Source organism: Gadus macrocephalus, chromosome 18 (assembly GCF_031168955.1).
Source record: "Gadus macrocephalus chromosome 18, ASM3116895v1".
In the NCBI taxonomy this organism is placed as follows: Eukaryota; Metazoa; Chordata; class Actinopteri; order Gadiformes; family Gadidae; genus Gadus; species Gadus macrocephalus.
This window is the reverse complement of record NC_082399.1, coordinates 7,412,600-7,483,295: the sequence shown is the minus strand read 5'-3', so window position 1 is coordinate 7,483,295 and position 70,696 is coordinate 7,412,600. Positions and strand designations below refer to the sequence as shown.

The window sequence follows — 70,696 nt, the reverse complement described above, 5'->3', positions numbered from 1 at the left end:
TGTTTTTCCGGAAGTCGCCTCATAACGGCGGCGGCGTAAAAGTGGCGCTCTCGCGGCGCTTTCTTCCGATTACTCGGCTGAACAAATTGCGTCCATCCTGGCCACTGACCGACTCCTTTCACTTCTGATTGTCTCTCTCTCGCCTCCCCCTTCGCCTGCGTCAGTGACTGCTTCCTGCCTACGCGGTATTCAGGGAGCGAATAAAATTAAGGTCAGGCCGACATTTTGGCACGGCCAAGAGCAAGGCCGGCTGTGGCTGGTAAAATATTTTTTCCCGTTTAAACACTTTGCCAAATGTCCCCTGAACCAATTCAAAACTCCTCTTTGGGAGGAAGCGAGGGATTTCGAAGCCATATCAGCAATCGTATTACAAAATAACAAACCACGTTTTGTTAACATTATGTAAAAAAAGAACATATAATAAGGATATCCCTTTGCAGCAATGTTGAGCAAGTGGCCGGGAATATCTGGTTCCATTCGTTCCAACTTCGACAATCGCTAAAACAAATCCATTTTTATGATGACTTGTGCGTGTAAAACGGGCTCCACAAAGGGCCCGTAATGGTAGGCTCCACTCTGAAGTTGTTGACAGCTCTGGGGTTTGGCCGCGGAAGGCCAACATCAACGGTAATTTCACGGGCGTCTGAGAATTGACTGCTCTGAATGTACAACGTCGCTCGGTCCAAATTGCTTTCACTTGTTATGCGGTGCTCTCAAACATCACTCCGGCGCAAGTACAGCATATATAACTTAAAGGAAAAGCAGCGAGCTCAGCATTATGACCTCAAAGCAGCATTGAATAAGGCACAGTGATTTATATGCTGGCCTATATCTTTTTTATTTTTTTCGGTAGAGCCCCCCTGACTTATTGATATACAATCCCTTTTCAGCCTTTTTTTTTTCTCTCTTCCGAAAATCTGAAAACAATCAGAGTGCAGGGGGGGGGGGGGGGGGGGGAAGAATGCTGAGGCATTAATCACAAAAGGCAGTATTTTGTTCCACACTGCCACGGGTTTTGTTGCCACAGCTGCTAAGCATTCTGGTAAAAGGGGGGTTGATTTATGGCGGTGTGGCTGTAACGATGAGACCGAGTCATTACCATATCGACAGCCCCCCAGATGGATTATCCTCATTGATTACTTCATGGCCTGTTAATAAGTATTTGTTTGAAAGGAGGAGGGGTGAGAGGCAGGGTAGGGGGGGGGGGGGGGGAGCTGAGACAACATGTTATGTGGTTCTGTTCCAAGGGCTCGCCTGCCTGTAACAAGCCTCCGAAGACGACTCTGCGATGCGCGAAAAAGCTGTGTGGAGGTGGATGGAGGAGGTGGGTGGGGGAACACTGTCTCTGTGTCACGGACGTTATTGAGCTATTCTTGAGGGAAATCATTATTGTTTTCCAGAGTTATTTAGAGCCCCTCCGTGACACCGGGTTGCCAGAACGGGTGGCAAACGGGATGAATAAGCGCGAGCGAGAGCCCGGGTTTCACATGCAGAGGATTTCACCGCTAATCGCCGGCCTCTCTGATTCATGGCGCACCTCCTTCCTCCTGACCATATATCAAAGCCCACTTCTCCCACCCCCCCCCCCCCCCCCCCCCCCCCCCCCCCCCGCCCTTCTACCACCAGCCGGCAACTCTTTTCTATAACCTCACCAAGGTCACTCGAAAGGAAATGATACCGCAGGACCAGGAGATTTATGAGCGGTTCCCTCCCCATTGGCCCGGGTGTTTACGAAGTGCGCTCACGCCCGCCCTGGAGTCTCCTTCACCCTGCGGTCCGGCCAGTGCGGTCCGGGCGCCGCAAGGCCGCCGATAAACAAGACACGCCTCGCGTCGGAGTTTTGGAAAAACCTTTGAAAGTTTCCCCATACACCTGCCCCTCTTCCTCCTGGAGGGCCTTCTGAGAGAAGTGGGTGACCCCGGGGTGCAGATTCAAAGTGCCACCTTATCACCGGCTGACAAGCAGGACTGAAACCTCAAAGTCGAGATATAAAGGGCTATTGGAGGAAGCAGGTCTTTATTTTGGGGCCTGATTCGAATAGAGAAGGGGTTTGTACTTGGGTGGGATTGATCGCAGTGGCCAGCCTTCATGTGTCCTTGGGGGGCCCGTAATGAAGGGATGGTGAATGGGTGTGAGTGCCGCCGGCCCCCCCCCAGCCCACCACCCAGCCACCCGCAGCCCACCCGTCCGGCCCAGCGACAGAGGTCTGCCCTGCCCAGTGCTCTGGGACAAGCAGGGCTTTAAATTGCTTCCATCTCCTTCAGGCTCTGATTAATGAGAATAGTTCTAATCAGAGCTCCTGGGGCCAACAGCATTAGTCTTAATCTAGCGGGCCCCCTTTCAACACCACTCACTGACATTTAATGTAGTGCTAGTGAGGTGGTGATGTGAATTCCCCCCCCCCCCCCCCCACACACACACACACACACACACACACACACACACACACACACACACACACACACACTGGGTTTGGGAGGGGTGCTTGGCCAGAGTTTGAGGGGTAAGTGCCAGTGTGCAGGTCACGACGAACGTGAAGGATCTTGTATTTTATGCTCTCGTCCCGGAGGCAACTGCAATTTAAACGCGTGGAGAATAAAAAAAAACCTCTCTTTTTACACACTGTGCTTGTCTCCCTGGACCTGTGAGTGAGTGTGTGCAGGCGTGTGTGCTTGCGCCTGCATGTGCAACTGTGACAGACTGACTGAAAATCTATCGCGGGGTGGAGAAATGTACATACAACGGTTAGGGCACGCTCTGGCCGGCTAATACGTACAGATGACGGGACTATATATGAAACAGCAGCAATAATAAAAACAGTGGTATGCAATCAGCCCGTCCCAGTTGACGGCCCTGCCACAGCCCTTGGGCTCCACGACACCCCCACCGCCACCACCGACGCACGCAACGCAACCCTCTCCGCTGCGCAGTTAGCAGTAAGTAAATTGCTCTGGGATTTGTGTTGCCTGAATGCCTTAGCAGGTAATTCCTCTCTGTCTTTCATTTTGTTTGTCTGTGTGTTAAGTTCCCCCCACTCGGCCTCCCCCATCCATTCTCACATCCAGCTCCCGGCTTTGTCCATCCATCAGTGGGCGCACTTTGTCAACGCTGCTGACTTCATCCTGGCCGCCGCAATCACATCCGAGCAGGGGCCCGGACGTGCCACCAGGGAGCTCTCTCACCTCCCCATCTGCATCTCCCCCATCTGCTGACGGGGCCCCCCCCGACGTTCAGCGCTTTCTATTGCACAGGCAAGCAGAAAGAAAAAACACACCACCACTAATGCTGCTGCACCTCATTTCTCTCAGACTATACCAGCCAGCCAGCCAGAGAAAGAGAGGGAGGGAGGGAGGGAGGGAGGGAGGGAGGGAGGGAGGGAGGGAGGGGAGGGAGAGAGGGGGGGGGAGAAAGAGACAGAGAAAGATAGGGAGAGAAAGAGAGGGGACGCGAGAGAAAGGGGGAGAGAAAAAGGGGGAGAAGGGGGAGAGAGAGCGGGGGGAGAGAGGAGAGGGGTAATGGGGGGTTGTATGAGGTGATATCGAAAGAGGCAGGGAGGCAAAGCGAAGGGGGTAAATATTTTTCCTCTGTTCTCGTTTCTTAAGGGGAATCGGCTCGCCAGCCAGGCCACAGCTCAATTTGCCTTTTCTCCACACATTCATCAATAGGCATCACAGGCCCAAAATATATCACTAATTAGAGCTTCAGAGGCTCTGAGTCAAGTGTCTTTAGAGAGCTAGGGAGAGCCATAGAAAAGAGAGAGAGAGAGAGAGAGAGAGAGAGAGAGAGAGAGAGAGAGAGAGAGAGAGAGAGAGGGGGGGGGAAGGAGCCAGAGCAATAGAGAAAGAGTGAGCAATAAGTCGATTGCGTATCTGTTCACACCCTTGGCATTACATGCTAAATGGCAATGCTTTATTTCATTGCAATATTCCTGCGGCGTTCACGGCAAATACGTTTCCATCGAATCCATCCCATGAAATGTATCGACTCTTCTGCCTGGTTTCCAACAAATCAAACAGCGGATCAAAAGAAACAACTTTAGCACTTAGCACCACAAACTGAAGAAAAGATAAAAACGTAGTAGAAGGGCTCATTGCAGTCTTTTACACCAGGGAGCACTAATTAGACTGAAAATGGAGGGTTATTAATAGTCTGGACATCCCAGAATGATCTTGTTATAAATGAGCCTTGTCAAGGCTTTTCTCAACCTCCAAATGAGTATTCTCACTTCACTGCCCCCATCCCTGAGTATCAGCACTGGTGCCACATAACAAACGATCGCTATTAGCTGTATTGTTAGTAATGATACCCCCGGTAGCCCCCCCGAGCCCCCCCCCTCCCCCCCCCCCCCCCCCTCTCCCTCAACCCAACCCATTCCCAAGCAAACAGAAGTCCATAAATAACAATCTGCGGATGAAAAATGAACCTTTAAAAAAGACGGATGCCTCACGCAAAAAACAACAACAACCAGCGTAACACATTTGCCAGAGTGCACTCTGGGAGGGGATACTGCAGCTGTTGTTGAGGAATAAACACAAGAGCCCAGTTAAAGCGCTTCGATTCATAATGAACAAAGCTCATCCGAAAAGAGGGGGAAAAAACGTTTGTTTAAGCCGTGCTTGTTGAGTTGTCTTAGGCGTTCGGTCACCGAGAGAGAATGTAATGCTATTCACAGATTTCGAGTTAACACCTACTAAGAAACAAAACACAGACACACTGAGCGCCTGCTTCAGTCTCTGGGCTTAGCGGGGCCCACGGCCACAAGGAGAGGGCTCTGCTCGTGTCGTTTACCCCGGACACAAAAGGCCATTCCTCATATTAATTAGGCTGCTGTCAGATACGTGGCCCCGCTCTCTCTCGCCAAGCACATGTCCGCACTCCGACAGGGGTGAGGGGGTGGGGAAGGGGTCTGTGGCTCTGAGTGTTTTCCCTGATGCCTCACTCTGTCGGGGGGGCCTCCAGCAAGCGGGGAGCCACCCCTCCCCCCCCCCCCCGCCCTGTTTACAGAGTCACTTCCACACCCCGCTAAAACCCCCCTCCGCCGCGTAAACATTATCCCCGGCGGTGACGAGTGGTGCTCAGTGTTTACGCCGTGGAAAATGTTTATCCAATTAAGTGACACTCAATAACATAATCCTGAAAGCATGAAGGCTCTTAACGCGATTACATGACCTATTGAGGGCTAGCTGAGCGTTGTCACCGAGAAGAAGAGGCTGAGGGAAAATTAAATAACGTTCAATGACAAATAAATGTGGGTCACGACGACCGAAAAGCGTTTATTACGGTATCCACTCCCGAAAAACGGCAACAAAGCAACCTTTGGTTTCGTCGCAAATTGTAGTTCTGTGCGTGTTTAGCTACTAGCTTCCCTAGCTAGCAGCTGAATATATCAAGATTAGAACTACAAGTAAGTCACTGAAGCCCCCTTTACAGGAAGAGGGACGGCGTTGTACGCCCTGTGATTAATCTATGAGTGGTGAGAGCACAGCACACACGAGAGGGGAACTCTTAATTCCATAATTCAACATAATGCCTTTAATAACCGCGTGCTCTGAATAGACAGGACCGGAAAAAGCGACGCGGAAACACATTCGATTCCATTAACGTCAGGTCAGTAAAAAGCGCTGCGCACATGCGTGTGCACGTACGCACACACCATTTATCAATAACTCTGGGGGAGTACAACCTCCAGCTCGTGTATCAAAATAATGAGACACATAAAACTGAGGGCCCAGAAACAAATACAGAGGAGAAGGTATCAAAATAATGAAATATTGTTTATGTATTCTGCCGTGGAACTGGGGGGGGGTGCAGTGGAAAGGGGGCGGGGGGGGGGGGGGGAGACTAGGGGATGGGAGGGATGGGAGGTGGAGGGGGGGGGGGGGGGGGGGCGGTGATGGTGACGGATGGACAGGGCTGACAGTGTGGTATTCATCCTGCACGCTAGAGCGGGCGTCCTGCAAGTGGCGGTCGACAGAGCAATAAATCACGGGCACCTCGGTCCTGTATCTACAGCTTATTACATCCACCATGACAAATAAATAATAATCCCTGTCAGCACAGCCCTTTGCTCAAGGATTGAGTCTGAAACCTTTTGCTCATCACTCCCGTCGTCCCTCCCGTGAGGAGTACACTCGGGGAGGGGGGGGGGTGACAGCACCGTGGTTTACTGGCGCCGATGAGAGACAGCAGAGGGGGGAGGGAGGGAGGGGGGAGGAGGGGGTCAGGTGCAGCAAATCAAAGGTAACGTAGATGACGGGTGGGAGTATGGTAATGCCGCACTTTTCAATCAAATGAAAAATTCAAATTGCATTCACGATACGCGGTATATTGTACTACGGTATAGGGTTGAGAAAAAAAATGTTGAGTTTAGGAAACTCCTGTCTGACTAGGTCTTAGCGAGCAAAATAAAAAAGAACACATCCTATATATATTGATTGCTATATACACACAGAGACGCACTACATATACGTACAACCCCAGAGATATCTAAATGCTAAATCAATAAAAGGTGCCGGGTAGCACGCTATATCTTGGGAGTCGATACTAATGAAGTAACATGTGTCTGCAAAGAAAGATTCTCATCCTTGTTTCATGCATTGAGGATGTGTGAAATAAGACCCTTTTCACCCTCCCTCCCGGTATGGAAGGGTTTGAATGCCATGTAGAATGTGGCATGTCATGGTGTACTTTTCTAAGTTTGGGTCCAAAAAGAGACACCAAATCTTTTGGGTCTTGAGCTTAAAAACATTTTGGAACCCAACTCCCCTAGATTGTGAGAGACCATTCAAGCCGTTTAAACCAAGATTCAAAATCAGCCATCAAATCTGCAACAACAAGACATACGACAGGAGAAGAGGCAGTGTCACTAAATCAATCCTGCCTAATTCACCGGCCTGCTTTAAGCCCTGACGTTTGTGGATGACTGAATGGCTGATGAGGATTCTGTGGCGTCGTAAAGGTTGCTGAACTGTATAAATGCTCCCTCTCTCCCTCCCCGTCATAATCGGCCTGTAGTTTAGTAAACACGATGGTTGGTGGTGGGGGGGGGTAATAGGCACAGACTTTAGTGATTGCATAAACATTAATCATGGAATCAGTGAGCCATGCTTGAATGAAATTCACTAGATCGCCTGCGATCTGCGATATGAGAGTCTTTATTGTCGGGTCATAATCTTGGGAGTCTCACTTTTAAAAATGGCGCCCGTACGCACACTTAATGTAATTTATACTATATTTATCACGGAGAAGCACGGTTGATGGACTCCTCTGTAAGGCACGTCATTTATTGTCCTGATTCAGTCAAGGTTAATAAAAGGCCGTCGGCCTGTCTATCTGTCTACTCCATTTAACCATATTGTCACCGTCTGGTGTCGTTTTCAGTTCAAACTAATTCCCCTTTCTAACATCCTTCAAGTCAAAGTCAGTTCTCCCCCGAAGGTCTCGTGAACCCTTAGTGCATTATTACAGGAATACATCACTTGGACGAAACGACAGCAACCAATTAACATCTTTTCGGTAAACTGTAAATCCATCCTCTGCAAACATTGTAGCCTGAACTCGCGAGAAAGGCCAAAATTCCATCACACCGGAGAGGCAATTCCTGCCAAGCTCCTGAGCGTGTCTGGGCTTCAAACCCAGGTTGACAGGTAAGTGTTACCTGCTTTGTACTCAACTTCGCTGGAAGATTTGAAAATACTCATGTGAATAGTAACAATGCTCTTGGCATTTTTAAAACCTATGAGCTGATGTTTACCGCAGAAGATATTCTTTTGAATACGACAACCCTGTCTGATTTATCGTGTTATATCATGATGCCTTATTTGCTGCAATGATTTCTTCCTCCGCTTCAGTCGCACTAAGACAGGGGTGTTGGAATAAGGGTCGACTAGCTCCCTACTTGGGTGGGAGAGAGGGCGGGGGGGGGGGGGTAGGGGGGGGGGGGGTAGGCGGGGGTGGCTGATAACAGCTGAATTTCCACTGCTTGGCCTATACATTAGGGGGGAGGTCGGGAGTTCACACCCCACCCTTCAAGTCTTCAGGCTGGGCTTTGAACTCCTGACCCGCTGATGGAGGGGCGCCGCCATGCACAGTAGCGGCATTTACAAATGCATGCTGACTCCACGCCGGCCCAGCAGAATCTAGAAGGCCCTGATAACATCACACTTTAGCAGGAGCCGCTCGGCGGGCCCCCTTTGTGTTTATGGGAAAGTCTCGAGCTTAACCCCAGCCATAAATCATGTTAATTGGCTTACTGATAAAATGTCTGTCAGGCTCCATTCGCATTGTCCCGTGGCCGCCCTCCCTCCAGAACCAGTTACTGTTTAATCTTGGTTTCAGCAATAGTTCATCTGTTTAACTGACTGGAGGTGAGGAGGAGTGTATGAGAGGCTCTCCTTTCACATTAGCTGCATTGTGTGATGCAAATGAAGGGCGGTCAGCCGGGCGGACTTGAATGACAAACGGTGGGATATTCAGCAAAACTCCAAGAAGAAACCGGAGAGTACAACTAATATTCTTTTCTGTTTTTTCAGTAGTATTCTGTAGGTTTTTGTCTATCGTTTTTGCAGTTACTTTCATTATCATTAGAAATGACAAAAAGAGAAAACTGTTTGATTATATAAAAAAATAAATACAACATCAACTATTGTCTGTGTTGAAACCAAAAAGCTCAGAAGGTCCACTTTCTCCAGCAAGCCTGCAACGTTTACTTCAAACAAACACATGACAGATTTGTTTGGGGGGAGACGGGAATGAAAAGTTGGCTGAAAACGATTACGGCGTTCTTCCATGATAAGCCTTAGCCTAGGTTAGGACTTCTCGGTAAATGGTATCGACTTCCTGGCAAGGACGCCTAGGCCCACAGGTCTAAACTGTCCGTCGTCAAGCGATAGACCACACACAGCCTCTCATTTACCTGTCAGATTAGCGCTACGAGTGACTCTCCTGCAGGCCATATGGCGCACAACCAGGAATGGTACTTTGGGGGAAAGAAATATTTGTCTCCAGAAGTGTCAAAGCCGATTAATTCACATTGAGACACATTAGCAAGCGGGGCGGTATTTTACTTAATCAACCTTGCATTGCAAATATAGACGAGGTTTCCTCTTGTCACATTTTGACAGTGTTGTGTTGTGGCTCATTGAAAACTTTGTGTTACCCTAGTTTGTTGAATTGATTAAATGTAAAATGTGACCGGTAATGCGGTTCTTCATAACAAAGCCCCTTTAAGATAGTTATATGTTTTTTTTAATACAACTTTGCGCCGCCAATAAGATTATCTGCCCCTTTTTTTTCTGGCATTGATCGTTGCATGATTAATGGTTTAAGAGAACCCAGAAAAAAGGTCAGATTCCGAGTCCTACATGAAACAGCCACGCGGGGTAATTAAGACAAGAATGATTAATAACCCCAAGCTGCCACTGTGTTCTGTAAACAAGACACAACTGAAAGATTAAATGCATATTTTGCACATGAATACTGGTACGTTTGTTTTTCCCACGGAACACACGAGTAAACAATCTTTCGACTCAATTTCAAATGTCGTCCCCCCCCCCCACTCTAGACGGTACAACACGATTAATGTGATTACTGAGGCTGATCTAACGACATGTATGTCAGCCGACCAAATTACCTCTGTGACATTGTAGCAGCAATTAAATGCAACCCATAGAGGCCACAACACATCACACACAGCTCCGATCCCTCCTACCACAGGGCTCCAAGACCATGTGCATGCTAACAGCTACATTATCGGCGGTCTCACAGAAAGCAGAACAACTCCTCCTCCTCCTCCTCCTAATCTCTCTATCCGACCATGTGACTGGCAGTGCAGAGAGGGGCGGGGGGGGGGATTTGGCAACGGCTTTCAGACAAAACGGGGAGACAGGTGTCAGAACGGTCCGGCGAGTGAATCTAACCCTCACTAATCATTCCTGTTGTTTCTCCACCGTTCATGTTTAGTCGGCCGCTCGCGCTCCGTCGCGAGAAACAATTACAGGGGTTTGAAGCTAAGCGCACACTAACTCACCTGTCCCTTCTGATGAGCGTTAAGACCCAGCAGAGAGGGCGGGCCAGTGTGTGAGGAGAGAGACGGAAATAGAAAGGGATGGAGAGCGAGTCAAGACAGGAGATGGGGAGAGAGACAGAGAGAGAGAGAGATGACGGCCAGGCTTTTGGTATGAGAGTATGACTTCGAACGGGGTCGCAGATAAGGTTTCCTGATTGCCGAGCAGAAAACATAACCCACTTTCTAAGACGGGGGGGAGAGATTAGATGACTCTGCGGTCTCGTGGCCAAACCTTCGACGAGGAATAAATAATGCACAGCATTCCTTCAAACCACACACACACACACACACACACACACACACACACACACACACACACACACACACACACACACACACACACACACACACACACACACACACACAGAGTAAATCTATTAACCACTTCCTGCGTTTAATCATGAACATTTCACAACAACAACAACACCCGCGCCCATGTTGCCGCGGATACGGTGTACGCGTCAGTCAGTCTCGATGGACTGTGCTCTGCTGTATCCGTACGCGGCGGGTTTAAAGGGCGGAGGTGGCACACTGTGCTCTGCTGTATCTGTACACGGCGGGTTTAAAGGGCGGAGGTGGCGGAGGTGGCGGTGGCGGCTGAGGGGGGGGAGGCAAGAGACAGGAGGACAGGCCTCACAGAGGAGAGCAGGATGGACAAGGGGACGCGCGTCCGCCCTGTATTGGAATAATGGCTGGCAGAGCTCCTCGGCCGTCGACTCAGCCGTAATGCTCAGTGGCACCGAAAGCCAGCAGCGCCGGGACCGGGCCCTCCTCTCGCTTTTAATTCGCTGTGATGGGCCTGGGACTCTCGGCAGTGCCACCGAGACCCAGTGATGCGGCTGGCGGTCGGCCCTAATGCAACCCCCCCCCACCACCACCACGGCGTGATGGAAGATGGGAGGGTGGGGGTGATGGTGGTGGGAGAGATGATGTTGCCAATGGACGCTTGCTGAACTAAGAGAGTGGTGACAGATAGCAGCTGTGTGGACTCTTTTGTTTCCAACGCGCAGCGGGAGTTAGCTTTCAAGGGAGGAGGAGAGGAAGAGAAAATGTGAGAGGTTTGAGACTGGGACTGTAATCAGATGGTAGCCATGGGAAAAGCTACGTCGCTGTGGCTGCCTGGGAGGTCATTTCTGATTGGTCGGTCATGATAGCCATTGTATTAAAAAAGGAGGTGTATGTAGGATTCAGATAGTTTTACATAACTTTAAACGTTGTTGAAATTGTTAATTCTGGCTATCCTCAACTGCAAGCGTCCGCATTAGAAGGTGAACCGCAAATCAGATTAGCATGAATTCACAAGAAATAACAACAGAGGCTAGGACCAGATTCCCATCCGTCCGTAATTCCTGTCCTGGTGCTCAGATCCAACAAAGTGAATCCAAGTGGTCCAATCAGGCTAACAAATGGTTAGCCATATGCTTACTTGGCAAACACAGACCCTACGAAAAACGTAGATTGTGCTCGGGTCAACAGCTCTTGGCCACACTCTCCATATCTGTCACGAGAGCCAGATAACATTCACAACATTCCTGAAGTTCCAACTCCTCCAACGACATCAACTGCCTCCAGAGAGGAAAATACGTTTTGTATGGAGGGCATCCAATACCAAAGTGTATCATTAGAAAGATGTCGACTCTCCCCTTCTCCCACATGCTAAGCACAGGGCTTTATTGGTTTCGCCCCGGTTTAATCACATTACAAAATGGTAACATGGCATTAAATGACCACATTTGGTCCCTGTGATCCATCCAATAAAGAAAAAAGATGGAGCGCAATAATAATAATAAAAAAAAAAGCCACAGCTCCCTGCATGGGATGACTTCACTTTCAGGGTCAGCAGACTTTCCAAAGTAACAAGCTGAGCATATGCCACAGCGGGTCCCCGTATGTCCCAAGAAAGCCCCAATTAATTCATCAATCCCCACTCCTCTGTCACTGCCGAGTGCATTTTAGCCCCTTGCCAGTCGAACTCCATCCATTACCGGGCCAGGTTGTTCGGCTCCATCACCCTCACCCCCCCCCCCCCCCCCCCCTCCCCTCAACACCTATCCGCCCACCCGCCCTCCAGCATGCCAGACAGGGTGGCTGCTGGGTAATTACACATCGCCTTGACAACGCATATGATTGTTTCACGAGCAGTACGCTACTTCATTACTTCCCAACATCGCCATGTCTTTTTTTTTCGCCTTCTTCCTTCTTCCTTAATGTCACTTTCCGCCCAAACTCAGTCCAATCCACACCCATCTGTAAATCATAACAGCCATTAATAACTGCCAGTCGACTGGGCGTTCGTTCGGCAACCGGGCCTGCCTCATTAGCATGGCCCAGCGTTGGGTTTCTGCGAAGAGGCTGATTATTTTCTACAACAGGCCAGGCCAATTACTTTACCGAAATGGTATCACATAAATCAAAACTTAACAAGGTGGCAAATTTGAAGTTATCAGATTCCGAGAGACACCATAACCAATATGTCACTGTCAGGAGAGTGTTCTCTCCGCAGGTACGCCACTGCCATCGCGAATACATCATCCCCCCCCGGATCACAAGAGGACCATTCTCTGTGGGGGAATTACCATATTCAGAGACACGGCGGCGGTATGAAAATGTAAACTGCGTTGGCTGTAACAAAAAAACAAAAAACACAAAAAAGGAAGAAGGCTGGGGTTTTTTGGCCGGTGAAAGGGGGAGAGCCGATGAAAGGAGACGCGTCCCACTGTAATGTCTTTTCAGGCCATCTCTGGCGATACAGCATGTCAGCCTTCCCGGGGAACTGAGAGCTTTACTTTTACTCTGCATGATGACTCTCATCCATCACGCGCCGACAGCGACATCAAACACTACAACAAACATGCAAAGCCAGCAGTCCAAAATACGCTGACGCCACTCGCAAACACATAAATACAGACCGTTTCAGCCCAGCCGTGTGGTTTTTCTCCATCTAAAAAAAGGGAATTCCCAACAGACAGAATGTGTGATAAACTACACTCATGTCACTTAGCCGCGGACATGCTAGGAATGTGCTGCGGATTCCTGTTTATTTGGCCTTGTTGCCTCGGCCTCCTGACGGAAGAACAATGAGCAGTCAGCCCCCCCCCCCCATCCCTCCCCCACTCTGTTACTTAAGCACAGATTAGCTCCCAACCCAAAAACATTCCCCTGGTGTCACCGTTGTCCACTTTATTTATCACCTGACGTCTCCCAATAACCTATACCCCTCCTCCTCCTCCATCTTAAAAAAAAAGAAAAGAAAAAAGGCCTGGATTGAGCACAGATGGACGCAAACTCATAGTTTCTGATCTCTGGCAGAAGTTATGGAGGGTTATCTTTGGCCGTATATCTCCGGCTCTGGCTGGCTAGCGGCGCTCCTCCTCCTCCTCTTCCTCTTCCTCTCCCCCCCCTCCCCCCATCCCCCCCCTGGTGATGAAGGATTAACCACCGCAGCTGTCTCCTCCCCCGGATGATGCAGTGCGCTGCTCGCCGCCGCGACAGCATCGCTTAATCTTAATGTCCGCTCCTCCAGCGGCGGCCGCGCAGGACAAAGCCAATCAGCCTCACACGCCACGGGGACGGACCTACAGCTTGGCCCTGGAGTTCCTCGCCACCGCGAGGCCTATTCATCAACTTCAAGCCACACCAATCCCCGGGTTCACTTCCAGCAAACCACAGCTGAGCCAGGGGGGGCTCGCCGGTGATGTATAGGACAGAAGAAGAGGAGAGAGGGGGAGGAGGTGGAGGAGGGGGAGGAGGAGGAGGAGGGTGGAGGTGGAGGGGGGGGGGGGGGGGGGGGGGAGTCCGGCGTGTGCTGGAGAAACACTTATCAGATTGCACATTATGCACTTCTTTGTGTTCCTGAGGAGGTGGATGGAGGGCGAGGATGAGTCGGTGGGGTGAGTGGTGGTGGTGAGAGGGGGAGGATGAGAAGTAATGAATGCACTCAGCCTTCTTTCAACCCCGGACCACCTAGTTGCTGTGTTTAAAGAGATATCTGCTCAATAGCGCTCCAGGATTAAGGATGGGCGAGATCTGGAATAATGATCGCTGTTCATTTAGATAAATTGCACTTGGGGAATCCATTCGTAAAGATCTGCCTTCAGCTGCAGGGGGAGAGGGGGACACCTCATTTGTTCGCCGTGCTCACCGCCCCGTTCAAAGGGGCTTGCAGGGGGGGCTGTGCGGGTCGGGTATCAGAGCGCGGTCTTTAGGATGACAAAAACTCAGACAAAACAGACCCCTTCGTGGGACACATGTAGCTGATTCCAGTTTCCCCGTGATGTAAGACATGCAAAGCCGCTATAACCGGGCGTGTAAATCAAACCAATGGGCTCCTGGGGGCCGACTCAGAGATGTGGGGCCGAAAATAACACGAGAAATATGGAGTACGATATCGGATTAAAGCAACATTACATTAAGCCAATCTAACTGAAAGAGGAGAGAATTAGGAGGAAAGAGAACACAATTGACTCAAAGGTTTTGGTGTATTCCCCCTCCGTGCTCATTATGTAAAATTATGCTCCGAAACATCATGACGACGGTTTTTCCTGTAGCGATGAGAAAGATTCCTGCTAACACCAGACATCAAACTCCATTCTGAAACCGATAATAAAGAGATGACACTTTTATGATACCATAATTAACAGCCCTCTAGGATGAAATTAAATCAATATGCCCATCTAATATCATTTTCTCTGGTTATGCAAATCAAACATTCAAAGCCCTGGGAAAGTGATATGAATTGCCTTCACATTTCAGTTCACACATATTATCATATCAGACCTCTTGGGTTTGATGACACAGACGACGGGACAAGAGAGAGCGAGAGAGCGACTTAACGACGTACATGCACTGGTGGAGAGAGAGAGAGAGAGAGAGTGGTGCAGACTGCTGATTAGATAGCCCCACACAGGAAGTACCCGACAGCAGGGTTTAAAACAGCAGGGTTATGATGTGCAAATTGAATCCATTGGAATAAAAAATTAAATAAACAGCCCCCTAGACTATATTCTAATGAAACATACTGTAGCGGCTCTCATTCTTGTTAATCACGCCGAGGGAAAAAGACACAGGGAAAGTCTGTTGTAAATGAAAACCGCCCAGAGAAGCCAACTCCAATGCTGGTGCTGCACCAGCAGAACCTCCTGATCGCTTTTTAAACTGAAAAAAAAAAAAGAAAAAAGGAAAAAACGAAATTGTGGGGTGTAATTACGCAAACGATGGCTTTTAATCTCGGCACACAAACACGTGCACCCACAGCCCTCCTCCTCCTCCTCCCCTCCCCCCCCCCCCCCCCCCAGCGCATGTCTTCGCGGGGCCCTGCCCCGGGGAGATGAGCTGGAGGTGCACACTAGGTCCTGGGCTTTATGGATATGAGGCACAAGAGGAAGTGCGGGGACGGCCGGGTGCAGACGGGGCAGGCGGGCGGTGCTGGGGGAGCCTAATAGCCGTGATTAATGACAATGGGCCAGAGGAGAGCGGGGACACAGCCGCCACATATATCATCCCTTCTCATCAGCCCATGCACCTCCGTGGCCACCCCCCCCCCCCCCCCTCTCCCCCCCTCCCCCCCTCCTCATCTCGCCGGCATAAAGCAGCTCCACACTATACACCCAGAGAATGGCTGCTCATCTGCTTCCATTCAGCGCGGCGGCGAGGAGCCCGCCGCGGCCTCCCCCGTTACCCTCCTCTTACGGGGGGGGGCTCACCCGGATGCCGGGGCGAGGAGGAGGATGACATGTAGAATAAGATGTAATGAGTAAGGAGGGGGGGGGGGGGGCCGGCGGTGGATCGCCGCGTGTGATCACTCATGTTTTTCATGAACAGAACGCTTCCCCGCGGTCGCATTTCCGAGGTCTGATCCCTTCCATACGAGGGGAGTTGAGTCATTGGCTATTTATGAATTGAGGTAATGATGGATGGTGCCGCATTTATCTGCATAAGTAACCGCGGGGACCGGCGGAGCGCAGGTCTCGGGCGGTTTCTAATAAACACCGCTCGCACCGACGGCGGGCAGCTCTGTATTTATGAGGCTCAGGCGAAGGTATAATCAGACCATCATCGGCCTCCTCTCCTACCCGTTCCCCCGGAAAGCAGAGGGACCTGGTTTAGTGCTAGTGTTCACCGTCACTGTAAACAAGTCTTTTCAGGGTTTAGTAATGACCAATTAACAGACTGTATTCTAAAGGGAATTACAACACTCCCAGGGATGTGGGGGTTTTAATTAGGAGGTGCCTCGTTGGATTTGAGTTAATGCAACTTAATGAAAGAAATTGCAAATTAATCCCCAATTGAAGGCATGGAGCGATTTTGTCATTACCAGCCAATCCTCTTTGTGAAAAAATGCAAATTACTAATTTCAATACTGATCATGGTCTTTTCTTGGATGGGCCACCATGTCTTTTGTAGTCTTTTATTCCGGTCAGCATAAAACCAGCCCCAACGTTCCCTATACAATTCATTGTTTGCTTCACAGACTCAATGGAAAACTTGGCTAAGAGTAGGTGCATAACGGGAAGAATAGATACTATAATGGGCAAAGTACATCAAGAGCACTATTAATCCTTTTACCCGGCTATGTATAATTACCTTATGTTAAGCATGTTTAAGGTGCACATGGGTTAAAAGCGTTTAAAAGTTTTAGCTCAATGCTGTCTTTGGAAAATATAAGCTTTTAATAATTGTTTGTGGCTAATTATTAACTTTTAATTGCATTTAGGATTGGAAGTGTTCTTGCCATTAACTCTCATTACTAACAGTGCAGGGCAACACCACCGCTGCATAGGAAGTGATTAGCATATTGCAAATCGGGAAGCAAATTGGTATATATTTTGTAGCTTAGTGGTGAGACGCTGAAAGGACCCTTTTTCAGTAATGCTAATAGGAAGAATTAGCAACTCTTGCACATTTTACACAAATTAATTGTACTATTTAGAAGATAAATAAGTTGTCACTAGTAAGATACATAAACCAAACTGTTTGCCAACAGCGAAAACCTAAAGAAAACACAGATTTCTCTCCTTTATATAGCTTTTTAAAAACTGCAAGCACAAGCCATCCTCTGAGAAGAAACAGGGCATCCTTTGTCCTCCCAAACGTATTTGCTTATTTTCCCTTTTTCCTCGCTGGATGCTAACCATAATTAATATCTCACTAGTGCCGGAGGTTGTCATTTTTCAAATGGCTTCCCTGGAAATGTTCTACACCTCTTAATGGCCCTGCTAATGCTGTAGCTGTCATGTTTTGGACAGCTGCACTTTTACAAGACAAACTCAGCTGTGCCACAGGGCCCCGGTGGACCGCCTCACTCAAAGGCTTAGAGGCTGGTGCTGCCAGCTGGTTGATAGCGCACACATAACATTTGATTAATCTCCACCATGTGCCCATGACTGGCGAGTCACCTTCCAGTAGCGTCTCCAGAGTCCTCCTGCGGATTTTTCCATTTCCTGACGAATGTCATAGCAGCCAAATGGCCCTGAAAACAAATGAAACCATATGACTATTTACAGGTGGTCTCGGCGGCCCCGTGGCATTCAAAGCAAAGGCCGATTGTTGAGTGGCCAAAATAAACTATTAGGCTGGAATTTCATGGCTACAATTTAATTCAGCATACCCTGTTATGGCCCTCTATATATTCTCCCCTCTCTATATTTGATGGATAAACCTTGCTTTCAGCCGCTACGTTATTTTAGGCCCAGCGATATACATTTCGGAAGTATAAATGTTCCCAGACTAGAATAAATGCAGTGTAACAAAAAACACTGTTGGGATGGAGGGATTTAAAGTTATCGCCGCAGTAGATTTTAGTTTATAGGGAAAAGGAGCAATGCACCACATCCTTTTGTAGCCCCTGCTGTTGAGCTAGCTTCAAAGTTAGATATGTAAAAACCTTAACACTGTACAAAAGTACAAAGTTCAATATATTCAACTACCATTAAGACTCTGCCACTGCTTGGTTAGCTTTGCCGGATAATGGACCCATGACCAAACCACGGGTTCGAAGCCAGCTAAGTGATTTGCGCCTGCAAATTATCTTGGTCTGTTTTAATTTACCAGCCGCAGTCCAGAAGGTCATTTAAATCTCGTAGCCTGAAAGTTTATTATTATTTTCCTTAAACCCCTGCTTTATTAGTTGCAATTGATGCACTGGAGCTTCTGTATGTATTTTTTGAAAGAATGATTTGCAATCCTTCCTAATTATACACATAAAGAAATATCTGTGTCGCCTATATCACTTGTAAGGAAGGAGTTTACCACAATCTGAAATCCCACAGTGGTGGCGCTTTTTCATTCCAGATAAGGTCTCACTTATTCTTTCCTGTAAGCAGATATTGTTCCTGTGAGATGCTTATCATAATTCATGGGAGTTCAACTCGAGTTCAGGACAGCTGTTTGCGTAACACACACACAACACACACACACACACACACACACACACACACACACACACACACACACACACACACACACACACACACACACACACACACACACACACACACACACACACACACACAATTGAAAGAAGCTTTCTAAGGAAGTGTAATGAATACAATTCCTGTAAGAGTGTAAATATATACAATTGAAATACTGCTTAAAACCCCTTTTTGATCAACTACAGTATATACTGTTTTTCTAAAGCAAAGTGGTTCAAATTGTGCGTCAGGACCGTGCCTCACCTGTGTTCATCAGACCATGGAAAAGTGAAGATCCCACATGTGGGTCAAAGGGACATTGATATCGCTCCTTGCAAACACTCAAATGACCAGAGTACTCCGCAGGCGTTACGAGAGGTGGGCTGTATGAAGAGTGTGGCCTATGTGTTGATCGAGCACATATACAACAACTCCATCTTTGTTTGAAGGCACAGCATGTCGGTGGCCCTTCAACCCCCCCTGTTTTCTGGAAGCTTAGACCTAGTTGTTGATGAGGGCTTATCCCTCAGCTGACACATTATCGTTGGACAGGCTCTGGCTGTGCCAAGAGAACAAGCTACGCACAGGATTAGCCAACACACTTGTGCTAATGCAGTCAAACTGTCAAAGAGATCAAAGCCACTTGCTCCAGATTAGCAGCAATTAAAGTAGGTGACCCACCAGAAATGAACAGCTGGAGCATTCACCTGTTAGAGGGAGGAGACAAGGCAAACCGTGTTCAACTCCATTGATGTGTTTTTTTATGCATGCAATATTGATTGTGTTTTAGCGATTACCACTGTCAGGCAAATGTGTCTATTATGGTAAGCTGAGCTAGCAGAAATGAAAAGCTACCTTTATGAATTCCTGAACACTAGTTTGTTATGTTCTTCGCACCCCGCAAAAATAGAAAGGGCTGGAGCCACGCAATTCTGTTATTGCTTTCTATACTGAAGCAATTTGATATAAATGTCACTTGCTTAAGGGCAAGCTCGCTTTTATTACGCCCTTTCGTTTGCCGGAGCGCTACACAGTCGCACACATATCAGGTAGCATCGGGTACAGTTCCCGAAGTTATAAAAACACAGCGAAACGTCTGATGGCTTCCGATCGTTCACCCCGAGGGTCTCGACCGGAGTCCCTCGATCGATAAGCGGCGCAGGAAAAAGAAACAGGGGCGGAAGACTTCTTGTTGTTTTAGTTCGAGAAAGGTCTTTGAAGTGGTGAAGAAGGTGAAAGGACCTATTTCAGTAATGCTAACATCTGGGCCCGAGGCATCTGAACTGCAGCTGGTCAGATGGAAGGCAGGTCACCGGGGGGCCAGGGAGGCTCCTCTGATCAAGGCCCCGTTCACAACAGGCAGGATGAATGATGACCCGCAGAGTCAACGGCCAAACTATGCATTTCATCCCCACACTGACCTGACGCCCCTCCGAAGTTTATTTACACTTTCTAAGATAGCATCCACCCTCAAACAGAGTCTGTCAGAGCGTTTCACGGCAAAGTGATGAATCACTTTTTGACAGCGTTGCACGCGCTCTAAAACACACATTTCTGGGAACTCGGTTTTACTGGGACATGTCCACGGCGAGCTGAGGAGTGGACAGAAAGGAGCTTTCATGAGCCTGTCTCTCTCGTTTTTCGTCCCGCCGCTGCCGGAGTCTCGCTCGCCTACGACTGGATCCAGTGGGAGCCGAGCAGAACCTTGTGTAATGTCAGGAAGAGGCACTCAAAACGCTGCCTCGCTCCATAAATTATAAACACTAATGAGCGAGCGTCTGTAAAAGAAAAATGGTAGAAGAAAACAGATGACTTGAGTGGGAGACATTAGAGGTGGAAAAAATGGCTAAATAGTTTCAGTATCCGAAGGTTTGATATGCTCTGAGAGACAGAAACAGAGGGAGAGAGAGACAGAGAGACAGATAGAGTGAGAGCGAGAGCGAGAGAGAGAGAGGGAGAAACAGAGACAGAGAGAGAGACAGAGAGAGAGAGAAAGAGCGAGAGCGAGAGAGACCCTGTTTGATGTGGTCGTCTAGAGTCAACTGTGTTTGGACAGAGACGGGGTGTAGCCAACAAGCTTTTGACTGCTCCGGAGAACACGGACCACCACAGATGGCACACAGGAGCGCCTGTGTCCTCAGGCTGCACGGCATGCATTCTATCACCTGAGAGAATAGAGAGAATAGAGCGAGAGAGAGGGAGACCGGGACCGAGACAGAGCCAGAGAGAGAGGGAGAGAGAGGGAGAGAGAGGAACGGTGGAATCCTGGCTTCCTGTTGGAAGGCGGAGTCAACCCAATGGAGCAGATAAAAACAGTGACCGCGACCTTTTGTGTTGTGTTTGAAGGACCATGCTTTACGGCTTACGTTGTTGCTGTTTTGAAGCATGACACCTCCTGCGATGCTTTAAAGCGGAGTTTGAATAATTCCTAAATGTTTAAAGAAGAAATAAGACACAAGCATTAAAACGATTATTACTGTATTGCCTGACCAGCACTCCCTACAGTCTGCGTTGTCGCAAAAAAGTAACTGGAATAAATAGTTTGAGAGAGCCAAAGTTCATTCACCTACACCTATTCATCAGCGCTGGCAATCCAGCCACATAAAGAAAGTTGATCTGCAACGAAAATAACACGAACCGAGGCCTGTCGCAGGTATGAAGACGTATGGACTGAGATGCATTTCACAGGGGCAGCATGGAAAGAAATCATTGCCTCCACTTTGTAGTGTTGAGGTGGGATGCATAGCCTCATTTGAAGTATGGCGAGCTGCGCGCGAGTTATTACCGCAGGAAGGCAATCCGTCAGACCGCGGCCTGTTCTGGCACGCCGTACACCACTGCTGAGATCAGAGAGTCAGTCTTGCCGCGCAATTACCACCGAAGGACCTTGGATGCGGGCGACCGACCATTAATTCTGTTTCAGTCCCGGGACACTCTGACACGTCAGAATTCTCACCGTCCCCGTTGCCACGGTGCCGGGGAAAATGGAGCGCGGCGGGCCAAACCTCACCGGCTTGGAGAAATTGATGCCATCATTAATGTAATTAGGTTCACTAAGTCGGCAGTATGTCATGGCACACTTTTGTAGCCCAACGTGTGGGAATTTAGTCGAAAAAGGGGAAAGAGAGAGAGAGAGAGCAGCCCCGGTGAAAACTGAGGAATTAGCAGCCGGTAAGTGAATAGAAGAGGATGAGGCTAGCACTCTCAGCAATAGAGCACTCAGAGGTAATGCAGCATGTGTGTACACTGTGTGTGTGTGTGTGTGTGTGTGTGTGTGTGTGTGTGTGTGTGTGTGTGTGTGTGTGTGTGTGTGTGTGTGTGTGTGTGTGTGTGTGTGTGTGTGTGTGGGGGGGGGGGGGGGGGGGGGGTGTTGTGTGTATGCAACAATAACAACAAGTTACTAGACACATGCGGTTGTTCGAAAATAAATAAACAAATAAGCTAGCCTGTGTTAGCTAGCCTGTGTTAGCTTTCAGTGTTTCTTCATCCGAGGGAAAGCAACATAGACATGTGTTGAATAGGAAATGGCTTCAAAGGAAAAGGGATTAATCGCAGGGAGTGTGTGTGTGTGTGTGTGTGTGTGTGTGTGTGTGTGTGTGTGTGTGTGTGTGTGTGTGTGTGTGTGTGTGTGTGTGTGTGTGTGTCCCACCCCGCTAATCGCTCAATCAACCAGCGCGTGACTTTGATCAGGTCATTTAACTGTTTAACGCGTTTGGACGTGTTATCCCCTTAACCCTAAGCACCTTAAGGAGACGAGCGTTCTGCACGCATCAAATTCTGAGTGTCATCAAATGTTTTAAAGGTTCTTTAGATCGGTTTAGTCACGAATGAAGAAACGTTAATCTCCCCCAACGAAAGCGTGAAATGGGAATCAGTTGAGATGGGCACAGCTGGTATCGAGGCATACAGAGAGCTTTTATGGGCATTGTGACCGATAGCGGTAAAATGTTAGAACTGGGAAATAACACTTACATAGTGATCTTACGCCGGTAACAGTATATAAAGTAATGCTTGTTTATATTTTTAATCTTAAGCAAGTTATGTGAAATACAGTGATGAGGTTTAAGTGATTATTGCATTTATGAAATGGAAGCTAAAAAAACACAACCAAACCCTTTAAATGCTCCTTCGTAGGCCCCAGTATACACAGGAAACGGATATCAGACGCAAATATAGAGTCAGTTGACCTCCCGTAAAATAAAGCAATAAACCTTTTGTCAAAAATCCAAATATCTGCATACAGCCTTGTGTTGTGCCCTGGCATCTGTGTCGGATCTAAATAACGAGCATGACTCGTGTGCAGATGGTCACAGGATGTGACCACCTCACATTGCCTGTTCCCATCAATCTACCAGTAAATAGCTCCTTTGACATGCTACGCTTGCCCTCAGTCCAGGGCTTCTCACATGACTGCCGCCATCTTGAAAACAACACAAGAAAGGGAGAGGAGAGAGAGAGAGAGAGAGAGAGAGAGAGAGAGAGAGAGAGAGAGAGAGAGAGAGAGAGAGAGAATAGACAAGTAGAATGGCCTTTTTCTCTTCTCCCCCATCCACCACACTTTCAAAACACAACGCCACACATACGTCCTCAGCACTTTTGACCTAATTCTGGCAGGCTGAGAGTCATGAGTTAGTCCCCCTGATAACGCTCCTTTGAAATCTTAATGTCCAACTGCCCTTTTCCGTGGCCCCTGCTCAACAGCTAAATCAGATTTATAACTACTGTCAAAGGCAGGGATGACAGAGAAATTAATCTTTCCTTCATGAGCATACATCTCAGGCATCTGGACTGCTGATCTGGCCCTAACAAGCGCTCGCGTCTCAGGGAGCTGTCTTTTAAACTTGACGTGTTCATGGCCGGAGATGAATGGCTCTGTCATAGGAATCTATTTATACAGCGGTTATAAAGCAGCCCCACCAGACCCAGGACACTCCTGCATTACCCTGAAACTATATCGCAGGCACATGTTGAGAGGGGAGCCGCAAACAGTGACCACATGTCCGGAACCATTTAATAGTTATTTATTTTGTTGAAAAAGAAAAAGTTTTAAAGTAATGATCGAAATTGTAATAACAAAAACAAAGTCCCTTTCACAAACCCCCTGTCGCTTCTAAAATGCGATAACAACTATTATTATTTCTTGAATGCGATCAGTTTGCGGAGGGATTATTTTTATGATTGAGTGATTTGAGGAGAAGCAGTCGGGGAGGGGGGCATTTCAAAGAGAAGTTGAAAGGGAAGACCACCGTGACGGCAGAGAGTTTTAGGCTCGTCAACGTCAGCACCACCCGCCCTCGCTACCTAGCCCACCTCCCCTTCCCATCACATGAATCCTGACCACTTCCCTCCACTGACTCCTAAACAAAAGATGCTTTGAGGTCAAGCTTCTCTTCCCTCTGCTCCCGATACCTCGTGAACCAAGACAGCACAAACCCACCCAAGAACAAGTGCTGCTTCAGAGGAACGGTGAAAAACAGATCATATACAATGTTATACTTGATTGTTTATATAAAACCATGTGACTTATTTTAATATTTCTCTTTCTTTTTTTTAACATCGCTCAAGGTCTGAAAACATTTGCACCTTATTTTACCGTTAGGAACTTTGTATGTGTGGTCGGTTAAGACATTTAAGACCACATACAAGTACAAGGCAACTAACAATGGCATGTTTGAAGAGGTCTCAAAGGTCCAAGGGTCAGCACATAGGCACTATAAGGTGTGTCCAGCATTAATAGTTAAAACTGTTGAAATGACTTACATAACTATGGAAACTTGATCTGGTGCATGGTGTCCTTTGAGGGGAGCTGGTTGCAATGGTGGTGCAAAGGTGATATGAATTAGTCACCACTTTATATGGTATACATTTACTTACATTTCTTAATTTTAAGTCCTTGTTTGATTTCTTTCCCCACCCCAGGCAAGAGACGCTTCTCATTCGCGCAGTTGATATACTCGAAGATGGTACCGCCTTCATATTCATGACCCCCTAAAGAAATCCTCAGAGGGGGGTTTGGGAGACATCAAAGGGTTCCTCATGAAAAAAGCCAGGAGGTGTCAGATGAGCCCCCCCCCTGTCGTCGTCCCCCCCCCCCCCCATCGCCCTGCCCGCTTGGCTTGCCAACACCAAAGGCCAGGATCGATTTTGTGTGAGCAGGACAGGCTCCTCCTCCTTTGGGGATCCCCTGCCTAACCTCCGCCTGTGGCATTGATAGACGCCCCCGACAATTAATTCGGACCCTCAGAAAGAGGTCGGCAGGCAGAGAGAGAGGGAGAGGCAGAGAGGCAGAGAGACAGAGAGAGAGAGAGGCAGAGAGGCAGAGAGGCAGAGAGGCAGAGAGGCAGAGAGGCAGAGAGAGAGAGAGACAGAGAGAGAGAGGCAGAGAGACAGAGAGATGCAGAGAGACAGTTAGAGAGAGAGCAACAACGATGGAGAGAGAAATGATCTTCATATAGAATACCAACCAGCATATGTATACCAAGACTTTCTCAATGATTATTTCTCCCGCTCACAATTTCAGACACTTCGCACTCCGTGCATGTCCAGACCTCATTCTCAGGGATAGCTTCTGAATCTGTCGAGTGTCGAGAAGTGCCCGCGTTCACTCTCATTCCTTGGGGATGATCCTGCTGGTGTATGAACTAATAAACAGCGGATTATGGCAGACTCCATACAGATTATCTACAGGCCAAAACGTTGTCCCTGCTAACAGAGCATGCATTAGGCTATGTCCGGCTGTATGCTTTTTATAACTCTTTATAGGTTTTTTGACAATATCAGCACAACAGGTCGTGGAAGAGTCAACAAGAGATGAACGAATGAGATATCGTTCTCGCGTCCTGATCCATTGGCAATCCCTTTAAAATGAAACATTTGTGGGCTGTTCCCAGGCATGTGCCCGTTCTAACAGGCAATTGTTACATAGCGCAACGTAGCTAAGAGATTATCTCTTGTACTTGTCACAGTTACTTGCTCAATTATACAGAATGTCTGAACTAGGTATTGCACACTGTAGGTGGACGAGAATATACACTATTGAAACTTTTTGGAACTGGTAAAAATGTGGGTAAAGGAAAAGATTGTATCATGAAAATATATTAAAAAAATATATAAGAGAAACAAATGGAAAATTGGACTGGAAATTTTGTAATAACAATTTAGTCCAACTTAAAATACTACATCTACGATTTAACAACCCAGCTATAAATACGGTTAAGACTGCAAGCTAAAGCTCTTGGTAGGTTATAATCAATCATATGTTTATATACTTGGGCCAAAGTGTACAGCATCATAAAACAGCCAGTAAAATCGGATCCAAAGCAACAATTTTGCCAACATAAGTCTGGCATAAACTGGCAAAGTGACACCGTTAACCCCATACTAATGGATTACTTGATGAAAGTATAGCCGATGAAATGATAGACAAAAGTCTTGCTGTGAAAATAATTGTGCATATCAAACATATATTAAAACAGTGGGGGTAAAAGCATAGTGTATGGTTTTTGCTAATGCAAGGTGACTTCCTTATTTTTAACTATTTTCGTTATTGAACAATGTAGGCCTACCTCATGACAAACTCTTTTCTAATGAATGCTACGTTATGAAGGAGCCCAGTGCTAAATCACAGGAGCCTTAGAAGTCCATTAGTCCATGGATACACTGTTAAGAAGCCGGTAATGGCCTCATAAACTCAGCAACACCACACCAAACATTCCTAATGTTGTTTCATAAGGGTTGGAAAGTGCCTTGGATGAGTGAAATTACAAGTAAAAAAGCTTGGATTGCTGACTCATGCTTCTTGTGGTTTTGAGCTATGTGTTTTAAGCTACATTGTATCGGGGCTACTTAATTGTACAGAGCTCCATGAACACAACAAGAGAACATTGTTTGGATTGAAAAAGGGCCATGATAGAGTCACACTGTCAATACATTAAAGGAAATGTACATAACCTAACAACTAAGTAAATACAAGTAATTATGAGCAAAATGAGTTTGCCAAGGGCTGGCGACTTGTTAAAATTAAACCTAACGCAACTACACAACACCCGGAAACAGAACGAGTATTTGAGTGAAACTTGATGAACAGCACACAGAGATTTATTGTTGCAAATTACCAGCTGAAAACCTTGAAAAAAAAATCCATTAAGAACCTTGAAGCCTGTGAAAGCTCCCACTGTTTAATAAATCTACATTACCCAAAATAATAATAAATTCTTTGAGTCTACGCCAGATTATTTTTTTCAGAAAGGAATTAGATTTGAGTTGTTCATTCATCACGTCAGCCATACCTACCCCTCTGTCATCCCCCCCCCCCCCCCCCCCTTCCCCCTTACCCCCCGCCTCCCTCCGACAAGATAAAGTCTCTCGTATCGATAACAATTCAACCAGGACTTCCAGGAGTTGGGACTCGCCGCTGACTGAAACTCCGCCCGGAGACAATGACGAGCTCCCGCTCTCTGTCCGTTGTCACTTCCCATTTCCAGCCTGATGCTACTTCCTGCGGGCTTCTGCCAATAATAGCTTGTCAAAATAACACAACACGTCCTGGCACCAAAATAAAGGCAGTCTCAGTTGTCAATTAAAGAGTCCGCCTCGCTCCGACACTTGTGACTTAAAAGAAACAGTCGAGACTTTGACAAATTCAAGGCGACAGATGAGAAGGCTACACACTTCATGGACCTATCGTAATGCGCTTTAAGATATGGATAACAACTGACAACATTGGCAGGTCTTATGAAGTGGGATTTCATTCGCCGCCGCAGTCAGCCATCTTGAACATCTTGAACTTGGTCTTTTTAATCTTTCCACAGCTTTGGGAAATTGTTTGGTTCTATTTAAAATGTATGGTTAATGGGTAATGTGGGTTCGAGACACTCACATGGTCTACACTTGTTTATTGGGGAAGGCGTAAGAAGCCACTGATCACTATCCAATCGACAAGATGAATGACTTCTATAACATGTAACAAGTATACACTATACCGAGCCCAGGTGTAGATAGAATCCATCCGATTGACACCACCTTGCGAAAGGCATCAGGTTGTCTGCTTGCAATGCATTCGGGCCGTGTTCACTTTGAACACTCTTTTTCCCAGGGAGAAATGCAGGCGAATGCATATCGGCTTTGTAAACCCACGATGCTACGCAGGCAGAACCATCAGCATCAGCATTTGATCACAGAATAGACAAACAGAGCACCGTGTGTCCAAGCCTGTCTCGGTGAATACCTTGCATGCTTGTCCTCCGCCCGAGACATGACACTAATTCCTGACTGGAGCGCTCCGCCTGCTCTTTGGCTAATCCTCGCTGTGAAATGTGACAAGATCATTCTTTAGGACTTCTTAAAAAAACGGGCATAATCTGCCCCATCGTAGACGTTCATCCCAGCCCGCGCAGTCCTGCCGGTGTCACGACACGCTACCTGCGCACGTTTTCACCCTGGCTTAAGCTCCACGAATTAAATCTAGCGAAGAGGGGAAATAATGGCAGGAGCGGTGTTGGCCACCGTAAATATACACTTCAGACGAGGATGTTAACATTGTATGTGATTCAATGAATATATTATTTATGTCAAATGTTTTCTTCATTTTATACCCTAACACATACAGATAGGAGGTGGCATACACATAAATTACTCTTAAATTAAACATGGCTTCAGTAGTATGCCAAGGGACTGCCATATAGCGATGGAAACCTCAACTATATGCTATGCATGGGTTTTACCAAATGTGAAAGCTATCTCATTGACTTACTTTCCAATGCTACTAGACAAGTAGATCGGTCTTTAAGAGGCTTCCCGAGAAGTTTCCTTGAGGAAACTGGCAAGGCCTAATGTGGCAGCTGTCGTGCTGATTTGCCGTCCGTTTTTTCCCCGAACGTTAGCGTAGCGTGGTGTACATGAAGCTAACGCTACCTTTAAGCATGACTACAGCGAGCCGGGATCCTCACCTAGCTGGTGGCAAGTGGACGACAGCATAATCTCCACGAGGTTTCAACCCCACACACACACACTCCCCCGTCAGCTTTGACTAATTGAGGAGACAAAGTGAGAAAGACCCTTCACCAATGCCATCTTGGCTGCACTTCAACTTTTCAAGCTCTCTCCGTCATGCTGCACTCTCCCATGTCTGACTTCCGGCAAGGTGGGCTTTTGGGGGGGGGGGGGGAAGTATTTCATGGTCCTTCAAGTGGAGGCTGCATAAAGTATCCCATTGCTACGGTATTTGACAGAATGACGAAGAAAAAATATCTATATTAAAAAATATATATAAATATATATACTGGATGTAAGTCAAGAGAAATGGGTATGACTTCTAAGTATCTGGAATGTCCCTTCTTAAATGCATAATATCTGTAATACTTCCTGACAGATTGTTCCAGCCTGTTCTTCTGTGACAGCTTTATGTGATTCCCCCCCCCCCCCCCACCCCCACCCCCACCCCCCACCATCCCAGGCGCAAAAGGAAAAGCAGTTGAGATTCTTGTCATTTCTCACTGAAAGGCAACTCTAATGTCAGTGTCTAATTTCATACACTTAGTGGCAGTCCACATGCGAGGTACATTACAAGGCTATCAGTACTATTGGTACAATTTCTAACTGTCACTCAGTCGAAGGAATATCATTGAGAACTCGTATCTGCATAGCCTTTCAGCGGCTAATGGGGAGAACAATCATTCAGGACCATTTACTTGTCAAAGTTGCTTTCTGTTGCGCTCTGGAGAAGTGATAATTCCCATCGAGATGCTAATAACAAAGAAGCCCATATAGCCGAGGAAACGGGCAACATAGTACTTCATACACGAACAATCACACCACGACGGCAATGACACGAGTGACATCTTTGAAAACCAGTCGATACACTTTTTTTCCCCCCTCTCAGTAACACCCCACGAAACACAATTAACCTAAAAAATAAATAGCACACAAAACATCAATACCAGAGCACATTACTTCAGATAATCATGCAATTATTGCTCAACAGACATCGGTTAGTTAACACTGTTAATTTCCTGATCGGAGCAGCACTCTGGGGGGGACACAGCAGAGACGTACTTAACCATTATTAATGTGACAGGCCTCGTTGCAAGGCAATCAATTAAACAAGAGCAATCACCCGGGTCGCGGTAACTGCCTTTTAAGACTGTTTTCAGGTGACAAGGAGGCCCTCCATTCAGGCCTCTGTGCCGGGAGCTGACAGGTCAAGAAAGAGCTATGAAACAATAGCACCTTCTAGCCATCATCTCCCCTTTTTACCTGTCAGATCAGGTCTGCCTGTCTCCACCGTGAAGTGGCATGCCCTGCGCTGCCTGCCACAAGGTGAATTTTCCTGTCATGTCACCGGAATTTTCCAGGGCCATTTGTTTAAAATTACAATGAGACGTTTATCGATCCTGAGCCTTTTCCGCGCAATCGCTCTATGAATGTTGTCAGGTTTCTTTTTTTTCTATGATTTCCATGGCGTATGTAGATTTGAATGTGCTCAATGCAGTTGCAATGCAATGCTTGTGTTTAAAAAATGAGCCAGGCTTAGAGTCCATGCTAACCCTATGAGTGTGTTCCTGATTCACCGATGGCTATCATGTAGCATCGAAGCTATTGAAAGAATTTATTCATTTTGTATCAAATAGAACTCAAAATAAACACACTGGGAATCAGTGCGGAATAAGCACTGAGGAAACATGTAGCGGGGGACGGTGCAATGTGTTTGTACTTACTGTTTATTTGTGCGTTTGGTTGATCGCAATTATGCAAAGAACGCATCCAAGAGCAGAACCAAGTATATTTCATCAGAATCTTTATGAAAAGATGTGTACATGTGTCTTACTCTTTGTCAGTCGAGTAATGTACATGAACATGCATGAATTCAGTCATAGCAGCTTTGCCCGTTCTTGATTTGATCATGACTTTCTTTATTTTTTTATTAAGTCATTCACATGGATTATTGGTAAAGCTGTCTCCAAAAGACAAATGACGCCTTCATTTATTCATACATTTGTGTTACATGTGCTGCTTCCGCACATAAATCAATTGCACTCTTCAAACAATGAACAGCATGCTTAGATAAACAGTATTTTTAAGTAAAAAAATCTATCTAGAATAAAATTCCACTATACTAAGAGGAAATAAGGTGGAGTATTTACATAATACCTTAAGTTGCACAGTAGGTTATATTCACCTATTGCTTACCATAACACATGTATGCGTATCATAGACAATGGTATTGCAAAATATGTTTCAATTTTCTATATGACACAAACCTCATTCAATATTTTCACAAAAAACAATGTGTTAAAACTTGAGCTGAATATATGATCGGCTAAAGATATTAAGATAGCCTGGATTAAGAAGATTTTTATGTTTTGAATCAAATATACGTGTATGATTTATAAACATGTCAGTGTGTGTGGGAAAAAAAGGTGTAAGAACAAATGTTTTCTATTTAAATCTAATCAATTACTGCAACCGATAAAAAAAAAACGCGCGCGCGCGCTCCCGTTTAAGGATAACGCCGACTATTTGGTGTCTGGGGCAATAGACCATCCATCACGTAGACAATAAAGGAGTTCTGCCCGACGTTAGAAATTTATGGTCGCCCTTCTCTGACCTAATAACTCAAACGATGTGTCAGTGCTCAACAGCCTTTGCCGAAAACAGCACCCCTGTTATCAATCAAAAAACACTTGCATATGTATAACTCTTGCCTGATCAGCAAAACATGTATGGGCTATTGAGTAATACGATGAGAGGTTACATTACGTTTGGAAGAATGTGTACCCTTCAATTAAACACGGACATCTCAGCGCAAGATCTTATTTAGAAAAGAGATCGATACTTGATCTTTTATTGACTTTGACATGCAGCGAATGCGTTGTTTTGTAGTATGCGGATACGTGTTTTTTATTTTTAAGGATTTTAATACGCTACAATACGTCTGCTCCACAATAATAAAGCAATACAATAAAATAAAAAAACACTCCACTCATTTCACTTTGACGCACAAGAGTTGACCTGAATTTCACTGCGGAAAATGTAGACAGCTGACAGATAACGAGCGTGCAGGACCGAACTGACAGATGACAGACCGTGTGATTGAGAGGGGAATAAGTTACTGAAAATGTGGAACATGCACATTCCACTGGACCATCTGCCGACACGTATCAGTGTATGAATGAAACCCTCAGTATATCAGCTCTCAAGTTGGTATTCGGCCCGCGTGATAGTAGGCCTAATTAATGAGTTAATTTAGGATAACTTTATCACTCACGTTAAATTAAACTGGGAGTTATAGCGCAATAACCTTCACACACACCAACATTTATAATGTTATCTGAGCAGCGCGGTGATGTGGCCGTGCGGGCTACTACAGCGGTACTACTACACCAGCGAGACCCGGGCGTTGAAACACGTCTAAACACTAACGCAGTCACATAATAACACACAAAACTATAGCCTGTTTTGAATGGTACCGTACGCCCTTCCGAGGGAGTCACGTCACGATCCAGTGACCCTCCAATCACCTCGGGCTCTCGTTTGATTGGAAGGCGGCAAAGGCTTTCATCTCGGGACTAATTCAGACGCTGCTGCTGAAGGAGGGAGTGTGTGTTTTTTCCTCCCACCGCCACAGTCTACGTATACGAGGGAGCGCGCGAACCTGCTGCTACTCTCAGTGCGTCGTCGAGGAAGGATGCAGCCACACGGACCCAGCTGCGATATGTGCGGATTTTGCTCAGACCCTCGTCGCCACTTATAAAAAGAGGATTTTACAAACGCTTGAAAGTCTTAATTCTTCTCGTATTGAACGGTCTTCTCTGTCTTGATATATTCTACAGTCTGACGCGAATCCTTTCTCGAGCCCATCAGATGATTTGTTTACTATTTCCAGTGAGAATTGGGTCATGATCACATCGCCCACGGTCTCTTTCCTGAGAAACAGCACCAATCCAGCTTGGGAGAGCAGCTCGTCTGGGAAGAAAGGAGCGGAGAAGAACAACAAGGTTTTTGTGCATTCGGTTTCTCCCACCGATCCCTCCCGACAGGCGAATCGTCTCCCCATAAAGGTTTTGAAAATGCTCGCGGCACGGGCCGGACACATTTTACACCCGGAATACCTTCAACCTCTGCCGTCCACACCGATCAGTCCAATTGAGGTACGTTGTCCTATACCATGCATGTGAATTCATATTAATTACTTGCGTGTACTTTTAAAACATGTGTTATCGTTACACAGGCCTCAAAAACTTGAAAAGTAGAGTAGCTAGTTCGGATTACACGCGGAGAAGTTTATGCGCAATGCGTTAAACCCGTGCGTAATACGCACAAAACCACTGCAAATACTCAAACATGCGTATGTGCGCATATGTAGCTATATGGAAACATCTCATCTAAATAGGATGGGACATGTCTTTCTCAGAATCGGTCCACATAATTTAACATACGTGTTTTGTATTTTACAGTTGGATGCCAAGAAAAGTCCGCTGGCTCTCTTGGCTCAGACCTGCTCCCAGATCGGCAAACCCGACCCACCGTCTTCCTCCAAGCTGTCCTCTGTGACAAATGGATCTAGTGACAAGGACACGAAGTCCGGACCTCTGAAAATGAGCGACATTGGAGCCGACGACAAGTCTAGCTTCAAGCCCTACGCCAAAACATCCGACAAGAAGGACTCGTCCGGCGGTCTTGGTGGAGATAAAACCAGTTTCCGGGTGCCTAGCGCCACCTGCCAGCCGTTCACCCCAAGGACAGGCAGCCCCAGCTCCTGCACCTCCGTCTCCCCGCTGCCGTCAGACAGCAAGCCGGGTGAGAAGGAGGACAAGAAGGACTCCGACAGCAATAAAAACAACACGACGGACAACAGCGGCAGCCACAGGATTAACTCCGATGCACACCAGCAGCACCAGGAACACACGTCCGGGTCCAAGACCGTCACGTCAGACTCGATATGCGTGACGTCCTCCTCATCCTCCGTCCTCGGATCTGGCCTTGTCGCGCCCGTGTCCCCCTACAAGCCCGGCCACTCGGTTTTCCCCTTACCCCACGCGGGTATGTCTTACCCCGGAAGTTTAGCAGGTGCATACGCGAGCTACCACCAACCCTTCCTCCCCCACGGAATGAGTTTAGATCACGGCAAGTCCAGCAGCCAGCTTTTAAGTGCCCAGTTCGCTAACTCACTGGGATGCAGTAAAGCTGGAGGCAGCCCCCTGGCCGGAGCCTCACCCCCGGGCCTCATGTCGGCCAGCCTCTGTAGAGACCCCTACTGCCTCAGCTACCACTGCGCGAGCCACTTGACCGCCACGTCCGGCGCCAACTGCTCGCACGACTCGGCCGCGGCCAACGCTTTGAAGTCTGGATACCCGCTCATGTACCCCACGCACCAGCTCCACGGCGTACACCCCTCGACCCCGACCTTTACAGGACACCCTCTGTACCCCTATGGCTTTATGCTGCCGAATGACCCCTTACCCCACGTTTGTAACTGGGTCTCGGCGAATGGACCGTGTGACAAGCGCTTTTCTTCCTCCGAGGAGCTCCTGGGCCACTTGCGGACTCACACTGCCTTTGCCGGCGCGGACAAGTTGATATCAGGATACCCGGGCTCCTCTTCTCTGGCCAACGCTGCCGCCGCCGCCGCCGCCATGGCGTGTCACATGCACATGCCCCCCAACGGGGGCCCCGGGAGCCCGTTGGGTCTCAGAAGTCCGCATCACCACCTCGGACTGAGCAGTCGCTATCACCCCTACTCCAAAAGCCCGCTGCCCACAGGAGGGCCCGTGCCGGTACCCGCCGCCACAGGAGCGTACTATTCCCCCTATGCCCTGTACGGGCAGAGACTCACCACAGCATCGGCGTTGGGATACCAGTAGAGACAGATCACCGTACATTTATAAGAGGAGATTTAGGGCCTGATGAGTTTTATATTGTACATCATGCAGGGCGGGATCCATGTGGGCTTAATGTATTTATTTGCGATAGCTCCAAGCGTGACTAAAAAATAAAATAATTATAATATAACTTTCGAAAGACTCGATCTGCAATTTGTATTTGTTTGTTTTGTATTTTTACCTCCATGTATTTTTTGTTATTGGAGGCCTATTTACTTCAATAACTGGTTGGCCCACTTAACCACTTAACTATATATTTCTGTCTATTTTATTAGACTTATAAATGCAATAATATTTAGCTGTAGGTCAATGACGCAATTGCTCCAGACAACCGCAGTTTATGGATATGCCTACAGATAATCAAGCGTAACTCTTTTAAAAGGTCCCGTAGCCTATTTTGGCAAATTACTATAAATACTACTTGAATAACTACTTTAATTGCAGGGGATGCTGTTCAGATTCAAGTTCAAAGTTCAGATTGAATAGGGCTATATTAACGTTAACATAAAATGACATTGTGTGTGTGTGCGTGTGTGTGTGTGTGTGTGTGTGTGTGTGTGTGTGTGTGTGTGTGTGTGTTGGGGAGGAGGGGTATTTTACCAAGCAATTTTAAAAAGATGGCCTAAAAATATGCTTATAATTAAATGCATATCCATCGTCAAATGCGTTTTATTTTTAAATTGACAGTTAGCATCAAAAAAATAGAAATGTGCCGAATTTAGCAATATTGCACATTCAAAAAAGCAGGACTAAGAACCTTTGACCCAAATTATTTTTAAACACCTTGTAACCCCTTTGTAAACATAATTTATAGATAAATTCATCACATGATGATCCAACCTCGCTAATTTAATTTGTTCTTAATTTATTAAGGAAAAAAATGCTCACATGTTGCTCAACAACATTGTTTTTCAACACACACATCGTTATAGTCGTGTGTGTTTGTTGGTTTGAGTGTGTGAGAGTGTTTATAATGTTTCACATTATGGCCTATGGGAGACAGACAAACTGTGTTTGAGAGAACTGTGTGTGTGTGTGTGTGTGTGTGTGTGTGTGTGTGTGTGTGTGTGTGTGTGTGTGTGTGTGTGTGTGTGTGTGTGTGTGTGTGTGTGTGTGTGTGTGTGTGTGTGTGTGTGTAATTAAAACAAAGACAACTTTATGAGCCCTGCCTAAAGTTCCCCTTAAAAATATAGGCCTAGAGGATGTTTAATTTCGATTTCCCTCCCCTCCAAAAAGAAAAATCAATCGATTACAATCATTAATGAAGACGAACGTCCAGGCGATGAAGATGGCGGGCGCACGGAACAATGATTTATGATGACATGGTGATCTGGGACCTTTCCACAGCTATTGTGATTGCCGTAATGAAGCACGTGAAGCGCGGACAGAGCATGAAATAAAGCCAGGCTGCCTAGCTGTTTAATCAGCCCCTCCCCCCCCCCCCTCCCCTTTAAAACAAATCAGCTAAATCAAGCTAACAGCGTCATTATCCATTCACAGTAGATCATGCGATTCCCCAGCAATAAAATCCCCATCATTAATGGTCAGATGTCATATTCATCAAGCCCCTATTCTCCTGGGTGTAAAGGAGAGCCTAGTTGCTCAATGAAATATGGTAATAAAAGGAGCCCGTCCTACACATCACCACAGCAGCCAGTCAGCCGTGAAGACTGGAATGGGCTACGTGATGCCTCTCTCGCCGTGATGGAATAAAATAATATAAGATAAAAAATAATAATAAGAGGAAGCCTGGCATTTAACCTTTTTATTCCTCCTTTTTTTCTCTGTGGAGGGAAGAAAAGTACAGAATAATGGTACACCCTGTGATATATTCGCCCATTAAAATTACAAGCTTAACGATGAGTATATAAGGAGTACAATTAAACTTTGAAGCGTCAATTTTAGATACCACAGGATCCGAAGTCTTGGACAGAGATGGCTCCATGACAACATACACTCCATACAGGTTATTATGGGGAAGTCTCCTTGGAGGTAGTTAAAAATAGTTAAAAATAATTGCTCTGTTTGTAGCTCGTATGTTCCAGTTCTATAGCTTCAGCCTTAAGGAGCTAGCATGCTAGGTGGTGCAACGTTGATTTGAGCGAAGGCAAGACGAATCTGCTTATTGCATGAACTCTGTCATTGGGCCGGCTGACCCCGCATACTAGCTAACATTCTAGTTGGAGGTGGGCGGGGTTGAGGGGGTTGAGGGGGGTTTACAGCCCATCAATCTCCCAGCAGTGGCAGAGGATCTCTTCCCCACATGTTCAAAAGTGAAATATGGACGGGACGTGAGAGATGACGACGGCTTGCGCTGCTCTGTTCACAAATCGACGGGACCTACCACCTGGTCCGCTTTGAACTTCCAGACGGTGGGAAGATTTCGGGCCTTCTTCCTCTTGGGGAGAGGCGGATAGGCACTGTGGGACGGAACAGATCTCCAGACGTTAAAAAATCGGTGCGTGTACGCGTCACGGCATGCCCATCGCTTACCGACAGCTGCGCGCCGTGTGTTCCGCTGTCCACCAGCCGTTATTGTTTGAGACAGTGCACACCGTCCGCACCGAAACCGAGGTCAAACCTGACGTGATGCTCCAAACATTCAGGACGTTTTGAATGTCCCGCCGAGATGTATATAAAGTGATTTAGCAGAGCAGCCGGTGTTGTTAATGGGTTTATGCATTCATGGCAAAACACATCAAAAAGCTTTCGAAAACTCTCCACAGTCGTTATGGATGGTAGTTTGCGAAATGTATTTAACGCAGTTTTGTCAGCTGTATTAATGAACCAATCAAGGGATTCCCGGTGGTTACATAAACGTTCGACGTGTTGAGTAAACCTTCCTCGGTGCTTATGTACTCTGGAAGCGGCCGCCTGATCACTGTTTACAGATTCAAAGAAAAATAGATGACCTTTATGTGCGCTCAATCCAGCGAGAAGTGTGTCTTCCATCATCTGGAGAAAGCCGCTGGTTTATTTTCGTTGGAGAATGGCGCTGTGCTTCTCCAAACAAGCACTGAATTCATCATCACTCCATCACTTCCTGCCCTTGACAAGCAAAGTAAACCCCACAGAAACACAAAAGTTAAAGCTGTTTTTCCAGAGAGACCCACACCACTCATTGTAGGCCATAACAGGGTTCAATAGGTCCAAATTATTTTACTTTTATCGTATGTGCGTGTGTGTATGTCCTTTTATTTTCAAAATGTATGGATGTTTTCTAGAAACGAGAACCTCTAAGATAGAGAGAGCGCAAGGGGTTGTGATTTTTTCCCCTTTAAGAGACTGTCAACGCAGAAAAAAGCCACGGAAAAAGAGCAATAGTAAATGAAACAGTGGGCCCTTGTCTGTCATCACTCAGCATGCCCCTATAATTTACACAGCAGTGACAGCGGCCATTTTGAAGTCCGTCAAAAGGAGCAAACTTTTTTGTCTCCAAATGTCTTGCTTAGACGGGAAGGGGGGGGGGGGTTGACTACTGGTGGGGGCTGGGTGATTAATGAGTTATGGCCTTATTGTGTGGAGGTGGCTAATTAACTGCAGACTGACTGAAGACACGCTATGAGAACCCCTCTGATAACCCCCCCCCAAACCAAGCCCCCTCGCACAGACCTTGGCATGTGGAAGCTCTTACTGACAAATTTGCGAGAAGCAGGACCCAGCGTTGAGTAAGATGAATGGTCTCCTGGAACAGTAAACAGCCTTTAATTTAACAGTATTTAAATGTATGACATGCTGGCATTGTGCGCTCGCCGCTGTTCGTGCTCTCTGGTCGGGGAGCACGGCCAAAGTTTCCCCCCGCTGTCGGGTTAAAATTAGGCTCGGCATATTCATGGAGGGAGTTTCTGGGCACCGGGGCTGGCTGACATGTGTTCTTTGCCTCTTTGAGTTTTCAGCAGCCTTCACGCTGAGTTATGCGAGACAAACACGGTTCGTTTCTCAGGTCTCGACGACTTCACACAAGCTAGCTTTGCTAAATAAATCTACAAGGTGCTGATGGAGTTGAAACAGGCTCAAGTTTTTCAGTTTTTCTTTTTGCGAACAGGGAAGGAGAAGTCGGGGTAGAATGCTATATGATTGGCTAAATCGAGCTAGCATGGGAGGCCACTGAAGCTAACCTTATAAGCCAGTTGCTTTTTACAAAACATTTCATTTAATTTGAACAACATTCACCATATATATACACAACTTCTCATTCTATAATTATATTTGTTAACATATTGCCGTGTTTGCGGTCATGTCGAGCGGGACACCTTAATCAAGTAACTATCGAGCTAGCGTGCTTCACCCAGCGCAACAGTTTTACTGCCAGATTTTATGGCCTTGACCTATGGGGGAAAATTAGCTGAAGGCACAACTAGGAGCTATTTCTTAGTCCTGAAAAAGAATAGTCACCAGGTCTATCAAAAAATTCAGCAGTCCCCTAAAAATGCAGAAAAACCACCACCATTTGGCGCTGAGATAATGAAATATGGATAATACCAGCTGGCAGACCATTACAGGTGATGGACATCTCACTTTTCAAGTCATATATAACAGACTTCATTAATATACAGAAGGGCATGCAGGATGGAGACTGCCATCTGGTTAAATCGACAAAGTAATCTACAGCTCGTGATTAGGTCTCAGGAGCAGAATTTCTCTTTAATCTCTTCCCAGCTTAAAAAAAAATATCCATCTGCACCAATGTGGCACATCATTTTTCTTCAGGACGAATGAACTTTTTCCTATTTTTTTTTCCCATGATACAAAATTAGATCGGCAGAAACCAATCAATCCAGTCACGGCCTTGGAAAAGAATTGGGATTTCGATTTAATTTCTCTCCTTCTTGTTTTTACTGTGAACCCTCGCCCCCTGCACGGCGCCGTCACGTGGCAAACTGAACGGCAGGCTGGCGGCGAATTTGGAAAAGTTATATTCATAACGCGAAAAGCAAATCTACAATATCACGTAGGATTGCTACATGGATGCCAGTGGCCAGCAGGAGCTCCACCATGGAATAATAAATCCTGGGGAGAACCGAGAAGATTTCATCAATATTATAATTCTAACAACAGTTAGTTTACCGTGCCAGTTGGACTGGCGGATTCTCACACTGGACATGGGGAAGTGTTGAGTGCTACCGAGGTATTGGAATAATGTTCCAATATCCGAATACAAAGCTAAAGCGGATAATTTGGACATCCCATGTTGGGCCATTCGGACGACAGTTACCGTTTCCTCAAATGAATTAAAACGCCGTCAGACTGGTGCATGTCACGCACCTTAATGTATATTTTATTTAATCCCTGGGATATCACTGGGATATTCAGACAAAATGTAACCTAACCTTTGACCTTTGGTTTGCAAAAATAGGACAAAAAAATTATTACGATGAAAATAAGAGAAACACAGACCTAACGAAGAACACCAGAATATGTGAAGCACTGACAGTACTAATAGCACTCCTAGCATCTATAGCATAGAAGCGGCTATAGGCTATAGGCTATCCCCGTTTCCCCTCACATGGCGCTCCAAACACAGAGACTAATCCCTGGTCTTCTGTTAGTGACACCATAACAGCAACCTACACGACTGACACACAAAGGAAAAAGACACACAGACGAAAGAAATGACTAGATAGTCATCCGGTCTTCAAATTACTGACTCAACAATTGTCACATGTCAGCCGGGCGATAAGAGCGCCCCTGCACACCCCTCCATTACAGAAGCGGCCAAGCTTCTCACCGCATGACAAAAGCGAAATGGCTCCATGTTTTGTTTTGTCTTTTCTCTTTCGGGGGAGACCTGTCTGTCAGCCGACTCCAAAGTCATAACAAATCAGCAGCACTCAGCTGAGTCTGAACATACAGGACGTCGGGGGGGGGGCTGGGGTAGGGGGTAGGGGGTAGGGGGCTGGGAGGCTGGGGGGGAGTTGGAAGAAGACGGATGACCTGCAGGGGTCTTTGAAGTGCTCTGGCAGTTCAGTTGGCTGCAGCCGCACACTGACAGAGAAATATACACAACAGAGCAACCAATAATGAGAACATTAAACATTCCAGCCACCTGACAGGCGAATAAAAAAAACAAAACTAGCCCGGCCCGCTCGCATCAATCATCTGCCGAGACACAACCTTATTAGTCCCCGGCTGATACTCCCAGTAACCCCGTGGGTCGGGCGTTGCAGTGTGACTCCACTTAAGCACCATGAAGAGTGTGTGGGGGAGGGTGGGGGGAATCCAGGCCGCTCACTCCTTAATTCCTTAATTCTGACCGATACAGACATATTAGGCACTGACAACCCCATGAATTGGTTGAACAAATGAAGGACAGAGAACGAGTTGGAAAGCCCCCATACGCACATACGCTTTATTTTTTTTAAATAATGCGTCTCTGTGGATCAGGAGAATTGAAGAATGTACACACTGTAGTTCGATCATATTCCGGCCTGTCCAAGTGAATGTACTGGTTAGGAACGTGAACATATTTCCCCCCATATGTTTATTAGCCTGCCCTGCAAAAAAAAGGCCCCCATCTGTATTAACGACGGCCCTCAGGCGCTTAGAGGCAACATAAATACAGTGGAGCCAACACTAATGTAAGGCTATAACTCAAAGTCCTAGATCTACGATAAACATATAGGGTTCTTTTAATGCGCCTCTGATGAAGTTATGAGTCTTACTTCTGTGTCTGTGTAAACATGTGCTAAATGTCATGTTTCCTATTAAAGGAGGCACCATAAATTCTCTGTTAGAAAAGTATAAATAATTTCAATGTTAATTATCGGACTGTCGTACAGTTGACCCGTGATGGCGGCAATTGGCCACGTTGTCGACACTAAGTTCACTCAATGGCACCATGACAGATGGACCGTGCAGAATTACATTTCCGTTCTGCCTTCGCACCTGTGGGACAAAAACAAAGGCCTTTGACAGATGGTCCAACCTAAAGAGAAAAATATATAGCATCTATATATATAAGCGTATCTATACACAATCTAGGGAAGCGGCTTAAGCTAGCTCTCAGCTATGCTAGCAACTGTTTGTAAAAGGAAAAACAATAACACAGAAAAAAAAAGCAAAACCCCCCCAGAGTACCTGAGCCTGGTCTGCATAGTTCCCAAGCCCTGAGGATGATGAATGGTTTTCCTAACCCTCTGGGACTCAAGGCCTAAATGAGGACAGAGCTAATTGCCGTGCGAAATACTTTGGCATGAATAGCAAAAGAAAATGCAGGCAAGCTGTGGCCAAAAAAAGGCCCCAGTTGCTGCGCAGCAGCACTCTTAGCCAGGTTTTGCTTACAAGAGTTCACTTGGCGTCCATAAATCATTCACCTCTTACAGCTGAAACTGCCCTTAGTCATCAGCATCCAATAGACTGAGTGACAGATTCCATCCTGACTGCATTGGCCCCCCCCACCAGTTCAAACGAGGCTCCTTTCCTTAACTCTCCTACCATCTCCAACCTCACAGGAAATGAAAACCAGATGGCTTGAGATTGCTGCGTGTAGCATGAAGTCAAGCTTGCATGGAAGAAAGAGACACGAAGGAAGAAAGGAGGAAAAAAAAATGATCTCAGCATATATTGTTGAGCGATATGACGGGTCAATATGGCAATATGAGGTACCCTGGGTATACGATACGCTTCAAACTCAGGGCTCAACTAAGGCTTAGCCCCGGGCTATAATACATTACTCATTTTAAACTGTCAAAAACTGAAATGGCATTTGTAGTGTTTGTCACAGCCACACAGGTGCCAAACAAGTGTCTATTTTCGGTTTGCTATAATAACAGTCCCTTGTCCAAAATATGATTGTACTCTGTTCCAACTAAAAAGAAAAAAGCTAAATCAAGAAGGCCAACGTTTCCTAAAGTTCTTTAAGGTGCTAGTGCGGTACCAGGATATGAATAGCTTTAGTGTACCACTTACTGAAGTTTTGCTAGAATTTAGTTTGCCAATTGTTATAGAATGTCAATGCGGGTATATGAGGTAGCGGGCCACTCTACGAACCAACTAACCCACCAGGGATCCCAAGAACTTACCATGAACCATCCATCAGACTAAACAACATAGGCTCTGCGAAAAGCTGCCACTCGCCCCTCAAGCGTTGACTATTTGCCTTTTGTTTTATGAGTAAAGGCTGGTGTTGACGCATTTTAATTCAATTGCAACAACTGGAACGCAATCTGTTCCTGATTTCGGTTTCTCCTTTGGCTCCAGCTGCAGCCGGCACTGTTCTCACAGCTAATATATTAACTGGTAAACGGTTCAACAGATGTGGAAGCGTGTCAGTGGGGAGCCCAGCGCCTATACGCTGGAGGACCGGGGCCGGGTTCTTCAGAGCTTTCAATATTTACTGGACCAGATCAGAGGCCAACAACACAATCTCCCCGCAACAAATCATGTTTTACATACGGGCATAACTCAAAGCATGCTCCGTCGCCCGAACCAAAGACCTCTTGCGTCACCCTGTGAGTTGTAGAGATCATAGGACCTTCCTATTTCATCCCATACGTACTATACCAAAGGGGAGAGAACATGAGACTATCTCTTTTCTTAGGAATTTTCGTAGGGAAAGAAGAAGCGTCGCCTAGGAGATGTTGCATGTGTTTGTGTTTGTGTGCGTGTGGTGTGTGCATGCGGATGGGCCTTTGTCTGTGCACGCATACTTGCGTTTGTGTGTGTGTGTGCATGCGTGTGTGCGTATGTGCGTGCATCCATGTGTATATGTCTGTGTGCAGGCAGATGTTTGTGTGTGTGTTTGTGTGTGCATGCATGTGTGCGTTATACCGTGTGTGTGTGTGTGTGTGTGTGTTACTGCTTCTGTGTGCGTGTTCCTGCCTGTGTGTGTGTGTGTGTGTGTGTGTGCGTTTATGCCTTTGTGTGTGTGTGCATTCGTCCATGTGTGTGTGTTTGTGTTCGTGTTCCTGCTTGTGTGTGCGTGTTCCTGCCTGTGTGTGTGTGTGTGCATTCGTCCATGTGTGTGTGATCCTGTTCCTGCTTGTGTGTGTGTGTGTGTGTGTGTTCCTGTGTGTGTGTGTGTGTGTGTATGTTCCTGTGTGTGTGTGTGTGTGTCCTGCAGTCCCTGGTGGTGGTGATCAAAGGCTGGTGCCGAGGGCCCCGTTGTCAGGGGAGGACGTGGATGACATCTCCCATTCACAGCGTGCCCGCTCCTCACGTCTCACGTGCACTCTGTCATCGCGCCGCACAACAAAGAGAGACGGCCTCTGAGTTATCGTCCGTCACACAGCCGCCTATCAGGACGAGACAATGCGCTGCCAACGCCGGAGAGACTGTTTGCAACACAACTTGACAGCACTTAACCGATTAAAATGAGTTTCTGCAGGGATTGAGTGCACTACTTCAGCACCGGGCTCTGGGGTAATTTGTACTAATAAGTGTATCTTAGTCATCGTTATGGAAAGAAGGAGAACTGTTTAGGCCCTTTCCCCATTGGTTCAAAGAAATACACCCACTAACACCCACTCACATCTGGCTTTTGTCCTTAGTGGGAGAGGTTACAATCGGCATTCGTTCCCGGGGCAAATTACTCTGCAGTTAGTCTGGGTATTTATCGTCTCCAGCTCCGGTCGACGGTGGTGGAAACATGACACCCGCGTGGAAACGGGCCTCCTCCGGCGCGATGCTATGACGTGCGTTGACGTTCCGGACTTTGAAGCGTAACGTTTTCACTGGCCTCCATGCTGTTTCCTCCTGTTTGATAACCCTTTTTTCTGACGTCATGACGTCAAACATGACACACTAAGTCATAGTGGTCTACGGCCGATGGGAAAGGAATGAATTACATTTTTTGAAGTTTGACCCGTGTTTCAAAAACATGCCTAATCGCTAACTTTGGTTAGCATTTGAGGGAGTTGGTTTGATTTAGAAATCATATCAATACAACATATATATAAAAAATATATATTTCCTGGAAGCAAAGATTAACCACAAAACAACCCCCCCCCCCCCCCCCCCAACTCAGCCAATGATTGCTTACACAAGAAAAAGTATGCGTATAACGTCAGCCATCCACCGCTCTCTGCACATCATCTCCCATGGCCTTGTTCCCCTCCACTCAACCATCAAACCATGTGGCAACAGCCATACAGATATACACAACACAGTGTGTACCTTACAGTAGCTTTTTGACGAAGCAGCCCCTTCGTTGAGGGGTGGGGTGTGTGTGTGTGTGTGTGTGTGTGTGTGTGTGTGTGTGTGTGTGTGTGTGTGTGTGTGTGTGTGTGTGTGTGTGTGTGTGAAACAAGATCCCCCCCCCCCACTCTCCCCCCTCCTCCGTGATTACACCGTATCCTGCCTGCTGCTGATTTACCGTGAACCTCCCCCCCCCCCCCCACAAACTCCCCCCCCCCACCCCCCCCCTCCCCCCCCCCAGCTGAGCCATGTCGTCAGGTGCCACAACGCGCGCCCAGCGGGACACCCGATCGGGCTCATGGTTCCTGGTCGCGACCTTCTCAAACAGGCCCCCGAGACGCTGGCGAGAACGCTCATTACTAAATATACTGACAAGCGCGGGCGCTAATGTGACACGGAAACGGACCCCGGCAGCCGCGTCCGGGGGGGGCGACGCGAGACGTCTCTACAGCTGAGCGGTATCTCCGCCGTACGTTTCCGGGATCCGTCACAGTTCCCCCAGGTAACGGGAGTTGATACAGAGACAGGGGAGTATGTCGATTATGGAACTAAATCATAAATCACAATTATTTTGGTCAATATTGAGGTCACGATTATTCATGCGATTTTTTTGGAGTTTGAAAACATGGTGCATTTTTTCATCATTTCTCTCAAAAAAAGCTAAAATAGGAAATGTTCAAACAGAAAATAATGTATAAATGTGTATCCAGCTGCAAAAAACGTTTCAACTATATTATATTAGTTTGGAGATCGTTTGACCCAAAAATCGAAACCTCGATAAAAATTGGATAAATTGCAGAGCCCCAGTAGTATGTCTTAGTTGTTCAAAAGGAATAACCATGCATTGGAGTACGGATGCATTTCTCAAGTGTGTGGTTTTCTTTTTTGGGGCTGGTTGGCCTTGCCCCTTTTGTACTGTTACAGCAGGTAAGGATTCAGGACGTTAAGGGCTCAGACGGTCATCCGTGACTCACGACCACAACCACTCTTTGCCAGGATCTGCTGGGATGCGACTGACATCACAAACCCTTCAAAAAGATCTACTCCAGCTCCACAACATTCTCCCACCACCAGGGAGAAAAGCTCCCTGCCAAATGCTTGTTATAGGGGTCGAGTGTCTCGGGCCATGGCTGGAGATGGGGGTCCGAGGCTGATTCAGGGGGGCTCCTGGCCTTCTCCTGCAGTTCTCAGGACACCAGCCAAATCTCTGGAAGGAAGTTCCCTGGACGCCGGGCTGTCAAAGGCACGGTATAAAAAAGGATCTGGTTTTTGCATGGTATTTTTCTTCCTATTCTTCTGCATGAGGCCTGCATGCCATACTCCCGTCCGGTCGATTTGTGTACGAGAGCGACTTAATCGCCGCTTGTCACTCGGCAGAGTCATCGACTCGCACGCCAGTCACGGATCACAAGTCTGCCACGGTCCAAAGACGTCTGACACCTTCTTGGCTGACGATGCTCCATTGCCTGGCGTTTTTCTAATGGCGATGGAGCTTAATGTTTTTTTAAATTTAGACAAGCCTGAAGTAACTATCGAATGTACATTCTTATTTTTTCAAGATCCTTCTTATAACTAAAGGAGAAAAAAAGAACTTGGCCGATCCTTCAATAAGCGCTGTCGTATGAAATGGAGCAAATATTGGATTCCCCTACGTCCTAATACCTCGAAAGTGTGTGTGCCTGGCGGGTATATGGTTAAAAAAAGGACCTGGTCGTTCCTCTGGTATCTTCTAGGCTCAGCACCTCGAAACCTGAAGGGAGGCATTATTCAGAATGAATAGATTATCAGGCCGGGGCATAAATGACTACATAAAACTGTTAAGTAGCCAGACACTGGTAGCCAACAAGATGAATCACTGGCGTTCCTTCCAGATTGGATTTATTTTGTCTTTAATTTCCCCTTTAATGACTCACTGGGAACAGCACTCTTAATATATATCGCCTGTGTCCCCAGATTACCAATGACTAATGAGGATTCAAAACGGTCGTTATCTCCACTACATTATTTGAAAAACCAATAGTGCCACTGGGCATGAGCAGGGAAGCATCCCGTTTCATTCCAACAGCCAGCCCCCAGCGGTGTCGGTTATCTGCCCTCCCCCCTGTTGGATCCACAGTGTTTTGAAAAGCACGCCTTGTCACAACATCAAGGTAGAAGACTGGCGTTTATTTGAGCCGAGTGCACCATTAAAATTTGTATTAATGAATTTTTCATCGCCGATATTATTACTCTTTAAGATAAGTGCAGGGCTTTGCGTCTCCCATTCATCAACCCGAATCCACTTTCCCTTCACCAGTACATTTATTATCCCGCCAACTACATCTAAATTATTAAAAGCTTGACAACGCGGGCTCCAAGGGTGTGTTGTTGCCTATTTTCTCCACAGAGGATCGATGGTCTCCATTAGTGGGATAAATTAAGTAATACTTTACCCAGGCATGTTTTCAGGGGAGGTTCCCCCGCCCCCTCCTTGGCCAGGATGTATATTCTTAGTGGAGGGCTCCCAAAAGGCACTATTGAAGTAAGAGATATAGCTCATTTTAATGAAAGAGTCCGGCCTAGTAACGACCGCTGTGATTCATGTGTTTGCAAAGGAAATCAATCCGGCATCAACTAAGCACAGGGGCGAGATATTTTGCAGCCGTAACTCTTGGCCGCTGGATATAGCTGCTATATTTACGGAGCAGTGTGTTACAGTAAATCCATGCAGAGTGAGAGAAATAGAAAGCTCAAAGGAGAGCTTAAAAAAAAGAACGAAAAAGTAACAACCTAGCCAACCGTACACACAGGGCAGGGACAAAAACATTGACTCTGATGACCGGCTCTTCGGGAGGACGTTAGAGGCAATGCGTTCGTGTTTCGCATTGTCACTCATCGCCAACTGCCCTGTCAACCGATCTCATTATTTATTCCCCCCCCCAATCCACCCTCCATCTCCCCATTTGTAATTCAACAAAGCTGAGCACAGCGAGATGGCACCCGCGAGACGACTTGATTTTCATGATCGGCAGTGCTTTTTTAAGACCTGCCCGTGGTGGCCATAAATACACTTCTTAGCCTCCCGGAGAAATGATTAAAGAAGAGGTTTGTGCAAGTAATGCGCCGACCTGCATGGCAATATCCTTGATTTATGGCGAAGCCAAAGTTTAGAATGTACCCAGGGGGCTGTTCGGGTCTCATCTGTTGGGCACTTTTACGTCCCACCAGGACTCCACAGTTGGGCTGTATTTCGGCATGTTCTGGGCTGCTGCTTAACCAATGAAAGAATCCAATGAAGCTAGCCGGCCCGGGCACGGTGATTAGATGGGTTTTTGCAGCGGCTGCCAAACATTGTAACTGTGAGAGTATCCCTCAGACAGTTTCTCAAAAGGATTCAAGATAACGGGGTTCAAATGTGTGTTTGCATATACTTAAAAATACAGAGAGAACATGAGTTATGGGGATAACATTCAAGCAAATCAAGCCTTTCCCCAGTCATAGCTCTTGAGGATCCATGATGGATGTGTGTTGCACAGTTTATAGAGCGCTGCGTGTTTTAGAGATTAGCTCCCCATCCAGAAAATGTCTGAGGTTAAAAATCAAGATTAAAACGTATTACTCACTCGGATGCGATACGTTTACAAGGATCTTACAAGAAATTAAGCGCATTAGCAGTCTTGGTTTCAACATAGGCCAGCATAAATATAGGCCTACTTTTTTATTTCAATATTATTCCTTTTATCCGCCTGTGACTTTGGTTAAACATTGCTTGATTTTAACAAGAAAGCAGCATTAGAATCAATCAGGATTACGCACTGTCAAAACTGTTAACATTTTGGCACCTGCTTACCTCCCTGCATCAGGGCCTATAGTGAGACTTCAATATGGGGGGTCTGTATGCGACTGGCTCTAACTAAACAGTTGCGCTATACATAGAGGTGAAGCATTGCCCTTTACCTCTCTACGCGATTGATATATGGCAGCCCCCTGACACAGAGAGGTCTCTGGTGGAGATGTCTCCCCCCACACGCCTGTACTGGCAGGCTTGTTCGCATGTGTTTCTTTTAAATTGCCCCATTTTCACAGCAGGCTGCTTAGTTATAGCACTCATGATCTTAACTGTGTATGAATCTCTGTGTGTGTGTGTGTGTGTGTGTGTGTGTGTGTGTGTGTGTGTGTGTGTGTGTGTGTGTCTGTGTGTTAAAGAACTAGTGTAAATAAACGTTTTGAAAGGGATTGACTTATGATACGTAAATATGCCCTTGCTAATGGCTCCTTACATGAATTGCTTAATGGAATCCATTGTGTCAGGGCTTTATTAATATACAGTACGTGTGAATGGCCGTTTGATGCCAGAGGCCACGGAGCTTTATGTACAGTATCGTCTTCTTAATGCCACTCCTACGATCCGAGGTCGCCAACCTTCCTGAGTGCAAACATCACTCAGGAAAGAGTCTTGTTGTTGGCACTGAGTGAACAAAGACGGAGGGAAGGCGATATTGCCTTAATTGCGCCGTGTTATCCGTTGTTGTCACCGCCGCCCTCTGCCTCTGATCACTAACCGCATGGCGGGAGATGTGTCTGTGACATTTGTCGCGTGGTGTCGGACAGCCGGGCTCCGGGGCCAAGCGATAAGTGGGCCCCTGCATACACGTCCTCCTTTCCGTGTCACATTTTAGAGTCACATTACCCGGCCGTGCGGTTGCTCCCAGTCAATAACGAGATGATTGGCTGACGCTGACTTCGCTAGTTAGCGGGACACCATCGCGCTTGACATTTATCATGGCTGCCGGGGTCGCGAACTCCAGCCAAACAGCCCACAGAATCATTAAATGTGAGCGTCGGCAGCTTTAGCGCCGCTCGGAGGCACGACCAGCGTCTTCATGCTGGAATGAATGACTAACTTCCACTGAGCTAAACACACATTTCTCTGTTTAAACTAGGACACGCTGGGAGGGAGATGCTCTTGGGGGTGGGAACCACGATGGCTGTTATAACAAACAGATTATTGGCTGTATCTGAATTAAATACCAACATTCTAAGAGGATCCTATTTGTTTGCTTTAGACGGACACGCGGTGAACGATGATCCTGTTTTAAAAAGCGGCAGTGCAGGCCCTTGCACTTGCGCCAAGTGATAGCCCAAATGTAGAATGTCTACATAAACCAGTTTACATAAAGCATCCTTAAATCGATGACTCTCCGAATAGTCAATCTGTTGCGCTGATACACGTACCCAAGCAATAACAAAGCAATGTTTTCATAAAGAAAAGAAAAAAAAGGCTGTAGTGGATTTTGAGCAAACAAGCAAAATGACTGACCCAGCAGATAGGATCATATGATCAGCCCCCAACTGTGTCAGGAATGGAAATATAACAATCAAAGGCTTATTTAACCGATCGATTTGAAGCACGGAACATATGGCCGGATTACGCAACCCAAAGCCCCCCCCCCCCTGCCCCCCATCCCCAGCTTGTTGGGAATAGGATAGTCAATAAAAACATTGCCACCTCTAGGTGAAGAGACGGAAATCAATACCTAGAGGACAAAGAACCTGCAGCCTTCACCTAATTCTCTTATCACTGTGATTTAGGAGGACACACAGGATGTTAAATAACTGTAAATCCTTATCTCTGACTACACGGGAGGTTTACGGGGTCTCAGAAAACAGAACGTCCGCGGCCCCAGACCGGCGCCACAGACAATTTATAGCTTTATTACTCTTGGTCTAAAAACGGCAGAGAAACATGTAATTGAAAGGAAGAGATAGCTGCTCTCAGGCGCGAGGGGCTAGCAGGTAAAGGGCGCGGGCATCATCATCATCGCTACAGCCAGACGCATCACAGTGACAGTTTTATAGCCAGGGAGCAGGGCCCTTGTGGGGCTTCTTTGGAGCTCCTTCCTGAATGAATAAAAAACGAATAAGATCCAGTTATCTGATTCCACTGTAGGAAAAGCCGGATTGAGAGCGTTTAGTTCCATTTTGTTATATTATATTTGTTTATATATTCCTATGTGTGTGTGTGAGAGTGAGAGGGAAGGAGAGTCTGTGTGTGTGTGTGTGTGTGTGTGTGTGTGTGTGTGTGTGTGTGTGTGTGTGTGTGTGTGTGTGTGTGTGTGTGTGTATGCTTGTGTGTGTGTATGCGTATGTCTGTATGTGTATCTATGGGTGTGTGTGTGTGTGTGTGTGTATCTATGGGTGTGTGTTTTTGTGTGTATGCGTGTGTGAGTGTGTGTGGTCTGAGCGCGAGTGTGTGTGTGGGTTCGAGAGGTCACCAAGGGTACTACTGGATTTGAAGTCATGAGTTTGTGCTCAAACCCAACCAGAGTCATATTTTAGCCCTCAGTGACAACAGACCTATTGTTCTCCCCGATAAGGGCCCTATGTGCACAGTAATTGGAATTAAGCAGGGCATAAGTCACCGAGAAATTGGGTGACAGCGAATCAATAGTTAGTGGCGAACCCACAGGGGCCATTAAGAGAAGTGGAACCCCTTTGTTTGTCCGGGTGGTTGGGAGAGTAAGTGGGTGCTTGAGTTGGGATTAACTGTGTAAACTAATGACACAGCGAGCCTTGTAACTACATTGAAACACAGTGTACGCGGGCGCCCATTGGCTGGACGTCGTGAGCCACGAGGCACGGGTGTTTACGGCTTGGTGGGGTTCAAAACCCTCGCGTTAGATTCCTTCTTTACGGGGGAATCCTTGTCGTGTTGCCATGAACGGCAGATCGGTTCGGAGGGGTTGTTATTTTGTTCACAGTACAAGTAAATCTATTAGGTAAGCGATGGTAAGACAATTCAACCCAGGCTCTCTGAAACACGGCGTTCCTTCTGGGGGGCATATTGTGGCATATGCTCTCACGGACGCCGGGATGTTAAACATGTTCTCTTCATTTACAAAGAAAGGGAGGAAGAGAAAAAAGACCCTGCGGCCTCTGACTTGGGTTGGAGGATAGAAATGCATTAGCCTTAATCTTAACAGTGTTTCAAATGATTAGCCGGAGCATGTGACAACTCCAATAAAACAGAATCCCCATTTACTTCTTAAGGCAAATGCATATTGTGGCCATCGCCGTGAGACTTCCCCACTTAAATGCACCAATGATTTGTGAGCGCATGGCATCATTCCTGGCCTCTTTAACCGGCGACTACGGCTGAGCGATCCATGTGTCACTGATAGCCGAAGAAACTCATTTGTTTATCGGCGTGGCAGCACATGCATTTTCACAATTAATAAATTCCAATTCGTCGGGTCGTGATTTAATTATGAATTATGTTAATGGCCGGAGTGATTCATTAAGGCCCATGCATTATGTTGAGTTCCACGGCGTTGTGTACTGTGGGCGGATCAGTGTTGTAAAGAATGTACATTTTTAACAGACAAATTAGATCTCAACTCACAGCTTTGCATAACTCCCTGGATAATGGCAAAAAAACAAAAACTAAATTAATTGACGATTAACCAATATTAGAAAATACAAATTTAATGTTGCATATTTTCTTTAGATCGGAAGTTTAAATAATTCAACCTTGTGATAGTTGGAGACCCTATATGATGAATATTACCAGTGCAAGTTTCATGTTATATTAAACAACATCAGATCCCTACCGTCATCAACGCACGTCACATGCTTCCCAGACAGAAAGTGGCTGCAAAACGAAGAGCCTAAATACAATGAACACGGGGGGGACACCTCAGGCATCATTTGGTGATCCCAGGATGTCAACGAGTTGTTGCAGAGTTGTGTGATGGCGCAGTGTTCCTATAGCCTCCGTTGCAATGTGCCGCGGTTCCCTTTTCCCCAAGTCAGATGTGTAATGGACATCTACATCCATTTTTTTCAGCTCCTTTCTTCTTGTCAAGATGATATAGCGTTCGGGAACACAGAGTATATTTAGTTTGAAGAGGGCTGTCTAATCAAATGTCAGGCTGCACTCTTTGATGGAGTCATATCGCTGGCTCATCTGTCACTCAAAGAGAAAGACTGCCGCCAAAGTCAAATTCAAGAGTATGAAAAAAGCATCAGAGTTACATGACAAGCTGAGGTGTCAACGGGCTGTGTGGGAAGGCCGGCATATCTCAATGACACCTTTGAAACTTTTGTTCACAGATTTGTCAAGGTGCTTCCTGTTGTAGGCCTATTTGTTCTTGTTGTGGACTGCAAGAAGAATATCTGAATTCTGCTGAAGCACACATCGTTTATCTTTACAAAATACATGTTAATATTATTTGTCTATTATTAAATGAGTACAAATGCACAAATGTAATAGATTCAGAGTCAGAAAGAGCTGTAACCTATTTAAGTAGAGGAAAACCACAGCACCACAGTTCATAGTACTAATACAGTGAGTTTCTGTGAAGCAATCTACAGCTGGTAACATTCTGAAACACTTGAACGGACCATCTGATAGATAGACAATGTGAAGAGATACGGTCATGTGTTGGCGTTTACTCACACAAGGTGGTGATGATCGTACACCAAGACCTCGCTTCACACTTCCCCGGCTCAGAGGCAGGTCTTCCAGTCTCCTCAAGAGATACTCTAGCATCCCCTACCGGACAGAAATGGCTGGTAACAACCAAATGCAGGTTAGTTTCCTGTAGTTAGCAAGCGCTTATCAATTAATCAAATGAGGATGGCATGAGTGATGAATGATAATATCGTTTGCTATAAAGAAAACCACACTGGGTCACCACCTACCGCGTCAGGACTTGTTCTCTTCAAAGATAACACGCGATTATTTGCTCGCTTTAATTGTAACGCGACTGAAGAAATGTTGAGGGGGGGCTAAAATATAAATATCATGGACGTTTAATCTAGATCATTTCGTTGCGTTGGCTTAGCTTTTTCGATGTATTCTCGGATCCAGTAGTCATAATCATCTAATGTCTGTTTTGTGAGACTAACCTCGGTGTACTTCGAATGATTCGGTTCAGATAACATTTCCATAGCGTTGAACAATCCTGTCACGGTTTAAAGACAATAGTACCCTCTAGTGGATGCATCAACTATTGCATATCCGGCTCCTATTCCGCTTGTAAAACAAATAAATAATTCGACGCCTTATCTCTCAAAGTGGGCATAATTATACATGCATGCTGCTGGCACTGTTAGTAAATTGATATGCCAAACTGATATGGGTTGGCCTATTATGCATTTGTCAGTAATCGTCCTCAACCACCACTGCAGTGGCAAATAATGGAAGCTAAGGGGTGGTTGAACTATAGTTGCGATAGCCCAGGAGGTGCAGGCCAAGTGTAATATATAAAAAGTCTCCATCATACATAAGTGCAATTGGGTTACATTAATTAACCTCATTGTAGGCCTTTTTGCTGTTACCATTTAAACACAGTGTCTGTGGCCAGACACTGTGTTATTGTTGTGTTTAAGTGTTTATTTGTTTTTGTGTTGGGTATATTTTATGTTGAAGCTTGCTGTAGACAACATTTCCCCTGATACCCTGATAATGAACTTGAACACCTTATGTTCGGTTTGTTTAATAGTCTGTTTGGTCAAATGTCCCTAAAGGAGGATCAGAAGGAAATGTCCATTCCTCTGCCGGAAGGCCACTTGGTTTCTGGCTGGTCTGCCTAAATGCGCCATTCTTCCAACACCACTGCTCCGCACCCTGCAATGGCTACCTGTGGCTGCTCGTCAATTTTCAAATCACTTTTACTTGCCTACCGTGCTACAAAGGGCTCTGACCCATCCTACATCCAGGACGTGAGTCAAACCATCAACCCCAACCAGGTCACTGCGCTCTATCACTGCCAAAAGTTTTGATACTCCCTCTAGGGGGGGGAACCAGCTGCCGCTCAAAATAATCTTGATGTATTGTCATGACTCCACAATGGTGGAACAAGCCCTTTGTTTCACCATTTTTCATTTTGTTCTACCTTTCTTTATAGGTCCGAACAAGCCCCCAACTGACATCGGACAACAGAAACCCCACCAATCATCTGCCGCAGACTGAAAACTCATCTGTTCAGTCTTCATCTTCGCCCAAGAAAGAAATATCTCTATCTCTTGTTTCTTAATGTAGCACTTACGATGGGTGTACAAGGTGATGATGGAGGTTGTGAACATAATACACAATGTATTACATTGTGTTTAATATGACTGGTATCATGTTCAATTAATTTTTGTTTAATTTGTTTAACATTTTTACTTTTTAACTCAATTGTGCTCAATTGTTTTGAGCCAATCAACATTTCGTCTTAAACTATTTGGGTTCATTTAAACATATTCTCAACCTCACATTGCACATTACACATTACACAGTCGCCTGCTCACAGCATTTTCTGCAGGAGATGCATTTTCTAGTTCATCATTGTTGCCCTGTCAGCGCTCCCTCTAGTGAAGGCTTGGTGAAACGCAGTTAGCCTTCCAAGTGAGATATTTGGGCAATGCTGTCAGGTGCCAACAATCCACACATTATGCACACCTTGCCATCGTACCACGATCATTTGGAAAAACCCATGATAAAGTTGGATTGTCTTAGGCTTTACCTGAAAAATGTGATTGAAAATATCCATCTATCAAGAATGAAATAATTAGTCTCCTGCCATTCTGATGATTTTCCGAAAGATTCTTTTTTTTTTTGAAATACCATATCCTATGTATTTCACCTGAAACATTACAAAGACAAAAAGGACAGATCCATAATTTTAATTCAGCATAAACACAATGACTTTCCTCCTCACTGGTGTTCAGTATACATCTGCACATCTAGTAGCTTTGACCTGATATTCATTGACTCTGTATGTTTGGCAATATCCTGCAGGGTGCATTGTTTTTGGTCAAATGGAAGCCAGAATGGAAGACAAAAATAGGACTGAAAAGTAAAACTAACCATAGCAGTAGAGTTTACACTCTTTAAAAGTTCAACCAATCATGTTCCAGCTTCAAACCCAACAAACTCTTAAGAGGCAGGACATCATTCACAGGGTGCATATGATAAAGGGAATGGGGGCTTCACACAAAAAAGGTGGAAAAATGTGCAAAATAACAAAGTTAAAATTCCTACAATGTCACAAAAATATTAAAAAATGTTTTGGAACGTCAAAACTAAGGTAATGGCGACGTCCATTCATGAATGATAATTATACACTGCATTACAACACAAAGTGGAACTTAAGTTAAGGAGCAACTTGCAGGTTGGCAATAGCAGGGTCGCCATTTAATGAGGGGAAAGTATGCATTAAATCTGTTTCTACAGCTGGACTTGTTTTTGCAATGCAACGAGAGCTTAATTTAATAGTAAAGCATAGATTCAATTTCAATTACTCCTTTCCGTGGCACATTTGGTCCTCTATAGTTTTCGGTTTCTTGGATGCAGAATATTATATTAAACATTATTAAGGCCATGGCCCATTATGGTTTTCCAGCTCCTCATTCTCAAGGCTCGACATGTGATTCTATCTACCATCCAGCTCTAGTGCTTAGCATTACAACTCTTAAATAATTAACATGATTTTAAACCAGATTTGCGAGCAAGTTACTGAGCAAGTAAAACCCCAAAATCACTGTTTTCAGATGGTGTACATTTGTGTCATTTGGGAGCTCCCCTGCTACAATGGGGGTTTACCAACCTTTAAACGGGGGTGCCAAACTGCATGTTGCACTTCATACAAGATTTGCTAAATGCGACACAGGACACTGAACGAAGAACCTAACAAACAAAGGGAGGTGCAAATTTGACCAACAGTGCTCTACAACAGGGATTCAACGCACTGGGAATCCCATACCTTGGAGAGAGCATTTGTTGAAAGGGTAGGAAACAAACACAAACACACACACATGGCCAAGGGGTCTCATGCCTCCAACTCCAGCCCCAGGCCTAGCTTGTGACCACCGGCATGGATGCTCTTCCCGTCCACCAGCGCAGACAGAGTTAGCTTCATACCTGGACAAGAACGTAACGAAGATAGTCAACAAGAGTTTGGAGCCAACGAGGCCCAACAGGATAGCGCCCACACAGACACAGACACACACACTTACCAGGCCGCAAAGTTTGGGTGTAGCCAATTCCTACCAAGCTTGCGTTGTTCACCTTAGCCTATAAAAGTACAATATTCCAAAAACATTTTACTCAACTACTCAACATAAACTTACGTATAACTGACACAAAGCTGATAACTGATGCAAGTGGATGCCCAGAAAAATGAAGGGAGACACCAACCGAAAGGGAGGTGTTGGAGTCCAGTTGGTATTTGGCTCCGATTCCAAAGCGGGTGCCATTGCTGCCGGCTGTCCAGGCCAGGTTCACAGCGGTCTCCAGCTGGTCGTTGACCTTCTGATAGATGGTCCCAGCAAACTCGGAACCGTCGTTACTGAAAAGACCAAGGGTGGTTGAAACACAGAAAAAAAAGAGCAACAGGAGACTGTACACTGCAGCGTCAAATTGAATAGATGAATAAATCAATGAATAAAACTTTGATTTTGACTATCCAACTATAATTTTGTATATGGGACTGGTGTTGGATTTATTGTGTAGGGTGGGCATAATGACACTTAGTCACATTAAAGTATTCCAGCATTCCAGTCAATAGGGTGTAAAAAACCAATGAACTCATAAAAGGGTTCTTGGTTGTGTGTGTGTATGCCTTTAACCAACTTACACATTGGTGTGCAATTGGAAGTCATTGGTCTTGTATCCAATGGCAAAGTTGCTCATGGTCAGCTTTGATTTTGCCGTGTCGAAAGCCATCTGGTAGCCGGCCAGCCAGCCGTCATAGCCTGTGACACCCGCCCCATGGATCATTGGGCCGGCAAAGTCCAAGTCCACGTCAACGCCGAGGTTGATGTAGTCACGCTTATACGCAGTCTTCACTTTTCCGCTCTTCTTGCTGCCAACAGGAACACAAGAACACATGAGACTTAATTTAATGAAATCAATACATGCTGACTATTCTAAATGTGTGTGTGGGGGGGAAGGGGTTACTTACAAGGCATGTCTCATCATAATTTTGCTTTAAATAACTCAATAAACTAAGCTTACCCAGTGTTTGGTGAAAACGTAGTGTCAAATGTAAGTTTCAGACCCTTGGTGATCTAAAAGTGAATAAAAATCATCAATATATTAGTTATACTTAGCTGTACATTCCGTGGTACAGTTCGAAAGGTGACCATATATACAATGCAATCAATCATAGGATACCTGATCTTCAACGCAAATTTCTGTTCCAAGTGTGTTGTCTGTCGTCCACTTTTCCGTGAAAGTCAGCCCATATTCGGCCCATCTGTACTTAGTTTCCAGGCTCCCATTGACCTTGCTTGTGTCAGTGTTTGACAGACCGGAGGTTTTGAATTCCTAAACGTTATTCCACATTCAGTTAAACATTACAGACAAATTGTAAGTTGAAATAAAGAATCTTTAAAAAATTGGTGAATAATAGGAATAAAAGTAACATTTTGACAGTATTGCCCAAATAAACTTACCACTCCACTGTCAGACTTTGTCTTCACATCAAGTTTAACAAGTCCAAAACCTGCAAAGACATCCACAATTGAAAAGAATGAAAGACTTACTATTCAAATAACAGCCAGAGCTGAAGAAAAAGATTTGCATGCTTTTTCCATGTTTGTTACCATAGCCTTTGTTGAAGATATCTTTGGCAGATTTTCCAAGGTCGCCATATGTTGGAGGGACTGACATTATTGCTGAAACCAACAACCAAAAAGATTTCAAGGACTTGGATTAAACCACAACCATTATTAATATGGTTAGTCTGCAGTTTATAATTAGGGGGGGGGGGGGGGGGGGCGTATGCTTACGCATGTATATCACATGCATAAGCAACGAAGGCTGGATGGTACTAGTGCATAAATGTGCATTGCATCTTGTCCACCACTACAGACAAACATTATCATCCCCACTCAAATCAGCCCTGTCAACAATGTTGAGTCGTGCTGACGTTCTCCCATTTAGTAAAGCTGATTCAATACCATCTTGCTAACCATACAAGCAGATTGATCATACATTTGCGTTTGTACGATTGAGGTTAACACTTCTAAATCACAAAACAGTTCAAGAACTTACCAATTTGCAGGAGTACTTTAACAGCCCTGACAAATGATCGTGAAATGAAAACCGAAAGACTTCTACAGCTGTAGGGCGACGTGAAGGAGACAAGACACCGGTGCGCAACACCGGTTTACCTAAGGGTTACAGGACCCCAGAATATAGCAGTTCGCGTATACGCCTATCTTTAATGAAGACGTCGACCGGATATATCCTTGCTTTTCAGTTAATAAAATAACCAATCCAAACTTTGATTTCAAATATTTGGATAATATATCAATACATCCACCGTTAACATGTTCTGAGCAAATACTTTGCCCGATTTGCGACCGGCAAAAAGAAGGCCCCTGTATCACCATGGTTACCATTACGCTAGTGCGGCTTGCCGGTAGTATGACTTGTAACCTGAAAACGCCGCAGCCCTGCAGGTCAGCTTTGCTCCCTGTAGTTTCGAGTACACCAGACGCATAATGCGTTTGAGTGACCACATCCATGCCTTTATCAACGCAGTCATCAGTTGTGGGGACACAACAGTACGGATCCCCAGGTGGGACATCTCAAGATACATTGATGCCAATGCAGCGTCAGTAGCTGTGATATCAACCCTCGTATAAGCGGACATTTATAGGGTTACGATGTATATATATATAAAAAAGCAAACACATAGTAGCAGTAGCACTTAGGTGTACTTAAGTTGTTTCGTTTACTATGGTAATGTATAATGGAAAGGACACGAGCCTATGAAGACGTCTTTAACTTGTGTCTGGCAGAGGATTTGTGTATTTTTATTCAATTTAAAGATGAATACAAATGACATTACAACTTTATTGTATAGTGGCAATACAAAAAAATGCAGTCTTTTTAAACAAATACATAGTTATGAGCAACTGTAAACATAGCCTCTGAATGTGCAATGTTGCAATAACCTTATATATAAAATATAAAAAATACTTGACATTTACAAAATAAATTAATACAAAATGAACATACGTACAAATGTAAGCAAATGCTACTCAAAAGACACCACTCCCTTGGTATTAATTTAGGCATAAATTGTACTTTTCTAGTCATGTATATTACATATTAATACAAAAAGGATACATACAACTATCTATCCACAGACACATGGCCATTTACCTTGAAAGCCATTTAACATTAAAGACATCAGCTATTTCATCTACAGACAAGCCTTTTGCAACATCCATGGTGATTGGCAAATGAAAAGGATTTTTAGAACCTCTTACACAACATCCATTTTGGCTCTATTCACATTATTCTTTAGTTGACATAATCAAGAGAAAGGCAGGGGCATTTGAAAAACTAACATTAAAGCCACACTAACAAACATTTTCAAGATCTGCTTAATTTCACAACAAGAATTACATTAGTGGCGGTGGAAGTTAGTGACTACTAAAGCTGTTGAGAACAAAGGAATTCGGAATGTAGATCAATTAGTTGTTTGAAGCACTGCCACCCGTTATACATCGTGAGTAAGGGCTGTAGTGCAAGATTCAACCGTGTCCCGATAGCCCTGATTGCTTTTACTAATGTCTATAGAGCTCAAGGTAAATGAAATATACAAAGTTTACCAGCAAATGTTCACTTAATCCTTATCATAGAACTTGACATAACAAGTGATGTTAATTTCACAATAAATTGCATGTTGATTGAGAATTATGTTTGTCTATAAATACATTTATTTCTATTCTTGAAATAGTTCTAATTTAACAACATAAAAAAAATACTGTGCAAGCCACTTAATTAAAATACGATTGAAGTGACGTACCCTTTTTGTACTGACGCGTGTTAAATGTGAATGAAAAGTGAATTGCATCATGTTTTAACAAGCTCTGGGCGGTTCATTGGATCCTACATGATCCACTCCTGGAAATACTGACAAGTCCAGAACATGACGTTTCATCATGACGTTTGCACCCTGCCGGTCCCAGGCATCGTCAGGGTGACCTGAGCCATGGGGGAAGGCTCTCAAACAGTTGGCAACAGTTAGATGGAGGACAAAAAAATAAAAAATAAAATATATACCACTGGCACGCTTTGAGTCTGGACGCCCTCAGCCAAAAAAGCGCCGCAGCGAGACGGGCCTGGCGAAGGGCCAGCAGTACTCGTTGGGCACGGGGCCGTTGACGTTGCTCTCGAAGAAGGAGAACATGGGGAACCAGATGCGGGCGCGGCGGCTCTGCTGGTAGGCCCGCGTGTTGGCCAGCGTGTGGTAGTACAGGAAGAGTCTGGTGGTGATGTAGAAGGCGATGAAGACGTCGATGGAGTAGTGCTCGTGGGCGGCCAGGATGAAGAAGATGCCAAACAGGTTGAGGACCCACGACAGGGTGTGGATGAAGTTCCACGTCCGGGGGGTGTCTGGCGCAGGAATGGGGAAAACCGTGTGTAAATTGATGCTGTTCAGCCAAGCTGTACATAAGTTGTGTTCAAAGTGGTCCCCTCAAAGATCTGCAAAGATTTTATTTTATATTAGATCTATCACCCCATTAGGTAAGCTATTCACGGTTTATACATGTTACAAACTGGGTGCCAATTTCCGAAATCCCCGCTATGCATTGAAATCAAAAGTGGCGCACAGCTAGTAACGGGTTTTCCAATACCCCAGTAGGGGTTATTCTGCCAGAGAGGGTATGACAGAGCTGCTGTAACATATTTCCTCTTTTCTCTGTTTTTCCCGCCATAGGTGCAGCCAAAGTGATCAAAACTGAGATCTTTGAAATCAATAAGCTGGTTTATTATCGTTTCAAACAGTGGTAGTGAAGCGGTTCTGTCTGACTGTGGTACCGCTTACCACCACCAGAGAGCAGCAGCAACAACCTAATCAGACGTTTTCCTTTTCCTAAAAATGCTTTACCCCCTAGTTCAACCTCCCTCAGGGAAGTTATATAAAGCCTAATAACACAGTGTTGGAAAACTCACACTCGGTGACAAAAAAGTTGAGCATGGTGATCACCACCGTGTGGCCACTGAACATGTAGTCCCCGCATGTATGCACTCCGGTGAGGCTCATCCCGAAGCCGCTCCAGATGGCCACTGCTCGATGAAGTTTGGCCCACATGTCCCCATAAATCTGGAATGGGGGGGGGGGGGGGGGGGGGGGGGGGGGGAGCAGAGGCAACCAACGGTGACAAACAATGCAAAAACAAAAATCTAAGAGCCCAAACTAGCACGCATTGTGCCTGGGCTGCCAGCTGGTGGACACAGACGAGGGGGCCGCTTACCTTTCCCGAGCACTGCAGGTGCTGTCCCGGGACGGACAGGGAGGTGACGAACATGGTGATGCAGCGCAGCATGAACACCGTGCCCATGAGACTGCAGAGGCGGCGTAGCAGGATAGACCTGTTCTTATAGGCAGAGCAGGGCTTGAGCACGTAGCCTCATTTGACGAGTGCTCCCTTATTTTGTTGATGCTCAGGTAACAGACAAGTTGAGATGTGTAATGTGTGTATGTGCATCTAAAACAGAAGGAAATGGGTACTCCACCTGTGCTTGTGGAGCAGTAGAACCAGCAGCCAGATATTGCAGAGGATCACGCCACAAGCCTCAGCCATGGCAAAGGCCCAGGGTATTCTGGGAACACTGGTTAAAAAAAAGAAAAGAAGAAAGTTTCAAGTTTGAGATTACACAGCCGAGTACCTAGCTCTCAGAATAGCCTCAAGAATCGCCTGAAGGCTATTAGATTCCACATTATTAGTCAACCATAATTGTAATCAATCTAACCAAATCGATCCAATTCTAGCTAAACCGCTGGGAGGTCGGTAACGATAATGTCTAATTCTGTCATTTTGCCAAAAAGTATTCAACCCCTTTCCAAGCAATCAGCTCGCACCGCGAGCCAAGACACTCGCCTCATGCATCTCAATGTAAATAACCGTTGACCCACTGGTTCCGCTTATAAGTGGGTCAAAGTTAGTCCATTCAATACGCAAGGACACTGGCTTTTAGAAAGCAGGGCATTCATAATGTCCACTCTCTGACCTGATATCACAAATGATATTTAATATAACAAAAAGTATGAGGACTTTTACAACATTCCGATATAGAATAGGATATACTTATGATTAAAAATCCTACTAACATTCATAAACAGGCACAATGAGAGTCATTCCACTGATACGGTTTTTCACAGAATAGGATTAGAAAAAACAAGTGGCATTTCTAGCATTGCAGAGCACATCTTCGTAATCATAATCCTTTAAGACCACAGAGCGAGCTAAGTGACTGCAATGAGTCACTCGCTTTGTTTAATCTGAACTTTCTCATACCACACAAGGAAGATGAGCAATAATTCTGAATTATTTCTCAGCCCTATATAAAACACAAACACCGGTTGCACAGCCATATCTCACCCGATACAAGGATTAGTAAACACAAAGCAAATCATGCGTGTTGCTCTGCTTTCCTTCAACCTGACTAAACATACACACTAAAGATGAGACAGGACAGTGATGACACCCACCTGTCTAAAAAGATGTCCGGCAGTGGAGGGTAGGTGCGCATGTCCGGCACGCGCTCGTGAACGATGACCATGACGAAGGAGGTGAACCCGAACACGAACACCACGTACACGGAGCTGAGCGCCGTCTTCCAGTACTCGGGGTCCAGGCGGCGAGACTGCTGCTTGTACTTCCCGTTGGTGTACTGATGGTACTCCTCGCCGACCGGCGCCGTCTCCGCGCTGTCGCACTCCCGGCCGCCGTCCCCGTTGCACAGCCAGTCCAGGCCGCCTCCGGGGCCCGTGGGGGAGTGGCCGTCGAAGGGCAGGCCCAGCTCCTCCAGCAGGTCCATGTTCTGCTTCTGGAGCTTGCGTATGGACAGCATCAGCCGCTTGATGTCCCCGAGCACCTTGAGCTCCAGGGGTGGCGAGCGGAGGTCATACTCGCTGAGGCTGAGCAGGCTGGTGCCGTCCAGTCGGTGCCGGTTGCACAGCAGGTCCACGTAGTCACAGAAGCCCTCCTCTTTCAGCCACCGGGCGACGTGCTTGGTGGTCCAGCGGCGAACGCTAAGCTGGGTCATTTCCTCCACACCGAGAGCTACCGGAGGGAGCAGATGTTCAACACATTAATGATGATAGAAATCTGAAATAAATTTTTCAAAAAAAAGGTACCTCAACCGTGCATAGATATGTTTATACCTATAGAGACAAAACGGCTGGAGAAGTCGGAGTAGCAGTTATTTATAGAGCATAGGAACACTTCTGAGTCAGGTAAGGCAAATATGTGCTTTTGCTTGAGTAAGACGTTTGCACAATCATAGGAGTTTGCACAATGGGTACCACGCCCACTATTCATATTCCTAAATTAAGTAAACGGGCCGGGAGGGATCCTAAGAACCTACTTCTGCATGCCCAAGCTACATTCTGCTGTAATTGGGCCTTACTAACTGCATGACAATAAATATATGACCTCTGCATAATCAAATGATAAGCTATTATAACACTTAATTGTGTGTCATTTGCACAATACGTCCCCCTAATATGCAGACGGATAATTCTGAATGGAAATAGATTATCTTGTTATTCTGTCATAAAGAGCTGCACAAATATTGACAAATATATGTCTAATTGCTAATTGGAAAAGCTTTTAGTGACATTACGGAAAAAGATATCCAAAAGCTACGGCTAATAAACGTCAAGCTTGAAATAACTCACTTAAAAGGGTCATGAAGTGATAATCCTTAGTGTATCTGACCACATCTCTTCTATTGCGTTGGCCATCCAGACAGCTAAGTGGCTAATGCTCACTAGCTTGAACTACCTAGCAGACGTAAGCATGTTTAAGGCGGATTGGTTACTCACTGTAATCTGGTGCAGTACAAGACAACGCGACAGCGTGTTTGGACAGCTAGCTATATGTCATCTCTCAAGAATCTTGTGAAAGCGTATCAACATGCACTGTGATGAGTATATATTTGTTGAATATCATTTCGCCCTGGCATCTGTGGTTAGCATAACTGTTGACAACACACCGTAACGCCTTAAATAGCTGCGCACAATTATTTTATTTTATTTTGGCCGTGGAGTTAGTTGGCAATTGCGACCCCTATTGACAAAATAATATATTGCAGTTTATGATAGCCATACCTGTTGAGATTTAATTACACATTAGCAATTGTGGTTATGATTGATGCCTTTCACTATGTTGTTGCATATAGAAACCCAAGCCAATCATTAACACAAACACTGAATAGAAAAAAAAATTGATTAAGTCGTTTTATTGAAGTTCAATAAAGGTAGTCCATTTGTGAAATATATTATACATAGCCTTGGTTCTATGTTTGTATTAAAGACAGTCCAGTCAAAAAATGGGAAATTTCGTGACTAAAGAAATGTGCAGTCAGAAATTGGGTTACTGTTTTATTTTCAGCCTGAGAACACCTGTTGTTGTCATTGGACCGCTTCACTGAACACTCAGTAGTGAACACTGACTCAGGACAGTGGGTGGGTTAGCTATAGCTCCTCTCTGTCAGTCATGATCAGTCAACGGGAAGAAAGCGACGTCTCCGCGGGAAATCCGTGCGGAACTCCCACCGTGAAGGAGTTGGAGAAAGTTTTGTATGGAGGAAAACGATTTGGCAATGACACGGACGAGGTTTGGCCCAACTTGTTCATTGGAAATATGTAAGCCTGATAACAAATTAAAGTGCATAATAGTTCAATAGGCTCATGATTCCCCTTACATTTTATCTTTTTTTTTAAATTTAATAATAATATAATATCAACAATAATGTATCCCAATAGTATCCGAAATACATTCATGCTAGCAGCCTATACACCTAAACCGTTAACTTTACCACACAGGTCAGTCGCCAATGATCGTTATAGTCTGTGGAAACTGGGCATCACGCACGTCCTTAACGCTGCGCACGGGAAGGCGCACTGCCAGGGCAGCGCTCGGTTCTATGGATCCACCGTGGACTACCTCGGCGTGCCCGCGGATGACGCTCCCTCTTTTAACCTTTCCCGCTATTTCTCCACCTGCTCGGACTACATTCAGAAGGCACTTGACACGCCTGGTGGTAAATAATAGCATACATACACACCCCTTTGTGTTGTTATTTTTCTCAGAACTGGACTGTATAGAAATATACTATTTATGTCCATGGGTGCAACGTATAGCTTTAGTTTAACTTGGTCATGTTGGTCTTTACCAGCTAGGGTTATTGTGCACTGTGCTGTGGGGGTGAGCAGGTCTGCCTCGCTGGTCCTGGCCTACCTGATGATCTGCCACCATTACCCGCTGCTGGACGCCATCCATAAGGTCAAAGAACGACGCTGGATTTTCCCAAACAGAGGATTCCTCAAACAGCTACGTGCTTTGGACATAACGTTAAAAAACAGAGCAAAGAATGAACAAGCTTGACCAGGGCCGTAGCACCAAATTCTGGGCCCTGTATACAAGAGGTACTGATGGGCCCCCTCCCGAATTCCCCCTAGAAAATTCAAAATAAATATATACATATTTTCTTTTTTCATTCCCATGGGCCCCCCGCTCGTCATCTGCATCTTTTTTTTCAAGCACTAGAGAAGCGTTGAATGGATGGATGGATTCTTCAAGTATGATGATGTCATAGACACAATAATGGTGCATCCACATCGCTGGAAAGTATGGGGGAAAACATTTTCGCGACGTCGGAAAGTCCTCGTGAACGACACCTCATGACGCTCTTATGATTCTACTTCTGTTCGGCAATTGGGGCCATATTTTGATAACGTTAGAGTTGCCCAGTTGGTGACGTATGGTTTACTAGTGACGCGCATGAACATGGCGTAACATGAACGTTTTACTCAATATAAAAGAATCAACCATCGTATCACATACTTTACTATTGATTGACGTTGTAACGTCTGTTGGCATGACTTTGCTCAGTTTGTACTGGTAAACCAGCTCTAGTTAAGGGCAAGTTTTGCCTCCTATACAGTGGCAATACTGGATGTGCTTCTTATAAATAAAAGCAAAAGGATAGTCATCAAGGAAAAAAAGGCATGCAAACTTGAAACTGATCCTATTCATTTCTGTTTAGTTCTGACAGTTTTTTATCGGATAAAACCCCCCTGCTGCGAAATAACTTTTAGATTCCCAACGCAGTGCACACGAACGGTCGCTGTCGGGAACACGCGGGAGCGTCATCTCTTGCGAGCCGTCTCGTTATCGCAGGACAGTGAACGCGCCTTTACAACAACAATAACATTTAACATTTAATGTTTCTCTATAGCTTAATTCGCATATTAGCCTACTAGCTACAGGGGTATAGAGGAAGGAAAGTATAATAAGGAAGTTATAAGAGAGGGAATCAAATCATTGAAGCGGTGTGCAGTCCGCCCCCTCCCTGCAGCCCCCACTGGTAACTACACGCCGGGTCAGGGTTCAGGACTAAATTAGGAAGCCGTCCTGGGACACTCAAAACACACCTGCTCCGGCGGATCACCCTGCGCGGGGGGCGGGCAGGCGGGCGGGCTTTTAATAATAATAATAACAACAACCCCTTTGGAACAAGGCGGACCCTCTAGTCAGGGGGCGATTTCAATTAAAATGTCCTCCGTGAAAGACGAGAGTAAACAGTACATGACAGTGAAGGATTTGCAGAAAGTTTTGGACTCGTGCAATCTACAGCTACATCAAGTGGATGAGGTTTGGCCCAACATCTACATCGGGAATGTGTAAGTAGCTGCCATTCTACAGGTCTGTTTGACGTCCACAATGAAACATCTTACACTCATGTAAAAATGTGTTGTGTATAAAGTATTCCATATCTAATGTGTGTATGTATGTCCATGTGCTCACTCCCTTTCTGTGCTCTGCAGACACGTAGCCCAGAACAGGAGTGCTTTGCAGAAACTAGGTATTACTCATGTGTTGAACGCTGCCCATTCCAAACGAGGCAGCATTGGGGACCAAAGATTTTACGGCAACGACATCGTGTATTGTGGCATTCCCGCTGATGATTCCACCTACTTTGACATCGACGTTTACTTCAAACCTGCTGCCGATTTCATTCACAAGGCACTGAAATCTCCAGATGGTAAGGCTCCTCAAGGCGCCTGATTCGCAACAATGGATGAATGAGTTATTTCAATTACAGCACAACCGCTGATGGATGCAATGCGTACTCTGTTTAAAACAGCATTAGACGGGCGTCTGACTTCAGGTCATTAGTGCCAAGATATGCCTTCTCATTTTTCTTTCAAGTGCAGTTATTTTTTTCTCCCCATGTCATTTAATAATTCTTTAATAAAAACCCATTCACCCCAACCCTCGGTGTCCCATGCTGTCATTTCATTTCATGTCATTACGCTGCTGGCAGTACTGGGGTCTGGAGATGGAAGCAGTCAGGGGTCCCACCTTGCAGAACTCAAGTCTATCATGAGGTCACCACCACGGTGTCTTAAAGCATAGCGATCAAGTCAAGGACGTCCTCTCACAGACAGAGACAGAGAGAGACACAGAGAGACACAGAGAGAGAGGGAGACAGAGAGAGAGAGACAGAGAAACTTAAAAAATTGAATGGAAAGGAAATTAATCGTGGACCCTCTTTTCGGCTGGCAGTGGGATGGTTGAGGGAGTAGATAACGAAGGACTCCAGTTTGAGATGAGCAGCCATGTCAAACAAGAGACCTCTGGTAAATCCGTTTGCCTCTCCCCCTCATCGCTCTCTTTCTCTCCCCCTCTCTCTTTAGGCAAGGTTCTAGTGCACTGCATCATGGGCCTGAGCCGGTCCTCAACCTTAGTGCTGGCCTACCTCATGATCCACCGTCACCTCCCCCTCCGTCGGGCCCTGAAGAACCTGGTGAAGAAGAGAGCCATCTACCCCAACCGCAACTTCCTGGCTCTGCTGCTGGACCTCGACCTGCAGCTGAAGAGAAAGGAAAGAACGTGTGACATCCTGTAATCTGCCGAGACATGCTTTGTATGGAACTCTTTATTCAGTGGTCAGTGCACACGAGAAACCCACAGCCTCTCTCTTAGTAACCAGGAGTCTGAGCACCACTGGGTACTATGTTATCTGCTGTGAGTACACAGAGCAACAGCAGCGGATGATAAGAACGCATGAGGCAACACTTTGGGGGGAATATTGGGGCCATGGACTGCCGTTTTTCATTTTGTACAATGATCTAGCGTTGATCAGTGTTAACAAAATGGACCAAAACTATTAACAGGACACTTGACTATTCACTTGTTGTTGGTATTTAATGTTCGCTGTGCTCAGATGTTTTTGATAAATCATAAAATCGATGCAGCTCAGAAGAGAAAAGACTGCTTCCTTTTTAGACCTAACTCAAAAAATACCTCTTTTATTATTCAAGTTAACTGTTCAAACTTTTTACTGGGATCATTTATGGTATTGGAAGCATGGCGAACATCTGCCTTTGCCACACTATGTAGTCATTCACACAATTCAATTAACTTTATTATTCTTCATTTGTGTGCAAGTGTCCCGCTCTTGGTTAATCTTTCAGGGAAACAGACGGTGAAGACGGAATCACTTTGAGACGAGTTTAAGATGTTAACCTAAAAAGAAGAAAAATAAAGTGAATGTAGAGAGACTGGGAGAAGGCAGACGTCTGAACCATGATACACTCTGTCATACATATGTGATTACAATCTTACATGTGTGCTATTTATTCATTATGTGTATTTATGTTGATGTGCAATGTATGATGCACAGTATTTATATTCATAGTGTATTGATTTCCATTTACACTCGCCCAAAACACATACACAACATGTTTTGGTCCTTGCAAAGGCAAACATGTCCACAAAGACAGTTCTTTGCAGAGGATTCCCTTTTTTATGAATGCAGTGTGGAATACCCAGAGATACTTTTTAGTGCCATTAAAGGGCTGGTCTTATGCCACCAGGCGTGAATGTGATTAGCCATTAGACTGGTAGATCAGTCTACCAGCCTACCCAGTGGACACTCGCACGTGAGATTGTCACTATAACACAGGAAAAGGCAATTTTCAAATGGCTTGTAATGGCTTAACACACCCACGCCATGGTGGCATAATATCATCAGCATCAGAGCAGTTGATAAAGCCTACTAGTGGTGGAGCAAGAAAAAAAGAAGAAGCATTTTTTCTGTTTAGCCTTTCTGTGGTAACCGTGGGCACCTTCCCGATACGAAGCATCTTTAATTACACAGAAGTGGAGCAGAGAGGACAGGCTAGCCTCGGGCTACCAGGAGGCTATGAAAGCTGCAGAGCAACATGTGCACCCAGGGAAATCAGTTCTCCGGCCTCCTAACTGGGGCCGGGAAGGGGGAAGGCGGGCGCTTATTGATCAATGAGGAGCGAGGAGAGCAGCCCGCGGTGCACCACGCCGCTCCACGCGTTGCTCCTCCGCTGCGGCCCCCATGCGCTCCACCTAGCCTCTTCAACTCATCAAAGCGGCTACACAACTTGCAAGCAAAACTTGGGGAAGTGTGTGAAGATGTATAGGTTTTTCTCTCTCTCTTGTGTACGCGGGGGAAGCAAAGGAGGGTACACACACGCGCGCACACACACATACGTGCACACATACACAAGTCTTTGTGTTCAAAAGGCTTTCCGGAACAGCCTGGAAGCCATCGGGATGGTGCGAGTGTAGCTCCATATGCCAAGACGGCTTTACCAAAGGTCAGTGAAACGGATTCGGTCTCAGTGATTCATCCCTATGGAGGATGTGACAATAAGTCTCTGAAACCCCCTTGCTCCTGTACACCACCTTGTGTCTTTCTACACTGGCGAGCCGCATGGACCAAGAGAGAGAGAGAGAGGGGGGGGGGGGGGAGCTGCCAACGCTTTCTTTACAGTGACAATGCAATGCATACACCGGCGATGTAAACGCTCCCGGCCTCAGGATAACTCCACTTCCTTGAGCGAATGCAAATGTATACAGTATGCATAATGGAAGCCTTCAACACTCCGTGTATAGCGGAGATGCTCAGGTTGGTCTTGCCGGCAGGAAATAAAGAATGGAGCTTTATGCGACGATAAAAAAAATGATCTTCCGCTTCCTATTCCCTCGAAAGAGATGCACTTAGCAAGATATACCGCATATAGGGCCCATGCTGTAACTGTATACATATACATTATAGTGTGTGTGTGTGTGTGTGTGTGTGTGTGTGTGTGTGTGAGAGTTAGTGCCTGTGTATGTATGTGGTCAAAATATTATATATATTATATAATATTATAAACAGCAAACGGGAT

General features: G+C 45.8%; 5 protein-coding genes across 8 annotated transcripts; 3 read left to right on the top strand and 2 right to left on the bottom strand.

The window, feature by feature from the left end:
* The first annotated feature begins 32,029 nt into the window (after positions 1-32,029).
* On the top strand, positions 32,030-34,491 carry LOC132446310 (zinc finger protein 503-like). The gene is made up of 2 exons (XM_060036547.1): positions 32,030-32,621; positions 32,928-34,491. The coding sequence occupies exons 1-2, from the start codon at positions 32,370-32,372 to the stop codon at positions 34,332-34,334; spliced, it is 1,659 nt and encodes a 552-aa protein (XP_059892530.1). The 5' UTR covers positions 32,030-32,369; the 3' UTR covers positions 34,335-34,491.
* A 20,629-nt stretch (positions 34,492-55,120) lies between these two features.
* LOC132446277 (voltage-dependent anion-selective channel protein 2-like) lies at positions 55,121-58,665 on the bottom strand. The gene is made up of 9 exons (XM_060036491.1): positions 58,510-58,665; positions 58,059-58,130; positions 57,909-57,958; positions 57,628-57,780; positions 57,469-57,521; positions 57,089-57,316; positions 56,650-56,800; positions 56,469-56,526; positions 55,121-56,373 (listed from the first exon to the last, which is right to left on the bottom strand). The coding sequence occupies exons 2-9, from the start codon at positions 58,123-58,125 to the stop codon at positions 56,282-56,284; spliced, it is 852 nt and encodes a 283-aa protein (XP_059892474.1). The 5' UTR covers positions 58,126-58,130; positions 58,510-58,665; the 3' UTR covers positions 55,121-56,281.
* A 637-nt stretch (positions 58,666-59,302) lies between these two features.
* On the bottom strand, positions 59,303-68,372 carry LOC132446628 (sphingomyelin synthase-related protein 1-like). Of its 4 annotated transcripts, none has more exons than XM_060037006.1 (6): positions 68,248-68,372; positions 62,969-63,542; positions 61,993-62,088; positions 61,731-61,848; positions 61,429-61,579; positions 59,303-60,867 (listed from the first exon to the last, which is right to left on the bottom strand). In XM_060037006.1, exons 2-6 carry the CDS (start codon positions 63,523-63,525, stop codon positions 60,563-60,565), a joined length of 1,227 nt encoding a protein of 408 aa, XP_059892989.1. In that variant the 5' UTR covers positions 63,526-63,542; positions 68,248-68,372; the 3' UTR covers positions 59,303-60,562. The 4 variants fall into 4 exon arrangements, with proteins under 4 accessions (XP_059892989.1, XP_059892987.1, XP_059892988.1 ...); XM_060037004.1 differs by lacking the exon at positions 68,248-68,372 and adding an exon at positions 64,160-64,484; XM_060037005.1 differs by lacking the exon at positions 68,248-68,372 and adding an exon at positions 64,307-64,482.
* Positions 64,609-65,878, top strand: LOC132446632 (dual specificity protein phosphatase 13-like). The gene is made up of 3 exons (XM_060037015.1): positions 64,609-65,128; positions 65,309-65,526; positions 65,662-65,878. Exons 1-3 carry the CDS (start codon positions 64,980-64,982, stop codon positions 65,868-65,870), a joined length of 576 nt encoding a protein of 191 aa, XP_059892998.1. The 5' UTR covers positions 64,609-64,979; the 3' UTR covers positions 65,871-65,878.
* LOC132446633 (dual specificity protein phosphatase 13-like) lies at positions 67,034-68,760 on the top strand. Its single transcript, XM_060037016.1, has 3 exons — positions 67,034-67,168; positions 67,313-67,530; positions 68,186-68,760. Exons 1-3 carry the CDS (start codon positions 67,041-67,043, stop codon positions 68,395-68,397), a joined length of 558 nt encoding a protein of 185 aa, XP_059892999.1. The 5' UTR covers positions 67,034-67,040; the 3' UTR covers positions 68,398-68,760.
* Positions 68,761-70,696: the final 1,936 nt, after the last annotated feature.

What these genes read in the sequence shown, in the direction of transcription:
- LOC132446310 (XM_060036547.1), top strand. Translation starts at nt 32,370, where the DNA reads ATGATCACATCGCCCACGGTCTCTTTCCTGAGAAACAGCACCAATCCA. An exon ending in CACCGATCAGTCCAATTGAG is followed by an intron (nt 32,622 to 32,927) that starts GTACGTTGTCCT and finishes TGTATTTTACAG; the next exon opens with TTGGATGCCAAGAAAAGTCC.
- LOC132446277 (XM_060036491.1), bottom strand. Translation starts at nt 58,125, where the DNA reads ATGTCAGTCCCTCCAACATATGGCGACCTTGGAAAATCTGCCAAAGAT. An exon ending in AAATTTGCGTTGAAGATCAG is followed by an intron (nt 57,522 to 57,627) that starts GTATCCTATGAT and finishes ATTCACTTTTAG; the next exon opens with ATCACCAAGGGTCTGAAACT. An exon ending in ACGTTTTCACCAAACACTGG is followed by an intron (nt 57,317 to 57,468) that starts GTAAGCTTAGTT and finishes TCCTGTTGGCAG; the next exon opens with CAAGAAGAGCGGAAAAGTGA.
- LOC132446628 (XM_060037003.1), bottom strand. Translation starts at nt 63,800, where the DNA reads ATGAATAGTGGGCGTGGTACCCATTGTGCAAACTCCTATGATTGTGCA. An exon ending in CAGCCGTTTTGTCTCTATAG is followed by an intron (nt 63,543 to 63,643) that starts GTATAAACATAT and finishes TCCCTCCGGTAG; the next exon opens with CTCTCGGTGTGGAGGAAATG. An exon ending in CTACTGCTCCACAAGCACAG is followed by an intron (nt 61,849 to 61,992) that starts GTGGAGTACCCA and finishes CTATAAGAACAG; the next exon opens with GTCTATCCTGCTACGCCGCC.
- LOC132446632 (XM_060037015.1), top strand. Translation starts at nt 64,980, where the DNA reads ATGATCAGTCAACGGGAAGAAAGCGACGTCTCCGCGGGAAATCCGTGC. An exon ending in AACTTGTTCATTGGAAATAT is followed by an intron (nt 65,129 to 65,308) that starts GTAAGCCTGATA and finishes TTTACCACACAG; the next exon opens with GTCAGTCGCCAATGATCGTT. An exon ending in GGCACTTGACACGCCTGGTG is followed by an intron (nt 65,527 to 65,661) that starts GTAAATAATAGC and finishes GGTCTTTACCAG; the next exon opens with CTAGGGTTATTGTGCACTGT.
- LOC132446633 (XM_060037016.1), top strand. Translation starts at nt 67,041, where the DNA reads ATGTCCTCCGTGAAAGACGAGAGTAAACAGTACATGACAGTGAAGGAT. An exon ending in AACATCTACATCGGGAATGT is followed by an intron (nt 67,169 to 67,312) that starts GTAAGTAGCTGC and finishes TGTGCTCTGCAG; the next exon opens with ACACGTAGCCCAGAACAGGA. An exon ending in GGCACTGAAATCTCCAGATG is followed by an intron (nt 67,531 to 68,185) that starts GTAAGGCTCCTC and finishes CTCTCTCTTTAG; the next exon opens with GCAAGGTTCTAGTGCACTGC.